The 72,089-nt window shown below is 42.6% G+C and overlaps 1 protein-coding gene across 1 annotated transcript; it reads right to left on the bottom strand.

The window, feature by feature from the left end:
* Positions 1–7,845: 7,845 nt before the first annotated feature.
* On the bottom strand, positions 7,846–44,430 carry runx2b (RUNX family transcription factor 2b). The gene is made up of 7 exons (XM_070848873.1): positions 44,373–44,430; positions 26,644–26,906; positions 25,092–25,248; positions 22,972–23,076; positions 13,039–13,206; positions 10,923–11,084; positions 7,846–8,324 (listed from the first exon to the last, which is right to left on the bottom strand). Exons 1-7 carry the CDS (start codon positions 44,428–44,430, stop codon positions 7,846–7,848), a joined length of 1,392 nt encoding a protein of 463 aa, XP_070704974.1.
* Positions 44,431–72,089: the final 27,659 nt, after the last annotated feature.

The raw sequence follows: 72,089 nt of genomic DNA on the forward strand, positions 1-72,089 counted from the left end.
AAGAAATACTGCCATATAGACCTCAGTGCTCCTTTAGCTGCTGCTTACCGTAGATATTGTACCCACGAGACACACACGTATGTTTCAGCCCGAGGTGGAGTTTGGTTTTACCTCAGACTGTCCCGCTGTTTTAGCCTGACATCACCAGAACAATTCACACATTTGAATTAGTCTGAAACCTCTCAGTTCATTTTCGATTCCAAGGGGCGTCATCAGGACCAAAACGCCTCTGGATGCAATTGGACCTGAGCCTGAATTAAACTTTTACCAAATTCTGCTGGAAGTACGGCAACAACAAAAGCTTTAAGTGCAGTTGCAGTGAGAAAATAGGTCGTCCAGTTCGTTGAATACTGACGCAATAGTGGATTCAATTCCACATTACCGGCAGCCATCTTGGCCGTTTATGAAAACGCCACTGTGGCGTTGCCCCCTCCATTGTATCAAACCTGCCCCGTATTAGATGACTGGCTGTGACCGGCCCGACCCAGGCCAGGTCGGCTGGAGATTTGATTGAAAGGGGAGGTGGACCAGAGGAAATAAAGCATGAGCTCACAGATCTGTCTGATTCCCAGGCTGAGTTATTTTACAAGAAACCTTATATTATCCGTGTCCTTTAACAGCAATAACGTCACAAAGGGCTTCATTTGCGTAATCTCATTCAATATCCTGTCCTGCACTTCAGATGATCACACACAGATCAGCAGAAAACCCAGTTTGTGCCTCTCATGTATTATTGTTACATTCAAGTCAGAGAGTTAAGCATCCGTTTATCTGGAAAGTAAATCCTTCTTGACTCTTAGTTGTCTTTGAGGATTCTAGAAACATCTTCAGAGTAGTGGTAAGTTTTCTTCTTCTTCTACTCTATGTGTATTTTTCAGGAAAACAGAATCTTTGCGGCTTGAATGTAATGTTAATATATGAAAGGCACAAATGATTAGATTTCTTTTGCCACTGAAAAACACCCTCCAGTCACTTATTGCTGTCAATCCTGATGTTGGATAATGACTAACATGTGACATCAACATCGACCCGCTGAAAGGTGGCAGCTGAGGTCCTGCAGGCCTGAGGAGGAAGTGTCTAATCAGAGCACGGCTGACGTCGACAGGAACCATGTCATAACAGGGGATCATGTTTAAAAGGGAGACAGCGCCGCTGAAGACGAGTCCTCATCTCTTCCACTCTGAGACAGAGAGCATCTAAGAGAGTATCAAATTCTCAGCAGGTCCCCCAGCCCTCCTCCGCTCGCCTGCCGCCCTCAGAGGCTTGAGTGACTTGTGGTGAAGCTTGATGGGGATTATTGATCTGCCTGGCGCGCGCCTGCGGTTTCGGCATAAGACTGACGACCTCACCAGAGAGAGTTCTTGGCACACACCGGCTCCTGTGTGAGATCAGCGGTAGGGCCGTGTGGAGGCCGGGACAGGCTTGTCGTGGCCTGAAGGGTGGACTGTCTGAGCTTGGAGCCAGGTGATCAAGACATTTTTCTGTGTATTTAAATAATCAGGCCCAAATTTAGGCAGAAGATAACAATAAACATATCTGATTGGCTTTTTGGAGAGGAGTAGGTGAAATGAGCAGCCATGTCTGCAGACTGCAGAGCCCGGGGGTATTTATGCTCTTGGTTAGATTTACTGGTTAGGGTTTCAGTTCCAGTTGTGGACCACATGAAATAATCCTTGGTCACTGGAGAAGGATGTGGACACTGTGCTAATTATGTGAGATGATGATGTCAGGTATTGATACCTACTAGTGAGCCAGAACTTTTCCCTCTTTGCCGTTCCAATGTATATAACCGCGCTGTGGTGACCACACTCGCTCTGCGACCACATGTCGGACATGTCTGGATCCTCAGCAGCCCTCACACATCCGCACTGTCAGGCGGGCGCTCACTTTATCATTCATAGTTGTAAATCATTGCTTCGCCTGCAGGAAACACGCAGCATTTTATTTTCCAGTCATAAACCATAAAACCTGCCTCTAACACGAGTTATGATCCTTGGAGACTGAGAGGATGAATGTCTAAAGCAGAACCAGACACGATGGCGGGCATCTTTCATCCCCCTTTTCGCCTGGCATCCCCAGATGGTTATGGTCGTGTGGTGGATTTTCCAAAAAAGCCCCAACGTGATCCAAATGTCACCAGGGTTGTGTGGCATTCAGCAGTGAACTGGATCTCTGTGACTGCTCTGAATTACTGGTCCATTAGTTCTCAATTAACACTCGCCTGATAAAGTTTTAACAGCCCTTCATCTGACAGGAAGAACCCATAGAGCTCCTTCATGCTTGGTTTCAGTCAAAGATGGGGCCTATGCCCAAATTTTTGAAATTTTATTGCCTGGCTGAAACCTATGGAAAAGGCCTGTTTTGCATGAATATTTGGCACCGAGTTTAACGTTTATCCTGTCTTGTGTTCTGTACACTGAGTCGTGCTGCAACAGTTTGCCATTTTTTGACAGCTGAGATGGTGTATAATTTGAAACACTGACATGAAGTGGAGACCTTGGACAAAGAAGCCTTTTGTTTGTGTGTTTGGTCGCTGTCCATGGTCCTGACACACGCATTTTCACAGTAATTCCTCTTTTTTTTTCAGCCAGTGTGGCCAGTATCAAATTGCATAATCTGAACTGGCAGAACTCATTAAATGTAGGCTTTCTATGTTTCATAAGTGCACTTTTCTCTGAGTTGCGTTTCACTTAGCAGCAAATGGTTTCATGGAATCAAATGTTTCCAGAGCAGGCCAAAGACACAGACATGCTTTAATCTAGTGATGAATGGATTCTGGTGCGGGATGTTAGGCCGCCTCACTACCTACCATGTCTGTGATGTTCTGGGTTGCTGCCTGGATGCAGCTCGCCTGCCAGCTGATCATTTCTTTTATTACAGGTCAAAAGACAAGTCATCGTTTACAACCCCCCTCTCTCTGAGGGTGAAAAGCGTTTTATATCTGACGTTCATTTACACAGCAAAAGTTCAGTCCACAGAGACTAAATGTGGGGTGTTGGGACTTTAGTAGGAGTACCAGTAACATAATAAGCTCTAGTTTGGCTGCATCCAGCCTGTCTTTGGCTGCACGGAGCACCATATGGGTGGCCCCCTCACCTCGGTCCCTACGGTTAGATTAAAAAAGCCACTAGAGTGCGCCAAAGTACACAGTTATTGTTGACTCAGTTTGAAATACTCCTGGCCTGGGAGGGGGGTTACTCAATTACAATCAGATCAAATTAAGATCAGTCTTGTGTGATTTATGGTGGGCATGGGTTGAGCTCAGAGATGGTCTTCCTCTGAGACATCAAGGTGGCCTGTTGCCATTTGTTACGATGACATCAGATTAGGAAGGTTCAGGGAGGTCAGTGCTTCATGCTGATTTGACAGTCAAGGCCCATCCTGTCCTGAGTTTATCTCAGGAGTAAATGAGAAATCAAGATGCACGGATTCCTGCTGGAGGGCAGAAACGACACACACACACACACACACACACACACACACACAGAGAAACAGGCCTCAGCCCTGTTAGTGTAGATGGAAACATAGGCAGAGATATACAGCTCTGTGAGTGGTATGGGGCCCTTGAGGATCACTTCCCGCCTGAGCTGCTCCTCTGAAACGTTTGCAGAGGTCAAGTAAACAATTGTATTGGGCTGTCAGCTGTGTGTTTGTGTTTGTGTGCATGTGTGCTATCTGAATGGTTGAGTGGTTTCGTTTGCTCATAAACTCCTGTTTGTATTCCCCTCTGTTGATCACAAAACCTAAGGAAGGGAGTGCAGTCCTCTTTGTGCTGCTGTTGCAAGACTTTCTCACAACCTGGTATAAAAATCAAGCCAAGTGTATCATTGCTGGCATCATGTTCAATCAACAGGTTTAACAGGGACAAAATCTCTACACCAACCCCTCTTAAATGGGTCTGCCTTGGTGCTGCTGTCTCTCCCGTGCATGCAGGACATTATGCTAATTTCTCTGGGTGTCTGGGTCCCGTTGCTCCTCCGGAGTTCATTATTATAATTGCTAGACATGGCTGAGAATGCTGCGAATGTGAACCTGAAACCAGCGGGAGATTTTTCCATGCAATCTATATTCAGGGAAATCCCGAGAATGTTCCCAATCTGAACCTTAAAAAAACACATGGGATGGTGCAGCTCGCCCTCTCTTCTCTCCCTATTCCAGCATGTGTACGTGTGTGCACACACTTAGATTGGCTCTATTATGTCTTGGAATAATGTAAAACAGCTTCCCTGGTTCTCCCTTGTCTCTGTTCCTGTCTCCATCTCTCTGGTTTCCCAGTGTACCTTTGAAATGAAGCCATGGCAGTGGCAGTGGCAGTAGTAGTCTGGCTGAGCATGCAGGGGCCCCAGCCTGCCTTAGTCTCCGTCCAAAGACAATGTTGGTGCAGACGGAGAGGCAGACCAGAGATGACACCGCTAAATGTGCTTCCTACGCGCAACACGCTTGAGATCTACTTGTTAACTGTTTCAGAAAAGATTAAACAAGTGATGACACTGCTAAATGTTCTTGGAGAATTAGCCTGTATTCAGCTGTGGGCCATTATATTTGAATGGAACAGTGAAATCTAGTCCAAGTGCCCAGAAAATATGGTGGATGATCCCTCAACACATACATAAACCTTTTCAAAATAAAGCTCTTCTCCAAAAAAGTTTAAAAAAAAACTATGAATATGTAAATATTATTAATTCTACTTCTCTGGAAAGTCTGTTCTCAGGTTTCTGTTTCACACTTGTCACACTTGAATCAGTTCCATATTGAATCATGATTGACCAAACTAGTTGTGATGCCACAAAATCTTGCTCATACTTACACGTCATAAACTGCTCTCTGTGAAGTAAGCGGAGACTCAAAGACTTCGACTGTCTTCTACTGTCAAACTCTGCACATGCAACAAACACAACACATTTTTGAGTGGAATTGGATTTAAAATGACATGAAAATCTAAATAATCCCTTTTCCATGCGTGCATTGTCTATACAAATTGTAGGAAAACAGTTATTTCAGTGGAAATATGAGATTAAGAGGGACAATTAAGTTACAAAATTCCTATTTTATTCTTAAAATAGACAAAATGTACAATCACAATGCCAATTTCACTCATTGTTGTCAGGTCTGTTTGTCCCTTTAAAAAAAAACAAGTGATGATCTTTATGAAACGTACCAGCAAAATCTAATGGGGTCGCCATTAGTTTCAGTTTCCTGACGAGTGTTCATGAGTGAAGAAGCATAACAATAGACATAACAAGTAACCTTTACATAAGAGCAGGGTAAGGTACCATTCCTGGATATCATACATGTTGATCATTAAATAATACAAGGTTTTTGATGACAATTTGTATGAAACGTTTAACCAAAGCAAAGGAAAAGGATGAACCTCTTGTATTCTGAAAAAAAAAGGGGAAAAAAAGCACAACACAAACAAAAGCAGATGAGGACAAAATGGGATGTCAGTGCTGCATTGATGTGTAAACAGTTTTTAAAAGAGCATTTCCTGTTCAAAGTTTGGAAAGAAGGAAGCAGATTAAATAAATCCCAACAGATGTGCATAGTTACTATGGAGACATTGAATAAATCTGTGACTGGAAGGAAAAGCTATAAAATCACAACAATCTAAAAGGTTTTTATTTGCTTTCTTGTGTTACACTGTAACAGCAAAAATACTTTTCGTTTGGGCTGAAGCAGTTGGGGAAATGTAGTGTGACATGTTCAATTCCATTAACTGAGTTCAGAACATCCTCTGCAGAGACTGGAAAAGAGGCACTGCGTGCAAACCTTCAATGAAAAGCTTGAAGTCTGATCCTTGGACAGGGCCATGTTTTTCTCAGCTTTTTCAAATTGGGTTATTATATTACCTACATGCACTGAATATTATATTGTATGAAAGCAAGAAAAATGCTTTTTTCAAACAAATACCGAGTGCCTTGTGAGATCAGATTCAACTCCAATGTAAATGGCTTGTTTGGCCAAGTGTTATCCATTCTGTGTGTCTGTGTGTGTGCGTGTGTGTGTGAGACTCCAGTGGCGTTATATCTACACTGAGGACCAAAACCACGAGCCCTGCTGGCAGCCAGCCGCAAGTGCTGCTAGAAATAAAACAAGAAATAAGTGCTTTATGAAACAAACATACACAAGTCTCCCATATTTTTTAGTTACTAGTTTGCTGCCAGCAGCTGCATCCAATCACCTCGGTTTTTGCACTTTTTCCTTTAACTCCAACACTTTCTTCTCACATAGTAATTTCAAATTGGAAAATATCAGACCTCCCCACATGCTGGTGCCACAGAACGACTTTAGGTCGTGACTCTGGTTAGTGAGCATGATACAAATCTATTTGGAGAACCATGTCGACAAAAGCAAAAAATGGAAAATAAATAAATGTCTGAAGGAATGTCACAGTCTCGTTTGTCCTTAACTGTGATGTTTCCTTTTCAGTCTCAGAGACTGAAAGAGAAAAAAGCAAAGAAACAAACAAAAATAAAGTACCCGTGTGTGTCACGCACTAAGACACACTTTTTCAAAGCTATCTTTTGCACATGATATGAAAGCTGTAATAGACTTGGCATGTTTTCTCTATCATCACAGAGCATTGAGCCGGACTGCATGTGAAAAAAAGACATGCGGATCTACCAAATCTATGGGATTTGAGCTCATCCGTGAATTATTCCAGTCTTGAGGAGTTTGTGTATCATAAAATGACTGAACCTTAAAAGTCCGGCCTGCTGCTTTGGAGTGCGCTCAGAGCACCACAAGGCGTGGCACCGCCATAATCATCTTTGGGCTATTTGTCCGTTCGTGTATAAATGTACATGTTCTTATTATTTAGATAGGAAAATACATATGTATCCGTGTGCATGTCAGACTAGACAAACTAAAGAAATCAAGCAGAATTTCCCCAACGGATAATTATTTTCCCCATTGAAGCTCTCTTTCGTGGTATGTTGCCAAGAGGCACGAAACAAGTTATTGCTCAATAAATACCAAAGGTTTAATTCCAAGCCAAATGTGTGTCAACGCCTAGCGAGGATGTTGGGCTCTTAACGTGTGGAGCAGTTAAACTGAAAGTTACACCAGAAGAAGCATGTTGCAATACTCTTTGGAAATTACATTTCATATTCGAAACGACTTACATCTTTGGGTAATACAAAAAAAAATTAAACCTCTCACTCTCTTAAATTACCTATCAAAAAAAAAAAAATCATTTTAACTTAGTCATATAGATGCATCAAAAATATTCAGATTACACTTCTTTGACTCAAGTTTCAAATACAATACATAATTTATGGCTTTATAAGTTAACGCCTCAATCTACATCAACGTTTCACCCACAATATACAAGTTAAATTAATTGGTTTAAAGCAAATTTACTGTCCATACCACTTAAGGTAACATATGTGTTACTCTCATCACTTGCTACTCAGTGCCTAACTTGCATCTTGATATTGTCGTAGTACAAAAACATGCTCTGCAAAAAGCCTTATTGAAATACAAACACTATACAAAAGAGGCAGTCTTTTACAAATATTGTTGAAGCATCCCTTAGCTTGTGAATTATAATAAAACTGAAATAATGTCTCATCCACTTAGGTCTAGTAAACCAAAATTGTCTCTCTCATTATTGCTGTGAGAATGACTCCCTTTGTAGTGCCTTGGTCAAAACACATTCCAGGAAGACAAGTCCGTACAAGTCTGGTCTTTTTTTTTTTTTTTTTTATCTCAACCTTAATTCCAAGCAAAAGGTAGAGATAGCTGATGAGAGCTCAAAAATCCCCTTTTCAGTAAAAAAAAAAAGGTTTTGTGCTTTCAAACCATGACATCAGTTGACTTCCCATCTCCGCCCCCTGATTTTCTTCAATATGGCCTCCAGACAGCTTCATCCATCCGGCCTCCAGAGTTGAGAACAGTCGGGGAGTTACTGTGGCTCCCGTCGCCGTCCACCCCTCCCTCCGTCTGGCTGGGCAGGTTGGGGTTCACCAGGGAGGTGCCCGTGGAGGCGCTAGTGCAAGGCGGGATCATCCGGGAGGGCGAACGGTCCCCGCCGGGAACCATGGAGAACTGGTAGGAGCCGGACGAAGCGCCATAGTAGAGATAGGGTGTGCTGCTGGTCTGGAAGGGTCCACTCTGGCTCTGGGTGGAGCCCGGGTAAGGAGGGGGAAGGTAGGTGTGGTAGTGGGCGCTGCCCAGCGACATGGCAGAGGTGACGGGTGGGGTGTAGGTGAAGGTGGCCGGGTAGTGCATCCGAGGGCTGGAGAAACGCGTCTCTGTGAGGGAGGAGAGGCCTGGGAACTGACGCTCAAACTGACCAGGAAATGGACTCAGGTCAGAGGAACCTAGAGGGACACACACACAGAAAAACAGGGATTTCTTTAGGATTCTCTGACATCAACAGTACAGCAGATATTAAGCCATGTAAGCCTAAATAATCGCACTTCCTCTTACCGATTTTGTCAGTTTTGATTATGTGAAATGTGGCTTTGGACTCCTAAACTATTTAGCACTTTGTCTTGAAGAGTAATTGAATTTAACAAATAAGAGCCCCTTGAGGAATAAAACAGTAGTCAACTGAATTGTATGTAATCAAATATTTCCAGCCAGATATGTGTGTTAACTCATTTAGAAAGACTTTGGTTAATGGATTTTGTGGGCACAATAACAGAATAGTATTTATCTACAAATATTGTTATATTCATCAACTGTTTTCACTCCAACTCTTTAGTTTTGATAAAGTTAACCAACACATCAGTGAAGTCCCACGCATGCAATATGTTTACGCTTCTGCATATTTATGTTTCTGTGTGTGTGTGTGTGTGTTGGCGCATGTTCATGTGTATCTGTATAACTGTTTATGCATGTGTGTGTGTGTGTGCAAACTGTGTGTGGGTGTGTGTGTGTGTGTGTGTGTGTGGGAGGGGGGTGTGTGTGTGTGAATACTGTATGCACATAAAAAAGCAGTTGGGATGAATCAGGAGCTGCACATGTGGAAACACTTTGAGCAGAAACAGTTTCCATGAGATCCATAATGAGGCAGGGCTGAGCTCTGATGTGGCTCCTCTCCTCGCCTCCCATCGGCTCCAGCGTGTGTGTGTATGTGTGTGTCCGTGTGCACGCGCGCAAGCGAGTGAGAGAGCGAGCTGAGAGGGAGCTGCTCCATCTCACCCTTCGTTCCTCTCTTCGCTTCATCCCTTAAAAAATACCCAAAAACCACTAACTGGCAGCGGCGAGCTTTGCGCTGGGCGCAGAGTTTAAGGAGAATAGGAGGTCCTCCCCCTCTCGCGCTCCCTCCCTCCCTCCCTCCCTCCCTCCCGTCTCCTCTCAGTGGTTTAGTCCAGCCATGGCGCTCTTATCATAAATCACCAGGCGTCTTCCGTGTCACCATGTCTGCTGCGAGAGGACAGGGGGTGGCGGGGAAGAGGAGGGGGGACGCAGTGTTTATGTGCAGGGAGGAATTGCGAAGCCGGGTTTGTCGCTAGCGTCAGATAGCATATGCTGCCAATTAAGGCCTTTAAACTTCCTCTTTCCACAAGATCTGTTTGATTCTAATAGAAATAGTAGATGATTGTCTCCACTGTGGAGGAGCAGTGTGATCTCAGACATGACCGGCGCTGTTCAATAAACTCCTGACTCCTGCTTTTAACATTTGGACCTATTTTAGTGCTCAAAGGGGCTCTGTGATGATGAGCCAGATTGAACTTTATTAGTTTAAATGAAACCAGAGTGGAGCATTGTCTAAATATTTGGAAGGAATTTACAAACTCTAGAGCATCACTTCCGATTTAGGTGTTTTACTTGACTGATGAACTTTTGCAACCGCTTCTTAGCAACTAATATTTCAACACATGAGCTGGTGTGTGTGAAGGTGTGTGCGGAGGCGCTGGAATGGTGCGCTGGAGCATCATCCATATCAGCTTCTGCTCGTACTTGTCGTTATGTTCTGTGGCTGGATACTGTTACAGTGCAGCCCGGCGAGGTGTCAACATGATCTCCAGAGATCTGAGAGCCTTAGTCACATCACTTAGGAGGCATTAAATGCTCGAGGTGTGCAAGTGGGTAAAGGCGGGAGGCAAAGTTTGGGCCTGTGTTCATGCGCGTGAACGTGCTCGCACATGCATGTGTGACGCTTTGAGAACAAAGCCTGACGCTTGTGAGATGAAAGCTGAATGGAAAGACCAAACTAATCAAAGCTGACAAGGCAGCTGGCTGGATTTTAAACCCTTTCTAATGCAGAGTCACACGGCCGCATCGCGTAATCACTCACCCTCGCTCGGGGCACACACACAGAGAAGGGAAAAAAAAAAGTAGGGGAGGAAAAAAAACTTACATGGCAGTGAGTCAAACAGGTGTACGGGGGAGAAACTTGTCTGGCGGCATGTAGGGAGTTTAAAGGAGCTTTCACATTGGGGGAAAAACAGAGACAAATTGGAACACAGATGCTGCCGTTACGGCAAACAGACTGGCTAATGCAATTACCCAGAATGCCTTGTGAGAGTGGCGTATCACTATAAAGACACTTTATTTGTCAGTCACGAGCCTGTTATTATCCCTGGGCCTGTTATTACCCATACTCCTCTGGGATCAAAAGCTTGGAGCTAGGAAAAAAGGAAACAATCGTTTTTTTCCTCCGCTGTCATCCGCTCTCTGGAGAGACAGTCGGACCCAACATGCCTCATTCCTCACGTTCATTTTGAGAATGAGCTAATAGCAGCTTGATGCGCTTTATTAGTCTATGCTAAACAGGAGCAGAGAGGTTTTTGCAGTCTTTGTTTATGTTTCTGCTCTTGAGTGTGTGCACGTCTGTCTTTCTCGCTCCCCTTCCCTCGTTCTGTCGCATAAGAAAAAAGTACTATTTGGATTATTTATAGCAGCTTAAGCAGCCCCGATGGGACAAAGAGACCAGGTGGCTGCACACAGTGGCAGAGTAGTGGTTCTACCTGGCAATCGTCTAGGCACGTCACTGATGGCAGGCAGGCCCGTGCCTCGGCTGGAGGAGAGGGGGGTGGTGGAGTGGACTGAGGGGGACGCCATGGGACTCAGGTAGGACGGATACGTCTGTTCATACGACCAGGGAGGAGAGGACTGGGACTGACGAGGGTCTGATGTGGAAAAATGGAACGATGGAAGGAAGGGAAAATAGCCCAGACAGACAAAGAGAAAAACACACAAGAAAAGAAAGAGAAGAATAATTACCAAAGGCCCATCGGCTGGCTCAAATATTCTATTTGTTTTTGCTAGAATAGGTAGCAAATTGATAATAACATTCACAACAACTGTAGACATTATTAGTGTCCCTGTTTCTCTGTGCCTGTGTTTAGAGGTAAGTATCAGTTGGGCGCGTTATGCAACATCCTCCATAATGACACATCTAATGTTTACCTTCGAAGAGAAGATCTTCCTGTTTGCCTTATAAAACATTGTGCTTGCAGCTGAGGCACAGAGAGCCTTGCTGGCACACTCCCAGGGTGTAAACACACCAGCAGACAACCAAGAAAATAACCGCTGCACACACCTCATTGTGTGTGACTGTGCTTCCACAACAGTACAGAGCACGAAACTTGATTTATGTGGCATCGTAGGCACGCCCCTTTAATGTATAATGATGAAATTTGTGAACAAATGAGTAGTAATTGACAATCTCTAATTCAGTAACCACCAATCGGATCCAAAACCAGTGAAAGCCAGTCAGGAAGTGAGCAGAGAGATCTACTAAACTAAATAGAAAGCTGAAAATAATGAGTAATCTCTTCAGATAGTAATGGTTGAACTAGAGAGCTAAATTACTTTAGAAAACAATGAAGGAGCGAGCTACAAGCAATGGATATATTGCTATATATTGTATATATTACTTAAAAAACACTCCAGGTGATGTGTAGTAAAAATTGATTGAATAGTATGAAACAATTTCCCTTTTATGTAATTAACAGTGTTAAATAACATCCAGTTTTAAATGGGTGCTGGGCGGTGCTGATGAAGGTGCTTGGGTTCATCTGACAGGCCTGTGGGAGTACGTCGGACAAAAAAGGTCGGGGACCCCTGCTCTATTCAAAGTTCAAGCGTCACCTGAAAATATTTACACTCACGAAGCAGTTTCCTCACATGCAATTAAAGTCCAGTCCGGTGTATAATACTCTCCACTCGCCGCCACACTGCTACGCTGTTTAACCATCCCTCAAATGATCCACTAAGTGACACTACAAAGCCGTGCCACAGAGTAACTAAGAGCTAAATGACGACCTGTGACGAGCCTCCAGAGGTGCGGGCGATCAGGTAGCAGCCATCCCGAACCGTGAGAGATGGTGTTACCTTCTAGGATGTAGATTGATAGAGTGACGGAGAAGAGAAAGACAGACGATCTCGGAGGCAATGTAAGATACTGCACTGGGCTTTCTGTGGTCCCATTTTGTGGCTGACCAATCTGTATCAAATCAATGATGGAATATTATTGAAAATATTTTCTGATATTAATAGAAAGAAATAATAAGAATATGGAAAATGAATGATAATTTACTATAAATAATCACATTCATGTGTCACGTGTTGTGTATCAGACAAAAGTCCTTACACATGTAAATCAAAAAATTTAAATTAGCTAATTTTGTGACTTTTTAATTACGATTGTCTAGAAATTGTTATTGTTGTTAATTTTCACAAGTACATTTTGTAAAATGATGACAGTAAAGTCATAATAGGATAGTAATGAAAGTTGATACACAGTACGATAATATTAAACGACTGCCAGTCTGTATCTAATCGTCTTGCTTGGAGCCAGGTCATTCAAACTTGATGTCACATATCAAAAGGAACACGATGACCCAACAGGAAAAGCCTGAAGCATCTAAAAGCATTTCATTTTGGATAAAAAAGGTTCCATTGTTCAGCGCAGGGAAATAAGGTATTTTTATCATTTCATGGAATGACCTGAATTTTCACAGGGGATCCTGCTCTACGACGCCTTGCAGGGGTGAATGCTCGCCGCAGAGGAGCTTAAACCCGTGACAGAGCTGAAGCCTTTTCTGGGACTGAGGTCGAAGCTGAGAATCGGGTGCTCACCTGTTATCTGCGTCTGTCCCTGTGGGTTGAAGGAGTTGGCCGCGGTGTTGAGGGTTGGTCGGGGGGCTTGAGTGGGAACAGTGACCCTCACCCTCATCCTCTCAAGCTCACTAAGGCGGTCTGAGAAGAGACCCGTCTTGGGAGGGTCCTCGAGTTTCTGACGATGCCCTGCAGTCACACAGAAACAGTGTTTTATTGGTAAAGAGTTGCAACGGTCATTGATGGGTTCCAGGCTGCAATAAAATAGAATTTCATTTGATAATAATGTTTATTACTGCTGTAATGTGGCGTGCTACATAGGATGACACTCTCTGACAGGGCTCAGCTATGTGATTAATGATCTCAGTTTGTTTGCTGTTCTCTTGGCATACAGTTAGACAATTATCCCTCATAATGTACATTTAATGATTCAGCTCTTCTGTGTGCCATGTCTTACTTTGTAAACATAGTTTAGTCCTAAACAAAGAGGAGGCACAGAGTCTTTTGGCAATGGGATGCTACATCCTGCTAATTAACAAAGACTTAGGTGACTATTAGGTATCACCTTGCATGAGAGAAAAAGAGAGAGTTGAGGCTATATTGAGAGTGAGGAGTTGCAGGAATGTTTAGTTTTAACCTGAGGCTTCTTCCTCAGGTAAACACAAGCTCTCACGCCATTGCCGTCGTAACCTATGCCATATATATTATACTCACTGCTTTCCCAGATTCCTCTGCTGATAATTTTACACCCTTTATATCCCTGTGTCGCTCTCTCAGGCTGGTAACGCTAAACTTCTCCAATAGACAATATACAAATACAACACACGCACATTGCAAGCACATTGATCGTGCACACAGACACAAGACAATGTGTCACAAGCTCCGACTGAGCCATCCCATCTCTATCGGCCCTGTAGTGGGAACCACAGCAAAGCCTACCCAGGGGTCCAGGTGTAGATTGTAGTTTAGCAAAGGTGGGGCAGAAAGAGAGGCTTGTACACACACAGTCCTTTCTAACACTGACACAGGCCTGTGTCAGTGCGTCTGTCTGGTCTTGCACTAGTTCCCCTGTAAAGGCGGTAAAGTAAATATCAAACAGGGGAGAGTAGAAACTCCTGCTGTGCTTGGCAGAGATCCAGTTGGCTTACACAGAAACAGTGAACTGCTTCAGAATCCTGCCCAACCTGCCTGCTGCCTGCACTGGGAACAAAGGCCTGGCACTACACCTACAGAGCTGGGTGGGTGTTATGGAGGGACAGGAGAGGAGAACCATCATTTGTGTTACTGAGTCACCATCACAAAGATCATCGACCACAGAGAAATGCCTCACATGGGGCCTCACCTTGAGGACTAATAGTCTAATATGTGTACCTGGCTGAGCAGCTTTGGTGCATGTTTTCCTCACCTTCCTCCCTCTCTGCAGACTTAAATCACTCTCATAATCAAATACATGCAAAATGACAACAAAATCATCTTATAAAACTGCCTCATCCTCTGCGTAGCATTTTTCCACTACTGCCATTTGAAAAAAATAATTCAGCCTCAGAAACGGTTTTATAAACCATCTGACTCTTCACAACAAATTAATTTATTTTGGAAAACTTTTTGGAATTCTGCTCTGCAATGAGTTGAGAATGGCAGGAGTTAAAATGCTGCCAGTGACAGTCAGACAGACCATGATTTTTATTACAATGACGTTACCAGACTGGCATCATACAGTTTAAAATAAACAGACAATCTCATCATCGGGTTCTTTACATAGCTACTTTGGAACGCAAATAATATCAGCTACTTAAAAACCTCAGCTTATTGAAGCTTTTTGCTTTATAACATAATTCAAGGCCATATTTCATTAATAATATTTCTCCATCGTTCCTGTGGATAATTTGTGCCTCTCGCTGGCATTCCTCATCTCTCTGTGCAAGCTGTGCCCAGTCAATCATAGCGTTTCCATTTTCAACAGACCGAATTTCTATTCTAAAAAAGCCTCGGGACACAGTGCGGCCTTTGTGCACAGCCCGTCTCCTAGTGATGGGAATAAATAGCAATGGGAGACCAAGGGAGATGAGGGGAGACAGAGAAGGACAGACGCAAGGGGGAGGAGGCACATGGAGAGGAAGAGACCCTGATGACCAGTAAATTAAGAGATCTGGATGGGTCTGAACCAGTCAGGAGACACAGGCTCTGCGAAGAGTGCTGAGCACAGCGAATGGTGAAATAGTTAGAGAGAGTTTAGGATTTCTTTGAGAAAAATCCCAAAATACAGACAGATATTTACACGTGTATGTAAGGAGATAAAGACAGTTCTGTTCTTCATGACAAGCCAGCTCTGTCACTGGTTACTTAAACTTGTCACAATTTCAGTGAATCTCAGCTTCCACCCTGGACTACTATACTGTCAAGAAATGTGTGGATGCAACCCAGTTTAAAGGAATCCAGCGTATTTTTTCTCTTATAGGAATGCAGCATGTCAACCACCACATTAAGGTCCAATTTACACTCCAAACAGCCAGACCTCAAGTCCATTAGTTTAGCGGGCTCTGACAGTAAATACAGTTTTTCATGAGTTAATTACACCTTTTAGAGGACAACTGTTGCCAAACACAAGACGTCTCAGCTGTTTTATCGGAACCCTAGCAGGGCGGAGGTATGAGCCGGGGGTATTTAAAGGAGCGGGAAAGGCGGATGATTTCACTGCCGTAGGGAAAGTCCCTGAGATTCCCATCATCCCTGTGAAAACAGCGGAGATTTTCGATAGCGCCTGCCACTTCCCTGCCCAGCCAGCGGCCGGAAACATGGACAGATTCAGACCAGATGTTAGCAACTCGCACACACACAGAAACACACCATTTGCAAGAATGGACGTATGCAATCACACGTCTGCACATGCAATCATGCACATTTACACACATGGATCATGCATGTACACCCTTGCACAGGCATGCACAGCATAGGCTTACACATGCACACAAAAAAAGATTAATAATGATTAGATAACACCTCTATAGATAGTATCTCTAATCACACAGTTACACTCTGATCCTAGAATAGTATTATTTCAGCCGTCCAAGAGACATGAGTCTGGATTCAACTCTTCCCTGCTGATCTGATAATAGTCAGTAAGAGCAAGTAGGCAAACAGAATATAAGTCCTCTGTAATTAATGGCAGTATTAGATTGGATCTCAGCCTGAGCACAGAGGTCTTTGACGGATGGTTAGCAGTTCCCCCATATGTCCTGGTTGAAAATATTACTTAAAAGCCTGAGTTTTTTTAGCTAGGGAATGGTTTGTACTGGGATTTTCATGACAAGGGTATCAGTGTGCTTTCAAAAACTTAGTACCAAGGGATAAAATCTTTAAAGGAATAGTTTTTGGGAGATCCGCTCATTTGCTTTCTTACTGGGAGTCAAATGAGAGGATTAATACCACTCTCATGTCTGTACACTTAATATGAGGCTACAGCCGGCAGCCAGCTAGCTTAGCTTAGCTTAGCATAAAAAGTGGTAACAGAGAGAAACAGCTAGCTTTGCTCTGGCTACAAGTGTTCAAATTGACAAGCAAGATATAATGTGTTAATTAGTGAGCTTTAGAGGTAATGGTAGGTGGATTATGCTACATTCTGACTAAGCCAGGCTAGCCGCTTCCCCATTTCAAGTCTTTATGCTAAGCTAAGCTAACATCTCCTGGCTATTGCTTCATATTTACTGGAGAGGCCCGGGGGTGGAAATGACTCTCGTGTCGTGGCAAGAAGATGTTTCCAAAGTGTCGATTTATTCCTTTAAAGAACCTCCTCCCCCCACCAACACATCAAGTTTCAGCTATCTCTACAGACTCAGCAGTAGGAAATTATCCTGCCTGCTGCCTGACTAAGTAACATGTGAGGAAAAAGTGGAGCGCCAGAAAATCCTGAATAAATGGGATAATTTATAAATTTGATGTCACGTCATGCCCCCTAAGCCCTTCAGTCTGGTTTATGATCACTGGGTGAGATTGGATGAATGTATCTTTGGGGCTGATTCAGAAAAACCCCCATGCTTGTGGAGCCTGGGTTGAATCAGCCAGTCTGTGTTTGCGTGTGTGTGTCAGTCATCTCACGGTGGAACAGCCAGTAAAGTCGATGAATGAATACGCTGGGTCCATATTTCACTTTTTATTTGGAGCCCTCACAGTGACCATGTTGTTTTTGTGAGTGGTCAGAAACAATGAATTATTTCAGGTGGCAATCTGAAGCTGGCAGAGCGTGGCTTGAGAGGAAAAGCGCTGAGTGGGTGACAGCCAGACGCCCGTCTACCATGGGGGTCTGGTATAAAGGGAGCAAAGGGAGGGAGGAGAGGAACAGAAGGGGGGGAGATAAAAACAGAATTGGAAAGAAGTGAAAGAAAAGAGGAAGAAGTGAAAAAGAGAGAAAAGCGAGGAGGTGTGGGAGATGAGGCAGCGAGTGAAGGAGAGAAGGAGACGGAGAGAAAGGGGGAGCCAGGCTGTCGTGGAGCTCTGCCAGCCGTCTGTGTGGTCCATGCGTTCCAGCCTGGAGGAAGCAAGCCAGGCAAGGGAAGGGCACACACACACACACTTACACACACACACATGCAAACACACACTCCTATGTACACACACAGACATACACAATAATTCCTAAAGTCGAAACATTTATTGAACACAAAAACACATTATATACACACTTGTACAATATTGTACAAAGTTTTGGGAGCACATGTACGCACACACACACACACACACACACACACACACACACACACACACACACACACACACACACGCGTGCACGCACACATGGAGACATAGTTTGGCTTGTGTGTGGTTTTCAGACAGGCTCCCTCTGCACCTCTCTGCTCACATTAAAGTGTTTTGATTCAGAACAGGGGAGAACAAATCCCTCAGAGATGTTTTTTTATTGCAGCTCGTGGGCCGACCAGCTCCGAACCCTCTATCTTAATCTTTGTCTCTTTTTATGATTCACTTTCTGCCTTTCTTTCTCCCTCTTCATTCGACTATCTTCCCCTCCGTCTCTCCCTCCCACTGAATGATTTTGTGTTTTGCACTGTAAAGGCCTTGGCACCTCTTCAAGGAACTTCATAAGACATTCAACTGACTGACTGCCTCTGGAAAAGCCTGTAGTCTTTTTTTTCTTTTTTTTTTCTCTTCTCTCCCTCCCTCTTTTCATTCCTTTTCCTCCTGATGTTTGGGTGAGTTTTATTTGTCCGGCTCCCATTGTTAAAAGCTGCTTTGAGTTACACAGCAGGAGATAGGTGTGGGCGTGTATCTGTCTGTCAGGGAGAAAAGAGCATTGATACTCCTGAAAATCTCTTTGATTACCTGGATGCTGTACAAAGCTGTAGTCTATTTTTTGCTTGATGCTGTCACTGAGAAGGCATGATAATACAGAGACACAAAGGGCCTCATGTTCCTTTACAATATTAAAGGTAATGAAATGAAAGCTGGCTAACATCATCTAAATAGTGTGGTACAATGTAATTAGCATCTGTGATGATCTTAGCATTTAGCAATGAGCATAAACGGCTGTTGTAAGAAACAAAGCCCTGGCCTTACAGCAGGTAATAGTACCCTACAAGCACATGTAATGGCATGTGTGTGTGATGACACTGACTGTGAGGCCTTATGGTGTCGTCATGACAGACATGTTAATGAAGGCGTCTCACTTACTCATACTGTTTCCAGCCTAGCACCACTGAAGATGGCTTTAGAGTTCAAATGTAGCCTAGTAGCTACTCCAGTGAGGTTATTGAGGTGTGTGGCTGTTATGTGGGTGAAGATGAGAGTCAGTGCTTAGAGATGTACTTGATATGGTGGATGCATTATCCTCTGTTGCATATCTAACTTGTGTTGTGCCAAGAGGCTCAGTTTTAGGTCCACTATTGTTTTCTATTTGCATGCATCCTTTAGGAGAAACTATTTGGAAATGTAATTTAACGTTTAGTTTTTACGCAGATGACACCCAGATGTATATATCAATAACACCTGGCCATAATAGCAATCTTGTCACTTTCATTAACTGCCTTGATGACATTATGTGCTGGATGTCCAACAATATACTGCAACAGAATGACAATAAATCATTTAATTCAATCCTCACAACTAAATTCTGTTCATCTTTAATAACTTTGGCCATCTGTCAATAAATGTTTCACCTGTGGTTTGGCATCTGGAGTCCAATTTTTTGGTGATAAAGTCAAGGAGGTTGTATGGTCCTGCTTTATTCACTTTAAATTAATTTCCACAACGAGATCTTATCTCTTTTTCTTTGCTGAACTGGAGAAAATTATCCATTAGTTTTATTTTATCCTATTTGAACAGCTGTAGCTCACTTTATTCATGTTTAAACATGTTTAAAGTGCAACAATCTTAACAGACCCAAGGAAGTGTGATCACATCACCCCTATTTTAACTGTCTTTCACTGGTTGATTTGAAGATTGATTTTAAAAATCGCCAATTACATTTACAGCTAAACTGGGTCTCGCCCAAAAATACAAAATACTACAAAAATAATAATACTAAGTTATCATTGTGAATGTATACAGACACATATCTGCAAGGAATGTGTGTGTGTGTGAGAGTGTGAGTATGTGTGTGTCGCAGGAAGAGTTTGGCTTGGCAGACAGGTCTCCTGAACCGCTAATATTGTCTGCAGGCCTGTAAGTAACCAGGGCCTCCTCACCAGACTTGTTAACACCCTGACCAAAATCGAACCAAAACACGACCCTGTCCCCAAGCCCAGAACCCCCCAGACCCAGTGGCTTCAAGAGCCGGGGAGCACAGACGGGCCTGACCGCTAACCTCCACCACTGACACACAACACACACGTCACTCACACTCAGTTACGCACAATAACCACTGCAATATGCCACAGTAAGACACAGTGTGTGTGACGCCACAATGGTTTTTGTCACCTCCTATGTTTGTCTGTCATCAATTAACTATAATGAGAACAGCGGTTTTGGACAGAAAGCCTAGTATATTGTGTTATTACGGCTCGGCTATTATCACTCAGGAAGTTTGTCTCAGCTGGCCGCAGCCACCGTCAGGAGCTGCTGAAAGGAGACAGAACCACCTATAAAAGCATATTGGTTTAAACAACCACTCCCTGTCTATTAGCTCAAAATGACATTTAATGAGGCCTATTAGCTCTGCTCCAAATCAGCACTGTGGCTACACTGGAGTAATGACACCAATAACACACACTCTCTCAGCAAAAACATGTCATGTGGGTGCGCACATGCAGATGCAGACATTAAAGGACAGACATACACGCATTTGGAATCATATCTACATCAGCAAACATACATGCACATGCCTATACGCATGAACACACACAGACACATACATGTGTGCACACTTGCCGAGCTGTTGGTGCAGTGGCAAACCACAGGGTAACCAAGAGCTGTCAAGCGATTAAGCACAATGCGAGCCACAGAAACCGAGTTAGCCTCCCGCTAATAACACAGTGGCCAGAGGGACCTGACTAACCACTTACCATACCCACACATACACATACACACACTGTAAACCTCTGAGGAAAATCATACCACAGATCTCAAAACTAAGCCTCACTGATATTCGTCACCCTGACCACGCAATTAATTAGCTAAAGCGCAGCACCACAGTTCAGAGATATGAGCCCTGCTCATTCACGGGTGGTCCAACTTTATCCCTCCACCGATATTAGATGAGGAGCTGCTGGGGAAATGACATCTCTCAGGGAGACTCACATGGCTACCATAAGGCTCATCAAACACACACCCACGAAATGTCCTTCCTGAACGAGACCCACAACCAGGCAAGTCATTAACAGGAAGCAACTGCCAAATACATCAGGAAAAGTGTAAAGAAATCAATAAAAGCATGGAGAATGGTTATTAATTTTAGCTTTTCAGACCAGTTACCAGCCCACGATGAGATCTAGTGTTATTGTCAGCTTATTTTCCAGAAGCCAACTGTGTTTTTACAGAGAGGGCCCACAGAGTGCCAGTGTATGTCAGGTTTAAGACAGCCCACTGTTCTTTCTCCGTGTGTCTCTGTGCGGACCCCTCCCTGTAGGGGCCCAATGTACCACAGGCCTCCTAATTACCCACTCGTTTAACACAAAATAGAGCTGTAATGGCCGACAAAGCCCCCCCAAGTGTCAATGAAGCGTTCACAGATAGAATCACAGTTTTGGAGACAGCCGGTTTTCAGCTCCAAGTCACTCCGTGCTGAAAACCAGGAGGAGGGGAGGCGCGGTTGAGAGGGCACATGTGTGTTTTGCCACCCTCCGACCTCAGCTTAATGACCCCTGAGAGGGAGACGTGCTCTGGCTGTAGTTTCTGGGTAAATTACACCAGTGCTGCAATTCTGACCACTTAACAGCAAAGTAAAGAAGTTCAGGGGTTACGTATGATGACATACTATTTATTGCTTAAATTACTGTCCTGAGACTGAAGTTAGAACATGCAGATTTTAACTTTAAAGCTTTGCCCCAGACCACAAATTGGTCTGAGACAAGAGAAAGAATAATGGATGAAAGTGTAAGTGTAAGACTCACTATGCCATAATCCCCTCACCTGACATCAGGTAGTACTGCCGTTCTCTAGTTTAGTGACTCAGTCTAAAGTCTGGACACAAATCTAAGACTGCAACTTTGTTGAAACCAAACTGGGGCTTTTCTAAACAAATTCTGCTCCGACTCCCATCTGCTTGCCACCAAATGACTGGACGTGTTTGAAAGTCGTCTGACGGGGGACAGCAGATGCACAGGAAATGCTTTTGATCAAACAAGATGGCTCGTGTGTGAGGAGGGATGGAGGGGAAAAAGTGGGTGTGATTGTGAGTACATGTGTGTTTTGACGACAAGCATGTGCCTTTGTTTCAGAGTGTGTGTTGATGAACGCTGAATGTCGAGCGTCTGAGGCCGTTTTTGGCACCACGGACAGGTTTCCTACAATGGAGACTGATGGTGGTACTAATCCTACTGTCTCCAGGCTCCTCTGTGTCTCCATGCGTCCTGGTGCCATATGTGACTGAGCAGGCGGGCTGGTGGGTTGTTTGTGATGTGATATTGTTCATTGAGACGCCATGAGATGAGAATATGTTTTTTTTTTTTTATGAATAGGGAGGAGGGTTCGGGAAACAGCTGCATGCCAGACCAGTTGGCACTAACGGCTATAGTAAAGTTTTTTTTTTCCTCCTCAGTTGTTTTTATATGGCCCATTAAAATGAGCTGATGCTAGCATTCTGCTACCCACTGTACCCTCTCAGGAATATTCTGCCTCACTTTTTATTTCTCCTTATTCTCTCAATCCGTCACATGGGAGGCTGAGCTGTTTTCTGAGAGGTCAACTTAATTAAACGCCTGTTGATTGCTAATGAACACAATCAGACCTTTTTCCAATAAAACTTTTTTTTGTTGTTTGGTTAATTAACTTGTTTTATTAGCCCGTCACCATTTTAGCTGTTCATGTGCTGCTATTGGCTAGCTGCACAGTCGGCCACACCCACAGCTTTGTTAAAGGGGCACTGCTCACGGTTTTGAAGTTGAGCTCACTTGTCACGAGATGTACTGCTCAGACTGATAACAGTCAGCAGTTGTAATGAGTTGAGTCAAATTTGAGCCTGTGTTAGAAACCGGAAGTGTGGGGGTGTGAATGAAGAGGGCATTCAGGCGGCAGGGAATTTATAATAAAAGATTATACTGAGTTGCATTATGGGAAATGTAGGATCCAGTGTTTTTGGAGCTTAAGGATGCTCAGGAAGTGAAACTCAGGATTTTGGCCTGCTACTTCAATTCTGCTTCAATCTAACTGTATCTCTCATGTTGTTAAATACAATGCTAAATCGCCTGTGTTCCCCTTTAAAGGCAAATCATACTAATTAATATGTTGTTTGCTGCATGTGTAAGCATTTTCCCATACTGTACTGTATGTGCATGCCTTTGTACTCACTCCTGGGCTCACGCGGTCCATCCACGGTGACCTTTATGGCTCGGTGGTAAGTGGCCACTTGTGGTGGGTTGGTGAATACTGTGATTGTCAGCGTGAAGCTCTTGCCTGTGGTGACATCAAACAACATCAAATGACATACCATCTGGTAAGACAATGACTTGCATTCATCTCTGACCCATCCCCAAGTCACAAGTGTGGTTGTGATCACATAATAGCCAATGCAAACTGGGAAAAATCGACTTTAGGGGGATTAACGACAGACAATATTGGCCGTTTGAGGAGGTCTATTTAGGTTCTTTGGCAGAGTCTAAATGGAAGATTGACTAGAGGAGCCAGTGTCTCGTTATCCAGACTTTCTCCCTGTCTAACACAGTGTGAGTGGGCGAGAGGCATTTTAATAGTCACTTCCTTTCTCGATAATCTCCAACAGTTGCTGCCTTGAGGTTGAGTGTCTCTGTGTGTGTTTATGTGTGTGTGTCTGCTCGTATGCGCGCGCATGAGGAATGCTATGAATCAGAGCGCAACAGCCGACTCAGCAGCAGCACTAACGTCTGAGGTATGCAAACGCATCACGTAACCACGGCTACTTGCAGGAAACAGGACGTGGGGGGGCAGGTTGATGCAACATGTCCATTCAGTCCCAGCCACCTACCCGTGCACGTCCTCCCCCTCCTCTGCTCTCTACACTATAGTTCACTGTAAACATGCCTTTCAAGGAAGTGATGAGATGATTTGGGGAGATAGCAGATCTCAGATCACAGGTGCAACAGGTGTCCCACATACTTGATTTGAGGTACATGTGGGTGAACCCGAGCTAGTGATCTATGATAAAGTGGGACACCTAGAGCGTGACCTTCCTTGCCGTCATCTCTGCTGTCATCTATTACCTGCGATCTAAACCAGGTTTACGGTCGAGGCAATCCTGTGCACTGCTATACTATTAACTCTAATGATGTTATCACAAGTATCTGATTACTCTCTGTCCTGTCCGTCTTTGCTGTAATCGTGCTGTGGCACCATGTCAGTCCTGTAACTATCAATCTATATCCATCTGTGTTGGCTCCCCCCACCCGTCTGTGCATGACTTTTAGCTATCTAACATCCTATCAGTTCGCCCTGCTTGTACTTATCTGTCACTGTCAGGTATTCATTTCAGACACCTCGTAGTCTGATCTCCCCTGGCTCCTATGTCACTTCCTGTGACTAGATTCTGTGTCACAGCGAAGGGACGCACGCAAGGTCTCCGTGGCAACAGGCCCAGCCACCATGCCTCCTCTGCTCTGTATAATTTTGTCACCCCTCTTCCCTCCTGCCTGCCTCTGCTTCCTCCCTTTTTGACAGCTACAACAGAGAAGGAAACTGAGAAAACAAGTCACTGGTGGAGCTGCTGACAGCATCAGCATCACAATCAACCTATTGTAGGCGATCGCTTTCTGTGAGCCTTGTAGAGAATAAAAGTCTCTAAGAAAATGCTTCTAATAGGTTTGGAGATGGTGAGAGCAGCCTCTGTGCCAACTCTCTCATCATAAATAAGATTTAGTGACAAGACAGTAAATGATGCAAAGTGTCGCTTTGTCGATGCCAAATATTCAGGGAATGCCATTTAACCCAATAGGAGTGCGCGTCTGCCTCGCTGCCTGACAGCCTGAGGATATGTGCAGAGTGATCAGTCGCTGGGCTGCAGCAACACCCAAAATGATAATTAGCATGAACTGAGCCGGGTCATGTAAGGAGAACATTAAGGACAGGTTTTTTTTAAAAAGTATTGATTCTAACATAGCTGATGCCAAACTTACGCTCATCCTATCTTCATTTCTTAACCTACGGGTCAAAGATCCCAAATAGGAAGCAGTGGGTTTTACAAAGCTTATCTGTCTCACCTGAGTTAAAGGAAAAAAATACATCAAGGACCCTCATCTTAAAGTGAAGAGAGCGGACGCAACATGATTCACCCTTTAGACTTCAGGAGACGGGCGGTGGGATTTGCGCCCAGAGTTAGAGATCATTATGTGGTTGCCATGAAGGGAATGTGACCACTAATCCACACCACTGAGCCTAATAGCTCGTACTGAGCTGTAGTAGCCTACAGAGAATGGAGCACAGAGTGTGTCAGGCCTCACCTCTGCCACTGCGGCCGACAAAGCGGAGGTCGTTGAAGCGCGCTACTTGGTTCTTCATCACACCTGAGGCGTTCCGCAGCTCGGCAGAGTAGTTCTCGTCGTTGCCCGCCATTACTGTGACAACGGTCCCATCAGGTATCTCTCCCAGGGCAACCACCTGTCGGAGTACACAGGTCAAAGGGCAGAAATTCAGGAACTACTTAGGAGAAGGTTTTATGGGAAAACACCAGTTTTGCTCCCTCGTTCTGTGACTGGAAACTGGTAAATAAGAAAAATGATCATAGCAAAAATTTAATAAAAGGATTCCTGCAGTTTAAAAGCCAAGTGAGTGAAATCAAACATCAGTTTCATTCTCAGTTTTGACTAATAAAAGAATTCATCTGGTTAATGTCGCAGACTTGTTTGACATACCAGGCTCATCCAAATCATGTTGATGAATGTATTTAATTTCACTTCACTTCTCAAATGCAGTCTTTAAAACAAAAGCAGATAGGGCCCCGTATTATCATTCAGATTCCTGGATGCAGATAAAAGCGCATGAGTAGGCCTACAGAGCAGCAATAATTACAGAGCTGTAGTAATAAGAACGCTTAAATAACACATTTATTTCAAAAAGTGTCACACTTGATTTGGAGCCAGGACTACAGCTACAAATTTCCACTTTGGTGTGTCTTTGATCCATTCTTTAAATAATATCTGTCAAGTAATGAATGGGGCCTTTCCTGTGAGTTAGCATGGGAGCAAAAAAAAAAATGTCAAGGCCTAAAATATATAAACAATTAGTCCGTGCTGCATGTTTCCTGTATTTGTTTTTCTGCTCATTTAAAGTTCAATAAAACTCATCATGTTACGACTAATTAAAATAATTCAGCATAATTATTAAAACAGTGGTTATTATTGGCCACAATGTGTTGTGATTTATATATAACAATATATTTTTTAACATGTGAAAATAATTAATAACATGTAATTAACAGCTATGCAAACAAAGCTTCTTTTTTTTTTTTAAAGGAATTATTCACTGTTTGTGAAGGCCATTTAAATGAGCTACAATTATTACTGTTCACCACATTAACTAATTATTGGCATAAATAAAATGTGGTATTTGTTTGCATACAAAAGGTGAAAAGAAAACAACATGAACATGTGATTCATTTCCTTCCTTCACACACTGATTCACTGGAGCACACAACAACAGTTTTGTGGCCCATTAATCATCATTTTGTAATTAATTTTCTGAATATATTTTCAACGTAATGTTGACATGAAAAACTCGCAGATCACATTGACATCACTTTACTTAACTGGCCACGTTAATAGACTTCATGTTTGTAATTTGTAATAACAATAACAACACACACACACACACACACACACACACACACAGACACAAACATGTTTTTCAAGGCACCAGACAGTATGGAACAAGTTTAAGTTGTTTAGAGAGTATTTTTGCCTTAACTTAGTGGCTGTTTGTCTTACAGTGAACACCGAATCGCGTTGTGGTTTCCCCCCTTTTAATTTAGCAGAACATCACTAAGACGACACTCACCTTGAAGGCGACAGGCAGCGTCTTGTTGCACCGCCAGTGGGAGGGCAGGACCGAGCAGAGAAAGTTGGGGCTGTCGGTCCGGACCAGCTCGGCCGGGTGGTCGGCGATGATCTCGGCCATGCTGCGGTTTTCGAGGGGACGCAGTCTTGGCACCGCCGCCGCTGCGTCCGGCTGCCCGCCTGGAGAGCTCACATCGTTCATCTTCCCTGGGACAGGCTGGAGGCTATTGGACGGCGGACTGAACCTCCGACTGGCGCTGGGATCTACGGGAATTCGCATCACAACAGCGTGGATTATCAGAAAAGGCACCTAAGGCTCTCCGGCTGCTCTCTTTCTTTTCTCTCTCTCACACACTGTGGGAGAGACTCGGAGTGTGCGGCGCTGCTCGCTGAACTTCAGCGCGTCTGCCAACGGAAAATGGGACTTCGTGAGCGCACACCGCGTTTCAAAACCCTCTCTACTACTCCACTAACTTTAGTGGGCGCCTTTAACCGACATAAAATATACTTCTCCGGCAAGAAAAACAACCCTTGAAAACTTGATGATGTTTTAAATGACAAGCTCTTTTTTCAAACTTCTCGGGGGAAGCGTCCGTGCGCCATAACGCAGGCGTAGTAGCTCGTGTGTGGATATAAATAACATCAAATAAATGTCCGAGGCGTAATAGGCTATACAATTACAAAAGAAAGCAGGTCTAAAATGGAACAGCCGACCCAGATGCTCAGTAAAGTTTTTGTCTGTCTTCCTTTGGTGAAAAGTCAAAGCGCTGCTCCAGGTGCGTCATTCAAGTCTTTGTGCCAAACTGAAAGGCTCTGAAAGCCCGCAGGCTATGCGCGCACACAAAAAGTTTTCAAAGTCAAATGAATAAGCTTTAACAATGCTTAACGGAGCTGTTTATAACCGCGCGACGCGTGGAAATTGTACACATTTTCCGTGAAGTCTCTCTGCAGGTTTGTATATGGGGTTAAAAAGGTTGATGAAGCCGGAGGAAAAAAAAATCATCGCCGGTGAGATGAAGGAGGCGGAAAATAGAATCCCGTTTTTGTAGCCGTAAATGTGGTTAGTGTTTGGAGGCCGGGGTTTCCCGTGCTCAGGCTTTTTGTGGTTTATATAGCTCGAGCGCCCAGCAATTATTGCGCTGATGCGACTCCAACACGTGGTGTCTGGAGTCAGATCCATTCCCTCTGCCATAATCTATCACGCCTATACAGACGACCGGACAGGTCTCCGTGTAATGTCTATACCTTCACGAAACACACACATGGGGCCACGTTTCACGGCTTCTCTCTCTGTCGTTTTTCACAGTTAGGACTTTCACACAGCCTGCTGTACATACCGACATGTTACCGCTCCCCCGGACCATCCGCGCGCTCCTAACTCTGGGGATGGTCATTTCCAGTCAGTAACACGCGTCAGTCCGTCGGTCCGTGTTGTGTTACCACCGTGTCTCGACAATATGCGGCTCGGGAGCGCGTTCAGAGAGCCGAGCCCGGGTGAGAAGTGAGTTGCACTCCGTAAGGAAGGGGTGAGTGAGTCACCGGAGAGCGGTGATTCAGGTACAGGCGCAGGGGTAGGGTTTCACTCGGTCGCAGGGGAGAGCTGTTGTGCAGGTGTACAGGTATTCTACTTTACACGGGCTTTAATTTATGTCCTTCCACCCATGTGGCCGTTCCTTATGAACTGAGGGCTCTTTTGAGAAAGTCACTTATGTAAAAATCAAACTCCTGAATGTGTTGTGCCTCATACAGCTTGTTAAATTATCATATAGATTTAATTACATGTAAACTAAACACAGCGCCAAAAGATGAGCCTCTGGGTGATTTCCACACTGCGTAATTACGCACAATTCAGGAACTATTCATATGCATATCTCAAAGTGAGAGTGGGGAAATGTAAAGTAAGTGCATTTACTCAAGTTGTACAAATTTATTTTAGCTATATTTTACTTTACTTGGGTATTTTTATTTCATGCTACTGCTTCTACTCCACTAAATTTCAGAGGATATTGTACTTGACAGCTTTAGTTACTTTGCAGATTATGATTTCACTTACAAAATACATGATGAGATTATAAAATATGATGCACTGCTATAGATTACAGCACTCAACACTACATAAAGTAGTTAAAATGAGCTATTAAACAGGAAAACGCTACTTACACATTAATGCATCAATAATAATGCTCCATTAACTATACAATAATCTAACACTCACAGGGGCCATTTTATACATTATGATTATTTCTTTTGATACTTTAAGTATGTTATGTTAATAATACTAATTCACTTTATTTTTTATCACTTAATATTTTCCACTACTTATATTAAAATAAAGGATCTGAATACTTCTTCCAGCACTCCAAAATGAATGTTGCAAAAATATTTAACTTTCAAATCACACATATTCCAAAGCAAGCCAAAAATAAACAAAAAACAATTTTTTTTTTATGATGTAATCTTATTTTAAAAAGCATTAATGGCATCTTAAAATCCTCATCTAATCACAACATCCCTGTGTGAGCAACGATATCGGTTCAAATAAAAAAAAAATGTAAATAATCTTATGCTGTTATTTTGGTTTTTAAATGTCTCATATTTTAGTGGAGATGCTGCTCTGAAGCCAGTGAGTGAGTAGGCCTGCTTCGCCTGCCCCTCCTGTGTCTACTGTAGAGGGCATCATCTACCCTCTGTGAGACTCCATATCTCAGCCGGCTCTCATCACCCACCCCACCCTCTGCCCTGATTACCCATCAGTCTCCCAATGAGTCTTTTTTGAGTGCCACATCACACAGCAGCATGTGTATTGCCACTCTGTGCTCCTTTTCCGTTGCTCCCAAACAAGCTTTTATTACAGAGAGTCTTTAAGACAAAGGCCTTTGATTCTGTGGGCCTGTTTCAAAATAAAAGGGACTACTGGGAGGCACAGCTGTCAGGTTATTTGGGTCCTGTCAGGGCTTTTGCAGCTTGTTTTTATGCTGTAAAGCCAGATATAGTCTTATACATTTTATACAAGATGTCTGTGCTGAAAGAAAAAAGAAGCACTAAAGCTTGAAAGTAAGTTGAAATAACACGACTTCTTATGTTTCATAAGTATGTATGTACGTGGGTGTGCACATGCATACATGTCTGTTAGCATGTGCGTCTGTGTGAGGATGTGGGAGGGATATATATAAAGTCTGAAAGCACTGACACGCATCTGGCACCTCGTCATGTGGACGGGGAGGAGGGAAAAAAAAAAGAGTGATTGAGTTACACTTCCCCTCCGTGTGCCCCAAACACCAGAAATATGGTTCACATTGTCCAACATTCTCAAAGATCAACTAACAATTCATGGATGGATAAATGTGAATAGTAGTAATTAAATCTGTAATAGTGATAAACATGGCCTTGCAGGAACCGTGGAGCCGGTTATTCCAACAGAGTTAAGTTTCAGCTCCGATAATATCATTCTTTCACCGCTGAATACATTTGGGGTAATGTGGAAAACATCCTTAATGTTGTAGTGGAATTTAATTTAGGAAATGTTAGGGATGAAATAATAACAACCCTTGAGTCAATTACATGCCATCAATTTAATCAGCCTAATTATTTTGAATGCATATGTGTTTTATGTTATTTTGACTCAAATTTGAACTGGAATTTAACTGTGGAACTGTTTTCTCTGGTATGGTTTAGTCAGTCTTAAATTTGGATATTCTGCACTCTGTTATTGTCCCATCAGAGGCAGCAGCAGGAAGAGCCTCTTGATTTTCCCAGCCCAAAGCCCCCCCCCCACCCAGTGTAGTCGTGACTTAACCCTGACAAGCTCGGCTCATCAAAGAGTGTTTGTCCCATCTGACTCCGCTTTGCCTCTCCGCTGCACGTCCAGCATCTGTCTTCCAGCTCCCTCCAGGATACGGCCCACATTCATACAGTAAGGCCTGCTGTCTGGCTTTCTGTCAGTCAGAGGTAGGGCGACCTCTGAGTTTAAAATCCATCGTTTGAAGTCCCAAAGATGTGAGGGAGACACCAGAGAAGGCGTTAATGTGCCAGAATATGCTGTTCAATCAAAAAAAATACCACCTCCTGCCTGAGTGTCCTGGATTAAACCCAGCCAAAAATCAACTTTTGATTAAATGTGAATGCTGGAACTTTCACACAGAATTTGACTTTTCGGATATCTGACCTATCCCGCTCTGTATTAACGGGCTTAATATCACATGGTAATGAATCTAGCATAAAGCTGTTGGTTCAGTGCGGCTGCTGCTCGCCTGGTGCACAGCTGGATCGTCTCTCTCAGCTCTGGTATTATTCATCTACTGTGTTACACTGGCTTGGAGTCATTGCACAGTAGGAGAAGTCACTAACAGTGAAGAACCACAGTATACCACATTGAGCAGGATGTGCGTTTTATGATTTATGGTAATATTGTATTTCTGCTGCTCAGTTTCAATTATTTGTTTTCAATAAAAATCAAACTCAGCTGATGCTCTCTGACTAATTTTCCTGTCGAGATATCAAGCGTATAATAAAAGTTTCTGTTCTCATTCCCACTTGGAATGACAAAGGCTGTGTGAACCGCTAATGTACGCACACATGCTGTCTATAATGTTGTCAGCGAACTAACCAATCTATCTCTTCCCTTGGCTTTTCAGAAGTGCTTGTCTGTCAGCGTCGTTACATCTCTCTTGCTGTTTGACATACACAGAGACACAAACAGTTAAAGGCGCCGATATCCTCATTAGGAGAGATGACAGGACAAACAGAGCTCGGAGGTGATGCCAAAAAGTACTTCAGAAGTCAGGTGCATCAGTTTAAGCTGGACACAGCCGGCTGTATGGGTTCATGAACATGCATGCACTTTTATATTTGAAAACAACAACAGTGAAATATGTTGTTGTTTTCAAATATAAAAGTGCATGCATGTTCAAAGAAAAGAAAAATAATAAAAACACAAGAGATCAACATTTCTCCTCCCTCCTTCTCCGTTTCACAAGCGCATCATTCAAGAGGAAAAGTACAGCCACTTAAGACTCAGGATTAAGGCTACATTTCACAGTGGTGCATTTTTCAAGACACTTAATTATAGCTTTCTAGAGGAACACTGTGACGAGGCCGAGGCTTTTTCAGCTCTAACGGGATGTTTCCATGTTTGGCCAGCCACCAGCCAACTGGCCTGCCAGCTAACCAATCAGCGAGCCCACCACGCTCGGCAGCAGAGCAGCTAAAGCTCAAGTCTACCAGCCAGTAAACCAAACCAGGAGAGCGCAAAATGAGTCTACCGCTCAGTTAGTTAGACTTTGGCTCGTAGCCGGCTAACCGGGCAGTCAATTAGTGAACCAGCCAGGCAGCAGAGGACGCTGACGAAGGACAGAAACTTTACTCCTCGTGACATCATCGACACAACCTCCTCGACTCACATCCACGCACTGATCCCAGATCACAGCTAAGCCCTTAATGACTGTTTGTCACCGAGCCCGTGACATCACCGTGAACTGTTAGGACGAGGACAGCACGTTCTGCGGTGTGCACTTGTGTGTATGTGTGCATGTTCCTGGGCAAACCACTGTCACTGAGTGTAATCCATGTTTTGTATTAGACTTTGAGGTGGGTGTGAATTTAGAATTAAATGTATTTATTTCTCAGCGAGGAAGTGAGATGCTAACAGAGTTTGTCTGATATTTCGTTCTGTTCTTGAAATGGCAGAGAGCAGCATGGAAAGAGATGGAGACATGGAGGGGGCGGCTGCTCACTGCTTGTGGCAGGAGGGTAGAGGGGGGAGTCAGGGAGGGAGGGAGGGGTATAAAGACAATTTCCTCCCTGCTCTTATTGCTCTGACTGTCTGCCGCCTACTGCCTTCATGGAGGTCCCTAATTGAGATCACTTGTACTTAAAAATAGGAACAAAAAAGGAACTTCTGTGGGCTGGGAGATGGAGTGGAGAAAATAAAGCAGTAATATGTGACGAAGGCTGCCATTAAAGAGTCCCAATGATAGATCTGAGCGACTCGGGCAAAGAGCTGAGAACTCTTTCTCTGTTTGCCAGGGAACCTTCAGATGTTGACGTGTCACACACCACCTGCTGTCACAGCGCTAGAGCCGTGCATGTTTAAGAGTGTATATGTAGGCTTTCTGTGTGTGTGTGTGTGTGGGTGTGTGGCTCTTTGATGGGGTAGGGTGACAGTGCCCGGGGCTGAGGCCAGAAACATGCCAAAAAGAAGGAGTTCAGTTTTTCCACTTTTGTATGCGAGTGTGTGTGTGTGTGTTACAGTTTGTCTCTAAATTGCTGCAACAAAATATCTTTACAGTCATCAGACATATTTGGCTGCCCCACTGTATGCGGCCTTTGTGTCATTAGCTATGCTATTATTAGTCCTTCACTTTAATTTAGCTGTTCTACCAATCAAACCCTCCCTCCAGCTGCCTTTCCCAGACTCAGTCCCAGTGTGTCCCTGAGGCGCGCTGGTTTCCCCTTCAAACCATCTATCACTCAATCAGGTCTGATTGTGCTATTAATCAAACAATGAGCCCCCCTCCTTGGAGACCAGTCTGAAGGATTGGCTTGAAGGTAACGCGGCGTATCCAGGAGTGGTACCGGACCACGGCTGGGAACAGGAACCCTGTAAAGAGCGTTTTTCTTGGACGGAGACCCTCTGTAGGTGCTAAAGACAATACAGACACTCGGGCTAGGCCAACATTCCACTTTACACTTTTCCCTTCCTCTGTGTATTTCACTGGTCTACTTCCCCTCTGCAAACTAGCCGGCTAGTATCAAAATATTTATAGTACATCAGCAAGACATGCTGTTCTCATGTATCCAGGACCGTTTAGCCCTGTGTTCATTATGCGAGGTAAAACTAATACCAGATTTATAGGGGGAGATTTCTCTCTGTTCTCCCTGTCTGTGTAGTAGGATTGAGGATGATTTATGTGAGGTACGGAGGCACAGGCGAGATAGATAGAGTGGCTACGCGTCGAGAGGCAAACAGGCAGCGGCCGAGACTAGCACTCGCAGGGGGGCTATCAGCTATCACTCGCCCGTTTCCACTGCTCCTGTTTCGAGACTGGAGGAAGGTAAGACAGGAGGGACAGCGGCTGGAGACGGGGAAGGAAAGGAAGGAGACAGGAGGTGAGGATGTATGTATGTATATGCATGGAGGCAGGGTGGAGGAATGTCCAGGTGCACTGGGTCCAATTCGATGTAAGGAGCTGTAGAGGAGGACCAGATGGTGGGAAAAAATAAGTCTGTCATGGATGCCCAATTGCACACAGACATAAACATAGACTCTACAAACCCACGCCTCGAAATGCACCATATACGTTTTTTGTCTTGGAGCATTTAAATGTATTAAATATAGGGTACTATCTGTTTTGCTTGGCCATCCTCACAGACTGGGTATCGTGAATTTTACTGACAGAAAGTGAAGCCATGTTAAAAAACCTTAAGTCCTGACATTGCTTTGCCACATAATTTCTGGGGGGTACTAACTGTCAAAGCTGTCAGTCTGTAGGTCCAGTACCGAGACAACAGCCAATCAGATAAACAGGAAATGAAAACATAGTACCGGGCAGGAACCGCATGCAGCCACCACAGCACTGGGCGTGCATCGAGCAACAGTACTCAGCTTCCGAGGGTTTGGATCTTGCTCTCCTTTTCTTTTTCCTGATCTCTTCCTGATCGCAGTCCAGCTCGGAGCCGCTCCAAAACACTGAGCCTGAACTCTGCAACCTGGAGCCATACATGCTAGATTGAATTCCAGACCATTTAGACGACAAAATGGCCCCAGGAAGCCTCGCCTTGTGAACATTGTGAGAGGCCTCACATGGGGCATATTTTGCTCTGCGTGATGAAGGAGTTAACAAATTAAGTTGAGAGTGTCACCGCTGATGCAGCACACTCGGAGATGGGCCTTTGCCGAAAACCTTAGCCTGTAATTACACTGAGCCTATTAGGCTACTGGTCAGAAATGACTCACAACAAGGTGGGGGTGAAGAGGGGGAGAAAAAGACGGGTGGATGGAGTTCACTTTCATAGCTTCCAGCCTAAGATGTCCTCAGATGAAATCAATTCCAGTCATCTTTGGAAAAGAGAGTTCAATGAACAAGAACATCATGAAAGTTGGGGGAAAACATGATTTCACAGAAGATAAATGACTATTGTATGATTATGTGACCCATGACCCTGTATTTTCCACACACACTAACAACATTGCCGGTTATTTCAGGACAAGGCCTTCTCATGTCACGTCTGCTCTGCCCCTCACTGAGACTCAGATGACGCCAGCTTTATAGCGCCTAAATCGAGTCCTGAGTAGGGAGACTCATCGGCTGTTGGGTCCCACAGGGAACATCAATTACGTTGTGAAATGCTGTCCTTCAAACAATCTATTCTGTGGTGTTGCATTATAGCAAAGCTGAGAATTTTAACGTCACACACATAAAAATCCCTCTTTGGCAACAGGATTGTTGGGATGTGGTCTCGGGCTGACAATTAAATTGTCCGCTTGGAATACGCTGTCACTCTGGAAGCATGAGATTTATGGCAGATCATTTTGCGAGAACTGATCATCCTAAATGTTTTAACTTTATTTTATGGCGTCATAGATCACTCTGATATGTTCTTGTGTCCTCTAGAGACTGAAAACTGTCCCCAGTAGTTGCAGAAGTCATTTACAGACAATTAAAGAAGCTCTACACAGTCCAATCTCCACTAACTGAACTGTTGTTGAAAATCGTCTTCCACCGAACTAATGCTTTTGTAGCAACTTTCCTGCAAAAGGAGCAAATATTTGACACTTTACAAACCACAAAGCACAATCACATTGCTCTCTGAACCATCTTTCAGGCCACGAAAAGCAGCTTCTGCCAGTAAAAAAACCCTTTAAAGTCATAATACATGTATACAGAGTTAAAGGCTGTAAACATTAAACCCGTGTTTAAGTTGAAAGAGATTCTGTTTCATCAGTAATCGTCTCACACTGTGAGCCTGATGATTGGGTAATATTTATGATAGGCCCTTAGGGCCTGCTTCCTCTCAGCCTCTCCTATGTCTATAAAATCCCTTACCCTTGGCCCAACTGCACAGACATGGTCCCATTAGAACCTGATTGTATATGTGCTTTTAAAGTGTGCCTCTATAGTGCCTTTAATGTGCACAAGTCATGTGCATATGTGCACATATGCATGTGATGTGGGTGTGTAAGGACAGTATGTGTGTGTGTGTGCATAGCAGTAAAGGGGCTGGCTCTGAGACTTTGGTTAACCGGACTATAATTTGGAGGCCCAGTGAAGACTCCCAGCAGCCTCTCACTGTTTGTTTACCAGAGAGACCAACTCTACTGTTTCTGCTGCATCTGCAGGGTCCTGCAGGAAAAGGGCGTGGGTATCTGTCTGGCTGTGTGTGCATGTGTGTGTAGGTGTAATGACATGTGTAATGTACTATTCATGTGAACTGTAGAAAAGGTAAAGATAAAATTGACTGTGCGCACTGGGAATACCATTTGAACTATATATTTCCTTAAATTAACATATTTAAGGAAATATATGGTTAAACTTATATCGAATGTACTTTTTTTTAAGGAACCAGAGCTTTCAACTAAGCTAAAGAAATACTCTGACATCTGACATTCCCATATTTTTCTTTATACACCTTTAAGCTACAGTAAATCAAGGCTACAATAGACATATGCAATCCCTTTCTTCCAGGAATGGTAGCCTTGTCATAAATAAGAAAACAAAAAGAGCCCAACTTGACAAAAACACCCTCACATTAAAAAGTGTTTGTCAGCAAAAAATGACTTCTATTTTTGTTTGTGCCGAGAGTAATTCTCAAGAGACTAAACTGCTCGCTTTCTGTCCCAATTGGGCTTTTTTTTTTTTTTTTTTTTCCAACAATCCTCCTCCAAAGCAGGAATAAAAAGAAAACAATGCGATTCAAAAGACCAGAGCTCCCAGCCTGTCATTTAGCTGCAACTTTGAATTGTCTTTGCTCTGTGTGAGCTGTTTTCTTTCACACACAGTCAGACTGAATTGTTGCAGCATCCTAAAATTCCACCATGAGAGAGGAAGAAAGAGAGAGGAGGAGAGGAACTTTCAAAATATCACTCTAATAAAATATTCCTGCTCCTCTGGGATCCTCCTTTGCTCATTCAGCATCAGGAGAAGTGAAGTGGAAAAGGCCTGTTATTGGTCTCTGTCCAAAAAAGAGAAAGAGAGAAAAGAGAGAGAGACCTATTTCCTTTGGGGAAAGGCAGAAAATAGAATGAACAGCGCAACAGTTGACGGAAAAACTTTTAACTGCGACAACAAAATGAACTACAGACGACTGTAAGAGGGCAGCTGTCTGGGTGAGTGACAGGATTCAACTCCAGACTGAAAGCCTGCTCGAGAGAGGATCAGACAGTATGTATGTATATAGACTTTGATCAGACGGCGCTGCTTGTCGGAGCTGTATGATTGGATTGAATATGTGTAAACTGGAACAGCTCAGGGACTGACATAAAACACACCAGCTACAAGTTCTCAAAAGATGCCAGCCTCAGTCACAGGAGCGCTTTGAAACAACCTGAAATGTAACGTAGGGGATTTTGCAGTTTTGTAACATTGCTGTACAAGCAGAAATTGTTCAAAACTTTTCTTTTTTTTTTTCACATCAAGAGTCATGCAGACTTCGGAAAATTTGCAGCCAAGTTGTAAATCAGAAAGCCTAACTGGTAACACTTTAATTTAATCCTTTATTGAACATTTATAAGAAGAATATTGACACTCAATGAAAGATTTATAACTATAATGTAGTTTTAAACAGACATGAGCATCTTTTTAAGTATTTGTCAACAACTATAACTCCTCCATTGAAGCACTCATAACACTTTGACAATACAGCACAAGTTTAATCATCTTAAATATAAGTATTTGTTCATTATGTGCATTAATTACATTCATTATAATCATAAATGAAGCACTTATTCTTATCATCTTTATTAATAACTATTAATTAAGTGAAAGAAATTGAACCCCTGGTTATATCTCTATGCGAGTCCAGTTTGAAATATATTTATCAATATGTATTTATGTTATATGTGCTTCTACTTCACATGATTCCAACAAATGAGCACACTGGGTCCACAGATGAAGGCTGTGAGATGCTGGTTGAAGCCACCGGATAAACATGGCAAGTTTTTTTTTTTTGGTCAGACTGTTATTTCTAAGGAACCTTCACGCTCAACAGGTTTTAAACCCACATGTTAATAAAGACTTTCTTAAACACTCTAACCATATATCATTAAATACAATTAGATCCATGTCATCATTCATTAAGTGTTTATACACCAGTTATGAATGTTTCATTGAGTTGCTCACAAATACATTAATAAACCCTTAAAATGTCCTAATATACCTAATGTCTGCTTACAACTACTCTGTTGTGTGTGTATCTATTTAAGTGTATATATAACAAAGTGTTACCACACAGCCTCTTAAATTTCTTAGTCCTGATGCCAATTCTTTCCTTCTTTCTTTCTTTCTTTCTTCATCTCTCTCTCTCTCTCTCTCTCTCTCTCTCCGTCTCTCTCTCTGGAGGCCACTTTACAATTGAGAGCTACCATTTCTTGCTTCCCCGTTCCGCACACTCACACCTACACACACTCTCCTGGCCCCTTTTGTGTCTCTGGGGTATATTTAATTTCAGTGTCTGTGCACACATTTGAATATGTCTGCATGCGTGTGTGTGCGTGTGTGCCACAGGTGCTACGATGCTGGTGACTCTGTTCTGATTATTGCGGTGACCAAAGCATCGCCGCCCCGCCACATTTGTCATCAGCCTTTTCCTGAAAGCGTGGGTGGGAGGGGAAGGACGGAGGTAGGACATAAGGGGAAGGAGAAGGAGGAAGGAAAGGGAAGAAGGGAGAGGAGGAGGGCAGATGATGGTAAATGGCCACCCCCGCGTTGCCATATGGGAGGTGGTTTGAAAGAGTCAGTCTTGAGTTGCTCTAACTGGATGCCTCATGAGCGCAAACCGATCCTTCCCTTTGTGTCATATCTCTCCTTCTCACTTACTCTTTTTCTGCCTTTTAATGTTTCTGTCTCACTCTCTAATTTTCCCACATATTATCCTTCCCTCTCACATGAAAGAATAAACATGGGAGCCCTTTCTTCCAGGCACAGACCTTCAGAGTTGTCAGACCACCATAAAAGGCTTGTGTGGGCGTTGCCGAGTGGGTGGGCACTTTGATTTTCAGGTGTATTTGATCTGTTGTGTTCACACCTCGGCGCTGGCAGGGGGCCCACTGTGTGGGCAGGTAATTTGAGCAAATTAGGAGATGGGGCCTGTGTGTTATTAATGACACCCCATACCCTCCACTGCACGTCCACCTATTGTTCCCTGTGCTGCACACACCTTTCTTTTCTTCCGCTCCGAGTCCCCCGGTCCCATCTGCGCCTCCTGCTCAACACCCACCCTCAGCCCCTCTGAAGGTACAGTAGGAATGCACACACACACACACACACACACACACACGGTGCACATGGGACGGGGGCGGCAGAAGGGGGGATTGGTTCCAGGTGCCAGTTTGAGTGAGAGCATTAATCAAGCAGACAGATCTCCTTGTCACAGACACCTTTAGTGTGCACACACACACATGCACACACCCTATTCTGGACGTCTATACACTCTTTACAGATCTATACTTACACAGTAGTAACTACAAACCCCACTGTCATTATTCTGTGACACTGCTACAAACCAAACTCCCATTTAAAAATACAACATTTCTCTTTTTAAATGTGTGCTGAGTGACAAATGTTTATGAGTTGTGAGAAAGTGAGCGCTGATACTAACGTCTGAACACTGTACCAAGGTGTACTTCTCCCCCTCAGACTGCTCTTCTGACTCAATGCTGCCAAGCTATTGATTACAGTCAGAACTCTGTGTAACTCTTTGATGCTCCTGTACTCGTCTCATGTCACCTTCTCCTCGTAAATTGAGCAAAATCCTACCCAGTATGTGTTCGCTCACATAAATAATCAGTATTGCTTAAAAAATACGGCTAACACGTCCAACCCGTGCTGCTCTTTTCATGACCTGCTGGTAAGTAGGTTTATATATTTGGGAGTTTGGCCTGAGTCAGAGGGGATACCGCATTCCTTTAAGATTAAACTAACAAGGGGAAAAACCTGCCCTTTTCCCCGGCGTGGGGCAGAACAGGTAAGGCCTTGTGTAGGTGCTGTGGCCGCGCTCTCACTCACATCGTTACAGGCTGAACCCAAACATCCAGGAGGCTCGACACTCCATATTTCCCCCTTATAGAAACACGGAGTGTGGAAGCGAAGCCGACTCAGCCGTTTCGCAGGAAAGCGAGCGCTAAACAATGCTACTCAGGTTACCTGCGGTTTGCTGTATCAGCTCCGCTTAAGGCCATCTTCGGACTTAAATAACGAAAATAAAACACGAATGCTTGAATGAAAGAGAGAGAAGAGGGGACGTGAAACAGAAAGACCTGGCTAAAAGAGGTATATGAATCTGGGTTATAATACTGGTGTTCTGTTTCATTAGGGTGAACCGGTTCCAAGATAGACCAATTTTCAAAGTGTTAGGTAGTTACTTCCTCTCTGAGGGCTTATATCGGATAACGGTAATTCACCCAGCATGATGCAATTGAAATGGATGAAGGGCTGCAGGATCTTGTTAAGTGTGAAAATAGCACAGCGCTGCATTAAAAGCTTCACTGGCTAACGCAATGGCATTACGCCGCCTGGTAATTATGGTGCGTTCAAGAATCATGGCTTTACGTAGTGTGGCGTGAGTTTGCAAAGCTATCCAAAAAATACACACCAATTTGGCATGCGTCTAGAGTAAACACAGCAGAGATATAACGTTTGTATTGATTTATGACAAAAAAGCAGACTCTCATAGCCCTTAACAAATATTCTTTATGGCTCCTTGGAGAAGATTGTTTCTGAGTCTATTATCAACACTTCAAACAGGCAGAAACCTACAGTAAGCACAGTCAACTGGCAGGTTGCCTTATCATAATAGTGTAATTAGCCCCCCAGCTACTGAATATGAGGATAAAAGAAGGGATAATACACAGTGCCTTGGGAGTATTTACACTGAACTCTCCGTTTGTTGTTGCAGTCTCCATATTACAGGAGTGAATGTAACCTCCCTCAGCAGTCAGACTCCTTTTCTCCCGTGTTTGAATAACTCCTCACTGCTTAATCTGTAAGGAGGAGAAGCAGATATTGTCTCTGTAGTTCAGAGTTGTTCTGGACGAGGCAACAAAGGGCAGCAGTTGACAACCACAGAAAGAAAATCCGGATCATCGGGGTTTCTCGCATTTTTTTTAAATCACCATTTCAGATTAAAAAAAACATTCTCCATGACCCTGCAAACACCTTTACAAATTAAAAGAAAAACTTTCTCCTCATCTTTCACATCAACAGAGAGAAAGACATATTTCAGGCCATGACACTCTCATTTAGACTTTAATAACTGCCCACAGCCTGTTTATGGCCATAATCAACCCACTATTCAGTGTAGAAACACGTGAGTGAAAATACAGACCAATTAATCTCGCTTTGATTAAACACTGATCACATTAACACTCTGCACCTCTCTTGATTACCCTCAGGAATTATGTAGACTAATGTGAACCTCCAGCACTAATAAGTCCTAATAGCTGGCCCAGTGCGCAAACACACACAGCAGCATTTTACTCCATCAGTATGACCCTGCTGGGATTAAATAACATGTTTGCCTCAGAGGTACAATTAAGCATTGCTAAATAGAGTTCCTTTGAGCCTGGAGTTAAGGGAAGAGTCTTCTCTGCACAGTAGCAGCCAGTGAAGCGCTCAGATTTTTCCCCCTGGCTTTTTCAAATTACCTATTGATGAGTGGGCTTCACGTCTCTCCCTGGCTGGGGGGGGGGGTAGGGGGGGAGGATGTCTGGTTCACTTTTAAGATGTCTCCAAGAAGCAGGCCTGTGGTTAGATCTAAGGCAACACTTATGCAACAGAAGCTGCCTTTCTCAAATACATATACGGTTTCCCTGCAAATTATCTGAGATTTTCTTTGGGGAAAGTTTTCCGCTCGGAGTCTTCAGATATTTACCCACATCGGCCCGCTTTTCTTTTGATCGTGTTGATTTGGGTCCGTCTGTGTAAGCACTTTTTTTTCCTCTACTGCGACAGCACAACTTTACTGAACGATAATTGCTCCCATGACTTAATTGTCTATATGTAATTAAGTTTGTAATAGAGAAAATAGGCATTTAAATGTTCCCCAGAGAGGCATGGTGGTTGAGAGGGTGCCACACATGTTGAAGATTATTCTGCCCTCCCCCCATCTGATCTGCCAGTCTGAGGAGTTATAAAAAATGTATTTGAGGCAATTAAATGAAAATTGCTTGATGTAAATGCCAAGACAAATTTTAATGAGCCCCCTTTTTTCAATTTGGAATATTTGCCCACTCCCACAAGTCGATTCAATTTATCACTGGGAATGTACGCTAAGTCTAAATTAAAAATGTCCTCCAGTACAGATGTACAGACGCAATGGAGTAATGTGGCTTTCTAACTAACAAAACAACATTTAGCAACTTGTGTTCTCAGCAAACTGGCTGACCCTTTACAGCATGATCCGGGAGAAATGTGGGAGCACGAGAACTTGAAGAAAACAAACAAGAGTCAAGACAGTTATGTCATGTTTTTATCTGCTACGTGGACTGAAGCAGTGAAGAAGAAACAGCTCATCTTTATACCTTAGAGTAAATATATGTCATCTAAAATGTATGTAATAAATCAGAAGTCAAATATGATTTTAGTTTAATCACTCAAAATCAAACTTAACTTTGCTCAAACTCATTTCCTCTTTTTGTCTGATCCAAACAAAAATGTTTATGATGTCAATCCTAATTTTTGCCAGGTTCTGATAAAGTACAGTACACTACACTTTATTTATTTCAAATTATAAATGCACCAGACAGTGCTGGTGGTCTCGCAAAATCACGTCGTGCTGTCAGGGGGACTTTTTGTGGTTGTACTGACAGATTTACTGCCCAGATGTTCATAAACAGAGGCAACATCAATGAGCCGCAGCCCAATATCAGTCAGCAGTACTTCATTCGAGAATCGATCAGTGATTATCTTTCCTCTGAGTCCCTCCACCTGAACATCTGCACATATCTGCTCCTCTCCCACTGCTACAGCATGCTTCCAATTTCCTGCAGCGCTGCTCCTCTCCTCTCGTTCCCCCGCGCTGCGACCCCAGAGACACGCCGAGAGGTCAGGGGTTAACATGGTAATAGGTGGTGGTGATTGGTAGAAGACGCTCACTCTCTCCCGGCTTTCAGACAGTATTAGGAGCCACCCTGCTTCTGTGTGGAGCTGGAGCCCAGAACAGCTGTGTCTGACCACGGAGCGACTTCTTAAAAACATCTTTTAAACATTTGATTTGGACAGAGGAGCGGAGGCTATGGACTGGAGCAGAGAACGAGAGAGAGGGGGGTGGGGGCGGGCTATTAAACTGAGCCTGTCTATTTCTTGTGTCGAACGGGAATGGAAATGTTTGTTTAAATTTGAAAATTCATCTGGTAAACCTTAAACATGATTTATTTTGTTGATTAAATTAGCTTGTGTAAAGAAGCTGTCACAATACAATACAGCAAACCCAAAACAGAGGCCGCAAACTGGAGCGAGCGAGTTGGCCTTCACAGGTAATTGAAAATCATAAGGTCACTGCTACTGTTCACAGGTCTTGAATTTTTTGTCTTATTTCCTATAGATCCACTTCAGAATCCAAGCAGCATCTTGAATATAAGATTGGCCAAGTGAAAAAAAGGAGGAACATGAAGGATAAATTGAATTGAAGGGGCAATAGTTTTTGAAAATAAGAAATATTTTTATGGGAGGAGTATACAAATCAGAAAAAAATCATATTGAATCATTTTAACCATTTGCAGAGAGGCCAAAAGTCTGAGGAAATTGATTGTTTTAAGTTTGAATTAATTATTCCAGCTCTTAAATCACAAATTCATATCAGTGTAGTCGACATGGAGTAACCTCCTTTCCAGGGTGGATTTATGTCTTTCGATTAAAAGCTCCCTGGAGGTTGCAGAAATCGACACTGATTAATTATTGACAGCAGCACGACTGAACAATTTCAGGAAGCGATTACAGACCTTTCTTGGCAAACTGATCAATACCTCTTCCCTACACACAACAGAGACACCCAACATACACAACCCAGTAATCCCCACATCTTGTTTCAATGCTCAACTGTAAACTCTCCTGTGCAGCGTCTGTTTACGTTTGTCAAAAATATCACCCATGCTTTTGTTTTTGGTTCCGCAATGGCATCGCTTTGTAAATCTGAGGGTATGTTGCACAAACATGTCATCTCCCCCTTTCAGAAATATTTATAAACATCACATAGAGTAAATACTGGAATCTCTAACTGCATCAAGGTTTTTTTTTAGTTTTTTTTGTCTTTACGCACCGCAAAAAGCCTTGATGATTGTTGGGTCTGTCTCCCACCACAAAAGCTTGGACCTTGATAGCAGGGTCCTCAACGACCTCAGCTGATCCCCTCCACTCATCTGGACCCAAATCCTTCAATCAGATCCAAGAAACTTACCCCCGTTACCCAAGCCCCTTAATACCTCTACCCCAACCTCAACACCTGACCCCAAGTCCTCCCCATGACCCGAGCCCCTAACCCAACTCCAGACACAACAGCAGCCAGCGAAGCAGTACTTACCCCAGAAGAAGTTTTGTTGACATGGTGTCACTGTGCTGAAAAGGCTGTTAGATGCCATAGCTGCCTCTGGTTGCAGCAAGCCCCACTTTTGTTCCTCTGTGGTTTCCGTGACCCTTGACACGTCCTAAACCAAGAGCACGCAGCGTGTCATGAAGAAAAAAAATGGAAAAGCCATCCACAAGACATGCTTTTACGTATCAACTATTTGGATGACCACAAGTAACGACCAGGTCTGGTTTTATAGAAAAAAAAAAATTGCAGAGGCAAATATCGCCTTTGCGGATAGATCAGATGGTGTCGGACTTGCTTGCTTGGCGAGTGTGGTTGGAACGTACTTACTCGCTTAGCGCCGTCCTTGTGACTGGTGCTGGCCCGCGACGATTAACCATTTACACTCCAGGTCGCCCTCAAACACCAACCCCGAGCCGCACGTCTGTGGTTCTGTGGTTGTTTGGGAGGCGAGCAGAGCCCTCACACAACCCAAAAGGCACCAGCTTTAAAACTCGTCTCTTTCCTGCCCTCCATGTGCCGTCACTGGAGAGCCTGGGTCACATGCCCTCTGACGTCATCACGGCAAAGCAGTTGAGTGGGACAGCCTACCGTTGGACTTTCTTCCCTCTCCTGTCCCCGGACTTTTTTCTCTCCTCTCTGGCTCCCCTCCTTCTCGCTTACGCGTGGTTCGGCAGCGTTTCCAGGCTCTCTGGGGGATCGGGGTCTGACGCTCCCATGAGGAAGGAGGCTTCAGTGGGGGCAGCTTGTTCAACCGCCCAAGCCTCCTCAGCATATGGGGAACAGCACTCTCTCTGCTTTGCTCTCCCTTCTCTCTTTCATCCCCCTCCCTCCTCTCTTTCTATGTCTCTCTCCCTCTCTCTCTCTCTGACTCTGCTGCTCCGTCCCTCAACTCCTTTAACAGGCTGCTGTGCTGCTCCCGTCTGCCTCTGAGCAGGGAGAGCTGAGCTTGGTAAGATTTGAGGGTGTGAGTGAGGAGCGAAAGGCTGGCTGGCTGGCTGGCTGGCGGTGTGAGACTGGGTGTGTATATGTGTGTGTTTGTCTGTGAATGCATGTGCAGCAGAGAGAATGGGGAAAGAGAGAGACAGAGAGGCTGTGTGTGTGTGTATGTGTGTATGTGTGTGAGTGTGTGTGTGTGTGTGTGTGAAGAGAGAAAGCGGAGGTGGTGTGAAACTGCTTATTTACAGAGGAGTGTGTCTGAACAGTGTCACTTTTGCAGCCTGAATTTGTTCTCTTTCTCCAAGCTTTTTTATCCCGTTTCACTGTCTCAGGGACTGTAGTCATGTTATTGTGTTATTACTGTAATAAATGTGTGTGTGCATGTGCATGTACGCATGCAAGCCTGCGCTGAGCTTTAATTGGCTCTCACAGAAGCGACAGACGGGGGCGATTCCTGTAAGAGGCCGTAAATCACGGCCACCTGTCTTCTCTGTGAAAGAGATGCCTTCTCAAGGTCTCGCTAACACTTGGAGACACACACACACTATAACACAGACACCCTGCAAGAATGGCCTGCCAACATGTAGAAAAGGGAGGGCAGCTCATGACAATCAACGGTGAATCATCACACTCCAAACACACACTCACTCACACACACACACAAAGATTCTCACTCATGTTCGTGCAGTACAGACACTCAAACGTCCCGGAGCAGTGTCACGGTTCGTCTTTGATCAGCGATCATAGGTGTTTGTTTCAACAGATCAAAAACACAGACGGGATGTTGGTGCAGAAGAAGAGAAATGTGTGGAATGAAGCTGGGAGTTCAGTCAGGTTTGAGAGTGTTCAAGTATCACAGTCATCTTGTCATTGGCCAGTGAGCAACTATGACTACGCAGTAAACAGTTCTCTTCTTGTTATTGCCTGTAGAAACTTTTAACCAGTAATTTGCATATCACTGTTATTTAATTATAGCCTATGGTTTAAAGGGGTGGTTCATCCAAATTGAAAAAAAAACAACATTTAATTTCTGTTGCCCACAGCACTGAAAATTGCATTTTAAACAAATAAACAAAATGTCTCTCTAAAAACAATGTCTCCATTACTACGGATCATCAGACTTCACTGTGAACCTTTTCAGTGGAACTACTTTCTAGCGAAGAAATCATCCCAATAAAAGCCAACCACACAGTGTTTTGTAGATTATTCATATTGTTGCTAATTTTCAAAAAATGCGTTTCTTCATTGCTGTGACCGTCACAAATAATCTTCCTTTTGTCTCCATTGCACTGGGGTAGCAGCAGAAAGCTCTGACACACATCTAAGCCCCTTTTCTGCAAGGCTAGAAAAAGGGTCTGTTACACATCTGTTATAACTTTGTTTGGGAGTATTTTTGGACATAAAGTCAGTATTTCTAAAAGCAACATTTGGTCATTTGTCTCAAAGCATATGAAAATGCAGTAATGTCACAGTACTTGCAATGTTAATAATATTTAAGGAGCAAATCCTTTTTTTTACTAGTACATGAAGATAACACAGAGTCTATGTACACCAATCATGTATATTTTAGGATTAAATCAAAGTGAGGACATTTAACAAATTAATGACTCTTTCCTCAGGCGACATGAAGAAATCTGAGCTAAAATAATTAACTGAGTAAGTAAGTAACAACCCTAAGAACAACTCCTGCTGTCTTAAGACTAAAACTAAACATGTCATCATTATTTGGCAATGGAGACTCAACCCTTCTTTATCATAAATCTTAATCACATTAATACAGTGTTAGGAAAGAAGCAAATAAAAATGTCAAACATGAAATACAAACAATCCTCCCAAATTCCACGGCACAACAGCATTTCCACAAGCCTGTGCCACCTACCTTATTTTTGTGCAGTGAAACATTTTCCTTGGCTTGGTGCTTTGTAAATATTTGCTGTCTAAAACAAGAACATGCCTCTTGAGTTGCAGCGCATGTTACAGATTGCTTAGGGAAGGCCTATTCAGATGCAGCGAACGCACCGTATATCCCACAACGCACACATTTCCATTCACAGATTTAAGTGATCACGTCAACCGTGCAGTTTAGTTTGATGCTAAATATCCTCAAAACTATTCAGTCATAGTCTTCCTTAATAATTGCTAGACTATATGTTTTGGATTACTACTGCAACTGGCTGCACATAGGCTTTAGTTTGGTACTTGAAACTTAAGTATTTCAAGAATAATATTTAAGCTCGTGTATAAACATTTTTAAGGTTATTGCGAATGGATGCCTTGCTGTCAGAAGCATTAAACTTTAGGATAAAGCGCAGCCCCACTGAGCCACAGTAAATTACGGACTATTTGATGGGAACATAATTTGCACATCATGATTGAATCTAAAATATTGAATGAGAAGCAAAGCATAAATGTCAAACCCAACTCACATGGCAGGAAACATAACTTCTTGGGTGGCATGGTGTGTGATAAACAACCTTGATGGTGAAAAGCTGAACTGCGATGATGTTGTAGTCTCAGATATCTCTGCATGAATTCTTTAAGAAAGGCAAAGATCGAAACTACAAGGAATGGACGATGTTTTCCCCAGATACGGTCACAAAGTTTAGTTTAAGTTGGCCAAATATTGTTTTACTTGCCCAACTTTCGGTCAGGTCAGCGGTTCACCCACCTTAGGAAAACCACAACAAAGCTTCTCCTAAACCACAACCTATACGCCTGTCTATAAGCCAGTCTGAAGACTTATCTCAACTCAATCCAGAAAGGCTGCAAATTAAAGGTTTTGATTTTGTTTTCGAACATATAAAGTTTTTGGGACATTTGGCAAATAAAAGGTTGAGTAAAGAAGGTATTCACTGAATTTATTCCAGGCTGATTGGAAGGATTTTAGTAATTATATTGTTGGAGGAGCCAATTATCTGGAGTTCATGTGAAACAGTGTTTCACAGGATTCAACATATCTGATAATACTGTGTGTGTGTGTATATTAGTAGTGGAGAGAGTTCTACATCTCGTGACATAAAAAAACCTCCTTGTGGGAGGTGCTGCCCACTTGGAAGTGTCTTAATTTTGCTGCACAGACAATTTTTGTAATATATGTACTCCTTGCTGTCAAAAAAATGCTTTTATATGTAGGTAATAATGTTAAAAGCTGGACTATGATGTGGAATATAATATTTCATTCATTACTGCTTCTCCACTGGTGGCCGTATAGTACACTTGCTATACTTGTGTGTGTGTGCGGAGCTGAAGAGCCTGGCCATACTCTGAGCTCTGGCCAAGGTCTGCCCTGAGGACTGTGGTCGATGGCCCACCCTGCCAGACACTTTCTCTCTCTTACCACTCAGGACCACACACCTTCAAATGGACTCACTTTGTTATCTCAAGCTCTCACAGAAACATAATAGAGGTATCATGTGTTGGAACATGCTTAAAATTACACATACTATTAACACAGTGTGTGTGTGTGTGTGTAATGCAGGGCTGCTGGATATGGCAGACTGTTGCCTCGCTTTGTCACAGCAGATGAACTTCGCAGTGGACTGTTTTCATAGAAAATTATTTCTTGCAACAGAGTATTTCTGGAAAAATATTGGAGGGGGGGATAATGATACCTAAGATGAGTTAAAATTAACTCAGACTGAGGCTGTGAGGCCGTCTGTGTTCGTCTCTCTGCGAAAGCTAAAAATGACGTGACATAATTAGCCCATAGCAGACATTACACACGTGGAGGTATTACAGTATTAGAAAAGGAAGGGCTTATTAATAGCCCTTTTGGCTCGTGTTGTGTACTCTCTCTGGCGGGGCATCAGAACGGCCCGGCCGGGCAAACAGGCAGGTACAGTGATTCACTTTAACAGGCGACATCTGTAAAACGCCAAGGTAGTTTACACTGCGGCCGAGCCCGAATTAACATGCTTTCATTGGAAACAAACACCACTTGCAATCAGCTTCTGTTGGCCGCTGCACTGCTGGTGTGAACGTAAATATCCTTACAGTGCTGCTGAGGCGGGACGGCGACCTGCAGCCATAGAACGAAGCAAGAGTCCTTCAGCATCGTCCAAAACTCATGGAAGTGCAGAAACTTAATCTGCGACGCCGTGTCGCCAAGAGGATGTTGATGTTCTATGTGAATTGTTTGGTAAGGTACGGTATGGTATAATCTTAATGAAAAGTAGATATTTTTCTTTTGGAGTCCAGCAGTGGTATCTACATCTTCCAGTGACTTAAGGCCCTTTCTTGTGGTGTCTGGACAGCTGTTTTTGGAGTCACAGCTTTGAGGGAAAATAAAGTCGGCCTTTAAGTAATAAGGGGAAATGTTTAATATCGAATGGCGCGCGCACAACCTAAACACACATTAAAAATAGCTCTTAGAGTTGTGATTACATAAAATTGCAAAAAGGAGAAAGTCAGATCATTGGTGGAGGCTGTGATGAGGAGGCTGTGGCTGACCACCGAGAGACTGAGCCATTTCTTTTTTTTCCTCCATTTCTCATTTTAATCAAGGGCCTGGTCCAGGATAAACAGTGCCTACCTACACTGCAGTTCAAACAGCAAGGCCCGCTGAGACCCAAGCGATGATTTCTAAATGTTCACTGACAAGTTGGTTTAATTTGTGTGCTAAGTAGATGGAGGTGGACTTATATATATCTTTCTTACTTGGCATACATACCACTCTCCCGCTATTTCTCCACCTCTGTGAAACTTTATGGTACTTCTTTGCATGAAAAGCATACTGGTCCTCCACAAGTCTTGCTCTCTGGTTTATATATGCCATGCTGTGTTAAAGGTGAGGACAGGTCCAGCCGCTGAGACCTGAACTGAGACTTACATACCAAGGACTAGGTGACCATGACTGAGGACCTTGTGATGCTCCTGCTTCTGCTCTAGCTCTACTCTGATTCTCTCCACAGCCCATGTCCAGTGAGGTTGGTACAGTATAGTTGGGGCCACTGGAAACCCTGTCATTGTGTGGTCAGTTGTCAACAGCTGAGATTTTACAATAGCTGCTAGGCCGAGGTCGACCAAGTTCAAGCGGCTGAACTGCTCAGTCAGCATTATAATTACATCTCACTGATGATACAACTCCACTACAAGGTCACATGACGCCCCCAGTCACATGATGCTGTCATTCTAGGCAAATGTCAATAACAGAAATGACTGTGTGTGATGCATACATCAAGTGTGAGGAGGAATAAGTTAACTCTGTGCTGGCCGTGACTCAAATCTGGGGGTCACGACAGCCAATCTCAACCTGAATGAGCTTATACATAAGCTGCCTATTATGTGTCTAAGAAACTCAGTTTACTTGCTGTTGAGAACAAAGTGCGCTTGATAAAGGCAGACAGCTCACTGGAGAAACAAGCCATTATGAGGAGGAGTTCGGCACTGTGTCACTGACAATGGGGCAAACAAAAGGCTCTGTTGTCTTCTCCAGCCGGTGGGTTAGTTTTTTATTTTTTTCTGTGGAGCTTTTGTGATGGATAATTGCCCTCCTCACATGATTTCATAATGCTGTGACTCGTCTTTCAGTCCCCGTGTAACACAATAACAAGATAAAAAAAGAGGGGATCTAAATTTGAATTTTTGACATTGTTAAGAAGTGGCCGCTTTTCTTCATTGTGGTGTATAATTTTAGAAAGATGTACGAGCAGGACGCTGACTTGAACCAGTCATAATACAGCCTGAAGCACAGGCAGCTAGCTCCCAGAGTTCACTGGCTGTATTGTCTTAGGATAATCATTTAACAGCGCTCACACAACTGTACCATAGTTTATAGCTTTATATCTTGTTGCTGTCTGAATATCAAATTCAAATCAGATGGGAATACTCCAACTCAACCCAGATTTATACTTAACAAAAAAGGAAGTTGGTTAATAATGTTTAGCATTGTACAAGTATATCAAATCTGACATTTATATCTATTTTTTACTATCATTTCTAAAACAAAATAGTAATAATATAAAGCTGTTTTATATGCTGATGTTTATCACCTGAACCTCCTTTACGATGAACGTTTCTTTCTTGCTGACAGCAGTGCAGTCTGCAGAGTATAAATGAGAGTCTGTGCTGCTACCCCAAAGACTGGGTTGAACTGTAAAAATTGTTCACGACACAAAGCCGTCTGCACACTTCTGTGCACATAAGTAGCCCGGGGGGGCATTGTCTATTAGATGCTTAGTAGGTATGCAGTGTTTCTTCTGAGTCAGCAGAGATCAATCGAGGACAAGCCTGCCGAGGAATGTATTTACTCCTCCTAGAAAAAAAACACTTAACTTCAAACAGAGAGCACACATCACATTATAATGCATGCTGGAACTATGCTGGACTAATCCAACAGCATATTGACACGTAGGAATGCATATATTATAGTATAGCTGGGTAAGGGAGCACTTGTAAACACATTCTTAAAAAGAATCTGCATTCCAGTATGTGCCGTTAAAACATGCATGCAGATTAAATATGCTTGTAAAAAATTAGAGGCTTACTGTGCTTCTGGGAATAGTTTTAAAGTGAAAGCAAGAAACTCAAAAGCCCAGTTAAACAGAGGTGGGTGTTCCATGTTGTTATAAAATGTGGCACAGGAGAAAGTCTGAGTCTACATGAATACCTGAAATACATTTCACAAACTGCTGGTGGCTTGCAGTCGTTTCTTCGTTGTATTCTGATCTTTCTCTTAAATAGAAATTGTAATGTGAAAATGTAATATTGGATGATGTATATGCATCAATGTGTCAATAGTCTTTTACTGTTTCATCTACTTCGTATGCTGTTGCTGTCATATTTTATAAGCTTTTATAAAATCTTAATCTACATATTAACAAGTTTGTTTAGATTAATACACGTATCAAATAAATAAGTAGATAGAATTATAATTATTATTAGAGTTGTATGAAATTCAATTAGAGTACCTCAAATTTATCCTTGAGTGCACAAGTAAAGTACACTCCACCACTACTGTAGTTTTTTTTATCACCTTTGTCATTTTTTTTCCTTTTACTATTTTCCAGCCGAATATTAAACACATATAGTACCTGCTATCACAAAGAACAGAAGTAACAATGCATAAAAAGTTAAAAGTAATCTCCAGGTTAAATGACTGAACAGAATATTTTTTAGTGTACTTACATTCAAGGAAGTGTTGGCGATGTAGCATGCTGTATTTATAACATTGTCAAGTAAAACGATTACCCATCAAAGTGAATTAGTGTCATGCCATTGGTCGTCCAGCTCCCTAAATTAAATGCCCTAAAATAGAATATTTTGACAAGCATTTTTCCAATTACTAAAGTTAAAAATTAACTAAAGTATCACAGGCAGTATTATATTTGGTACACATCTTTAATGTGGAAAGTTGGAGCTATTTATGAATGAGGGTGCACTGAACCGTGCCTTGTGGCAGCAACACATTTAAATGCAGCAGGAAAAATCATTCATGTAAATCAGCAGAAGGCCTAAAGCAACTGCTGGTCTCCTCTAGTCCTGCTGGAGTCTTCTAATGATGAACTGAATTAGATACTTTTGTGCCCTTTAACCCAACAGTCTGGATCTGTGTCCTTTAAAAATTAAAGGAGTACAATTGTACTGGTGAGGTTTCTACAGCGTCTCCTTTGAACAGCACACATATTGTTGCTTCTCTAACGGTATTTTACAGATGGTGGTTTTTGGATGTGTATTTGTGAATTACAATGACTCCCTTTTTTTACTCTCAAAACATTCCAGCAGCCTGCAAGATGAAATGCTGGAATCTGAGGCATGATGCTAATTTGAAGACAGAATAAATCTATAAATCTGACTTAGTCTCTCGCCCGGGGATATACAGCCATGATAATTACAGGTTGACTTTACAGACATGCAGACATCTCTCATCTGTATTGCTAATAGTATAACCAGCAGGCTGCTACGTGCTTACTCAGTGTCTAGCAGTAGGGGTGAGGAGAGGTAAACTGTAACAATGATATCATTATAAAGCAGAGATTGGGTGGCTCAAATTGCATGTTGTTATGACAAAGATTTACTGCAGTTTAAAAAGAATTATCTGTTTGTCGTTACACTGTGTGTCAGTTGTAGCATTATCCATTAATTATCATTCATGAATAATTCTGAGATCACAAATGGAAAAAAACATTTGCAGAAATGCAATGCCAGATGTTCAGTTTGTGCCATGGCTTTAGCTGGCAGGCAGAATTAAAACATTTGTGAGTACATCGCAACGCATTGATTGTCCCTCGCGAACAAACAAACAGGCATCCCCTTCCACTGGCAGCATGACTATCTGAGAAGATCTAACACAAAGCATAACGGATGATCTGGGAGGACAGTGCTGCATCTGGTTGTAGTTAAATCCTTGTTTTGCTGTGTCCTTCAGACTTGGTGCCATAGGCCCAACTGCTCAAGCAAGTAGAGTTCACATGGACACAAAACCAACATGTGGTGCCTGGAAGACTCCCCACAGAGGTCAGCTCCGGGACTCACCGGCCCAGGAGACAATGGATTGGGACGGGTGGATTGGATCGCTGGTGGAGGCCATGAAATGAACACTAGAGAGGCTGGAGACATTAAATAGACTGTTAGCCACGTCAGGGAGCTTTACTGAGCTAGAATTCTAGAGACGAAGCAAAATGTAGCTCAGATTTAACCTACACTGTTAAAAAACGTCTTCTTTTCCTGCTCCTCATTTTATTTCTCTGCAAAGTTTTAAGTTTTCTCAGCTCGCTGGGTGGGCTGGATGAGATCCACACTGGAGACCAATCAGAACAGGTGAGTCTCCCATCCGAACCAATCAAAACCTCTCTGTAGACATGACGAATTTCTCGGCGTAGTGGTAACATGCCGTCTCCACTGACATCGGTTCCAGCCTGGATTGGTCGGCTTTTCTGCCTCAACCTCTGCATTCGCAGGAGTTCATCAGAGGCAGTTATATTGTTTTTGCATGGTCAGACTTTTCCGGGTATTTTTGCGGCGGCCTGTTTGCACACCTGGCGGAATTGTGAAAGTTTGTCTTGGGTCATGTGTGTTTACCCACCCCAGGCCCCAGAGGTGACCCCATCACGCCACCGACAGGGAGGCCAGCACTTGCGTGTGGCGATTTCCAAAGTGGCCAGGCTTGGAGAAGGGCCACACTGCCTGTGCTGCCTTTCAGCAATCTGGCCCCGCTCTGGCTGCGCTTGGAGGAGAGGGAAGGCGGGGGGAGGGGGGGGGGGGACTTATTGGCAGGGCCCTGCAATGTTTTCAGAAGCAGAGACTTCTGGCAGCATCGCTCAATATGATGGAGAAAAATGCCTGCTGCTAATGAAAGCCAGCAGTGTCTCTCGAATTGGACTTCAACCCAAACGGCATTATGTAACTGAGATACCGTAAACATTTCAAAATTGTCTCTCAACAAATTATCAGTGTTTATTTTTTCCACATTATATCTGATATTTTTGAAACAGTTTGTAATTGGAGGAACTGCTCTGAATGCAGATGACTTAGGTTCTTTTGAAACAAAGGGCATTTGGTCTGCAATTATTTTTCTATTTCATTATCAAATTGTCCTTTGGCAAACTGATTTCAAGAGGGCAAGTACCGGCCATCATTTTTGGATGTGTAAGAACATGATTTATGTCAATGAATAATCAAAATACAAAGATCAAGTCTGGATTTACGTTGATATTAAATGTTTCATTTAGGACGTGTAATTTGAATTCAATTGCTGATACAAAATCAAGATCCTTCCTTATCAGGGATGTTTAAATGCTGCATCTGATGAATGTGCTTCTTTCACTTGTGTTTTGATAGTGGTGTTTTTGGCCTGAGCTCAGTGCTGCACCTACAGTATGTATTAGTCAAATATTTATCTTGTTCAGAAATACGTGGCTATACTGAGATGGGAATAGGGTAAAATGATTTAATGGGTACACCAGAGGGCCTTGTTGGGTGCCAAAGTTTTACAGTTTTGGTGGTCTTCTCACAGAGATCAGACACCAGAAGGGTCGTTTAGGAGACCACGAGATGCCATGATTCAAGACCCACGGAGGGGACATGAAAGTGTGCCGATGATGGAAGGGTCTGGATGGCAATTACTGATCATCAAGGCAAATTTCAAAGGGTGACTAAATTGTTGAGAGTGTTGCATATGATGGATTTACAGTTTTTCCCTTTGGTGTCTTCCCTAAAGAGTCAGGGTGGGGAAGCAACATTTTTATGTCTGCACGGACATTATCGCTACATAATAAAGTTCAAGCTCTTCTTTACTGGAGGAGAATTTTTGAAATGCAGAAGCATTCCAGCCTGTCCAACTTATATATCCGCTGTGCTGTTTACTGACTGCTGTTCAAGCAAAGTACAGGATAACATTTGATCCCACTGAAATAACAAAAACGAGACATTAAAGACAAGATCTGTCTACATTTGGATTTCTAAATCTTCCTCCCTTTCACTTTTATGCTGCAGACCAGCGTAGAAAATGTGATTTTCCAGTATGTTTAATAAACCAACTTTCACTCAAAATAGACTGAGGGACGTTTCATCCTTAAAGCTGCTTCCTCTGGAAGATTCCTTGCCGTATTTGAGAACTGAAGAGGTTTCTAACTTACACATTGCACTTCATATATCACCGTTAATGTCAACTGTCATAAACTTAAAAATAACATTTGTCTTATTGTATTTTTCTCCGTGTCATGAAATTTGATGAAATGTTCTAAAGTGTCTTTTGTGTTGTCCATTGGATAACCAGCCACAGGAATAGATACTTCCAGAAGGCACTTCTAAAGTTACAGCATGAGGGAAATGAATCAATTTACCCACGTTCTGCTTTTTCACTTTAAAATGCAGTAATGACTATACGGTTCCTGGTTGAATAGCACTGACAGTACTTATAAATTCCTTCATGAATAAGGACTTTTTCATTGACTAGTAATGCAGAGATAATCTGTGGCAATTCAGGGGCAGAAATACGTTTGCAATCCTTAAAAATATTTCAACACATTGACACGTTTTTTTTTTAACTTTTAAACACAAGACGAGTAAACAAATGTGGTTTTAAGTTTTTGAATTATGTTTTCATTAACATATTGGAGAGGACATATAATGAGGTATGTGTCTATATTCTGAAGGTTATTCTCATGCACATAATTAGTTGTGTGAAGTCCCCCAGTGTTTGAGTGAGGATTGTCTGGGACAAATAAGCAGCACCTTTAAAATGTTTAGGAGAACATTTAGGAAGATTATTTTTAGTTTGTGTTGACACCGTTAGAGACGTATTAATTCAACTATATGTTTCATTCTGTGGTCATAGTTTGTGGTGAAAGTTTCTAATATTCTGCCTTCTCATGTTGAAAGTGAACATAACCATCTTTGTAAAGGTCGAATTTAGGGCTGAGCTGTTGCATTGGATTACATGACATTTTACTGGTGTACGTAATAAAGTGGCCACTGAGTGTATAGATAAGGACATTTTTGGTTATACTAAAGACATAAGCATTTCCCCCCTTGTTTAACCAAGTAATAATATATGTATTTTACAAAGTAAAATTCAAAACTGGACTAATATTGCGTAATTTTGTATTAACAGCTATATTACTGGGATACTTTAAATTACTTATCAATGGAACTTACTTATTAATGATACTCAATCAATCTTTACATGCAAACATTACATTTAAGATGACATTTTCCACTTATGTTGGTATTGTAAGTCTGATCAGACTTATTAGAGATGACAGGACAACAAGCTGCTCAACTCTGATGCTGAAAATATCCTGATTAAAGTGATTACATATGTATTCAAATTATTCATTCATGTGCGGAGCTTAAAACTAACTGAAGGATTCCAGCTCTTGTCTCCCACTTTGCTAAGTGTTAGTTGTGAGTCAGAACTGCTATTTAGCTAAAATCATGGCTGGAAAATGACAAGCGCAGACAGCTAAACTACACAGTTTTAACAGCAAAAAGATCGAGTCCTTATTATAGTTTGCAATGTCAAAATGATGCAGGGTGGCGTTTACTTTCATAACAAACCATCTTTGCTGTAATGGAAAACATATAGTTACTGGCTTGTACTTTCATTTTAATGTTTGGCTCACAAAACTAACTTAAATTGACCACTGCTGAATCTAAACATGAGAGGCCTGCTAATGGCATTGATCATGCCTAGGATTTTAGAACTGCACTTTGGTCTTGTAATGTTTAATTCAATGTTCATTCAATAACACTGCATATTATAGGATGCTGCCATTCAAAGTCATTAACATGTGCGAATTCTCACACTACGTTTAAACCATGGAGATGTGTTGCTGAATTCACATGCATATGCAGTGACAGCTCAGACCTGCTGTTGACACCATCACTGCCCTATTTAGGAAATGTATTATTGCATTCCCTTTAATACTTCCTGTTTTGCCATGTCTAGGTTTGTGTGTTCGGTCAAGAAGGAGAAGGAGCATTTTTGATAATCCTCTGTGAACGTTCCTAAAGGTTTCATAACGTGGAGAAACTTGGGTGGCCATGATAAATGACATTTGACATTTAGAACTGCTTGCATTCATAACAGTCATTACATCAGTGCTCCCTAATGGTGGTTCTTATTTTAATGGGCAGGATTATATGAAAGGCCGTGACGTTTATATTGAATCTGTTGCACCTAATTAGAGTGGAATGGTGGATGGAAGGGTCTGCTTATTCACAGGCACAAACCACCCCTACAGATTCACAAATATCCTTTCCTCTAATGCAACCGCAATGCTTTCGTGTTGTTTCAGGTACAGTATCTCCTCATTTCATTAATTTCAGAAAACCTCAAAATGAATGAGGATATACACATTGTATTAATCAAGGGTAAAGTCAAATTCATCGAGACATGAATTCCTCGCAGGCACTCTAACTCTGCACAATACTGCGAAACTTCGGGAAGTTCACGTTTCACAGAATCGAGGCTCAAAAAATTGACATTAACTTTAGTTGTGAGCCCTAAAAAACCACAGGGGTTTCATCTGAGGCCCAGTGTGAAATTCTACTACAAAGTCTCTAAGCAGCAGCAGTTATCTGCCCTGACCTTCTCTCATAACCAGGGCCAGGTTTCCCTAAAGCATCCCCGCGCTACAGTAAGTTCATCTAAGCTTCACTGAAAGATAATGTGTCAACATGATCTCAGTGCAAAATGCTTTTAAGAAACGTCACACTGCCAAGTCGTCTTCTTCCACTGGTGCAGTCACATCAAAAAAGGCTCAATGGTTTACGCTGAAAATATATAAACCATAACTACTGCTTCACAAAACACTGGTTCATCAGATAGTTCACTCTCCTTGCAAAAACAGGCCTCAGGGGAACTGGCTGAGCTGTCCCACCCACTCGCTTTCTCAGCTGGAGAGAGACAGACCGCCGCAGATGCTCTGTGTGTGTAATATAACTGCATGACTGTGCCTCTATGATATACAAGTGACTCATCCCTTTCTAACAAATGCCTTCATTTTAATTTCAATTTACCGTCATGACAGCTGTGAGATAGAATATCACCAATGCAGATATCACCAATTGCAGAGGCGAATCAGAAGACACGATGACTACCCACCTATTGAAGGCATGACTGAATCTCAGGGCTGCTGCCAAGAGAGGGAGATCCCCTGCTAAACAATATGATATCACTTAATCCCGCTCCTATTCCCAGAGCAGCCAAGCCCACATAGGCTTTCCACTCAGTAGTGATGACTGGGCTCCCTGCTGATGAAAGAGAGCAGAGACCCATTAAACCTTAGGACTCATCGGCTCATCTGAGTAATCTGGAACAGGCACAGAGCTGAGGGAGCGGGTGAAGAAGTCAGAAAAAATGATAGAGAAGCAACTGACAAACAGGGCTTTTTCATTCTTTATGGTTTCACTTTTAAAGTTGAACTTAAATGTTTTTTCCAAAGAAATTAGTATAAATATATATATCCAGGGCTCCCGACTCACTTTTTCCAACAGTAACACTGGTTACTATCATACAAGTTTAAAATATATTTATTTACTTCTCTGAGTTCCGCTGATAACATTTGTGTTGTTTTACTTGTTATTCCTCTGCCATGATGAGCAGTATGACCAGCATCACTTGTGGCACCGTAAAAACTAAAAATACATTTGGAAAATGGCTCTTATTGAGCCTTTCACCTAACACAGAGTTGCAAAGCAATGCTCTTCTTTTTACAGTGTAGTGTTTGCAGTTACGCACATACACACTGCACATTAAATCACTTATTAGGCAAAAAAACATCTATGTTAACATTAATGAATAATTAATACTATAACACAGTAACCTTCAATAACACTGTATGGAAACGTTGCACAGCCTTTGAATTTTACATTGAGGCAAGGTTTACATGTGCGGACCTCACTTCAATTAGCAAGGGTGCAACAACTGAGGAAACTTTACAGATTTGGATGTTTCCACATGTTCTGCTGCTTGCTTGCTTGGACTCAAACGCAAGATGAAAAAAGTTCAAAAACAGTGTGTATAAATGTTGATACATAACCGCTTAGTATTAAAGAGTGACTAACACTAAAACGCTACTACATATTATGCTAACTTACATGGATCAAGCATAGACTGTCTATGGTGTAATGGAGGTTTTGTGAGGTCAGTTGGAAATGAAAGTGCTGATGTGTTTTTTTAAAAAAAAAATATTGGTTATAGTTTTTTTTATTATCAAATGGAAGAACTAAGGTCTTTGGGGAAATACTCCAGCAATACTCCTTTTCGTCAAAGCCAGCTGGAGGGGCGTGTTGGTGTGATTGACACAGGCTGGCGGGCTACCACAATAGCAGTGTTTGAACTCTGAGGAACAGGAACGAGAGAGAAAGTGGCCGAACTTATGTTGTTTGCATTGTTATTGGTATTGAAGAGTAAGGACCACACAAGCTTATTCACCACATTCTTTACCTGAACTATCGCCTCTCTGCATTACGCCACTTTATAATCTTAGTTCCCATGATGTCTGATAAAAATAAATGCTTTAAATGCAAAAGGATTATCACAGGAGTAACTGATAAAGCACCTCATCAAACATGAAGAAAAGGTATCGGATGAAATGCTCAATTGGTGTCGTTTTCACTCTAAAGGTACTGGAATTGGTATTTGTATAAAAATTTTTGAAATCGAGCCCTTAGCTTCACTGTGAGTTTTAGCAGCATTGTCATACCCCATTGCTACATCTGGACCCATAACGCTAGATAATCCACCCCACTTGGTATAACAGTGGTTGAACAATACAGAGAAAAAAATGGCACTATGCAGGCGTTTAAATAATATGAACACAAAGTTACATCAAGTAACTTTAGCAAGCTAGCAGCTAATGTTGAATCTTGTAAACGGTTTATAGCGAAGGGTATGTGGGTTTTTTAGAAAAGGGGGGAAAATACATCATATCAATGTTAGTAGGCTTTCCAGGGCTTTGACATGCTGCAGTCAGTAGCACACCACAGAAGCTGACAGTGCAGTTCCTTTTACCGCCATCTTTCAGATACCAGTCAACTGCTACCATGGGAAAAGATCACCCAGAGGCTTGTAGTTTTTTATAAATATTTCCATAAAAGGAAAACCTCTTTTGCTAAATGACAAAAATAAAATAAAATAGCTGCAGCATTGGGCCTGCTGGTGGCACCAGATGTTGCCATCTTCTCGCTAGTAAACACAAAAACTGTGTTTGTCCAGTTAATATTTAAAAGGATTACAAGAAGTCAAATTTTAGTTGCACTTTAAATGAAATATCACATTTTTTATTGAATTAGATGACCCTCTCTTTAAACACCACTTTGAAATTAAACTACTTCACTGCTCACTTGCAGCTGCTTTATTAAAATTCCAAATGTGCAATACAGAGAATCTACTGTGGCTCATTTAAAGTTGAAAGACTTGTTTCAGCCTGCAGTTTCTCCAACTTCCGGACTATATAGGTCAGGGAAACCTGCCAAAAGGCTTCCTGCATATTGGGCACATGTGTTATGCCACACATCACTGACTGACATTTGATGTTTTCTACCTCTCCACTCCCACTCCTCTCATCCCTCCCCCGTCTCTTTGGGCTCCTCTCACCTCTCTCTTCTGCTCTCCTCTCCTGCATTGTGCCTCCACTTTTCTCTCCTCTCCTCTTCGTCTCCTCTTCCCTTGGATAGTGATTGTGATGGAGAGGTTAATCCGGCCGGCATATGGTTGCCATCGGCGGCAGATCTACCCATAATGGTGGATGGACAGTGTAGGCTAATCACGATCTTTGATCCTCCATGAAACCCTCAACTCGCGTGGCTCTGATTTCCCCGCATCACTGCCTCGCTGAAATGAGGAGGCCCTGCCGCTCTGGAAGTCATTTTGGGCTTATTACTTAAGCCTCAGCATATCCCCATTGTCTTTGCAAGCATTGGAAATGACTAGAGGCTGTGCTTCTGTGCAGTCAGCGGTGCGGGTATTTCCTCCAACTGCGCTGCTTTGTTGGCCAACTTTGTGCCTTCTCGCCCTCTTTCCACGGCAGCCAACATTTGATGAGAGCTTTAATTTGATGTTGTTAAGGCTGTATGGTTTCAACTTTGCCATTTCTTTGGCTTATAATAGTCGAGGTTTTTTCCCATGCAAACTCATAGCCTGTTGGGCGACGTCCTAAAATGGCCTCCAGATTTACTGGTGACTTTTTCCCTATCCGAGCCAAAGCAAGAACATTACTCAGCAGCAATTACTACAGCAGTTGACAGGGTCGCTGCTCACCACGACCTACGCACATCCAAACGTCAAGGTGGATAGCGATTGACTAATGCAGTGCTTTTGAAAATGCACAATTACAGTTTGCAGACTTGGGTTTTGTGACAGTGTCATCTTGGTGAGGCTGAAACAGCACACCGGCCGAGCTCAGGATTGTCACCAGGGCAATCATCGGCACCTCAGCAGTAATTAGAGTAGGACTTAGGGAGGGCATCAGTCACGTCCCTGCTCTAGTGACTCATGACCCCCCTAGTGAAGCCTGCGCATGGACACAGAACCACATACACACATACACGTCAGTGCCACCTGCACACACGTGTTACCAGTCAGCGGACGCTGAGCCTGGGCTGGTCTTAAGTAAAATGTAAAGGCTTTGAATGGATGATCTGTTTACAGGGAGAAGAAAGGCAGGCTATCACTTTGCCAGATCTGGAACATATTGATGTTGATGCTAGTCCTATTGTCAGATGAAACTATGGATCTATTTGATATACAACAGATGATTCACAGGATATATACAAAAACTAGAAGGGCTACAGGCAGATTCAGGTCTGTGAAATGCGAATGAGCATAATGTTGCATCTGTGCTATACAGTGATCTATACAGCATCCACAGGCTCCATTTCACTGCCTGTTACTGTTTATTTCAAGCCAGCACAGCTAATTAAAGGACCAATTTGAAGTCAATATTTAGACCATAAATTCTGCAACAAATAAAACCTCAACAGACGCAAAGCTCTGTGTTACTTATTCTTTGTATGAGGTGAAGTTTTCCATCAAGATTGAATTAAAAGTTTTGACAGCTTTGGTCCCAGTCACTACTCCTTTTCATCCAGTGGCCTCCCCAAAGGCCAGCAAGTATTGGCAGATACTCTCACCCCTGAGAACTTGAAACAGGAGGGATATTTGACGCAGCCAGCATGCCGGCGTGTGTCAGCTTTTCTATTTCAGCCCGATTTGAGGCACACCTTTGTGTGTTGCTATGAAGTAAATGGATATTTTCCTCAAGGATACCTCACAGCAGAGTTTGTGTGTTCACCAGGAGCTTTCAGTGCGTGGTTGGAAGACAGACTACGCTGCAGACAGATCTCTGGTTTAGCTCTGGGTTTGCCTTCTCCCCCTGCTGCTGGCCAAAACTATGCAGATGAAAGTTTGGAGTGTAGCAAAGTGATTAACAGCGGTACAGCATGAATGGCTGAGGTTTGCCATTTTTCTCCTGCTGGGTGGTAACCTAATGGCCATATTAACATTAATTCAATTTTCTCCCATCCTGTCTTTTCAGAGAGGCGCTTCATTATAGTGGGGACATTACTGATTTTTACAGCATAAAAGTGGGAAACAGCAGACTGCGCAGTTACAGAGGAAAACATTTGAAAACACTACAGCGACAAACCAGTTTCCCAGGAAATGGGCGGCTGCTGTGCGACTCTTTGTCTTTTATTTTTTGTCAAACAGAAGCTGCGTTTTATTTTCAAAAGCTGTTTGTGCACATTTTCAAAATGAGAAATGCAGACCATATCCTGTTATTGAAGGCCCTGGTGTCTTTATTGCCTGGTGAGGCACATGGCAGTGTCCCTCTCTGCATATCAGGGTTGTTTAGTGAAGGGGCAGCATGTTTTGTCATACATTAGGGCGAAGGACACTTAAGTGCTACCTGATGTTAGCGGGAGTGCATGTGGACACAGCGGGATTTTTTAGGCGTGCCTCAGAAAGTATGCACAATAATTTTGCCATTTACTGCGGTCTTGTGATGGTGCACTGCCGCTGTTATATTGGTTTGGAATGTACCATTCTATTTTTGAGCGGGCCCACTCAGTGGGTTGTGGGCCACTACGGCCACTGGCCCACTCATGACTTTTACAACAAAGCCCGATGATTGGGTGTAAACCATCCGATGAAGTTGCCTTTTTGACGCAGGACATTTTTGAGGTGATTGTGTCAACATTTCTACACTGCAACATCCTTTATAAAGAAATATGACTGACAGAGCGGACGCTGAATTTCACCACAGTGTTTTCCCAAATTCTACCCAACAAATTGCCCTGTTGGGATTTCCAAGGTTTCCAGTTCGACCCTTAAAAAGCAAGTAGAGATTGATACAAATATGAGGAAAATTGTCTTTTTCTTTTTTTTTTTACTTCTTCCTCTGATTGCAATTTGACCACAATTTGTTATAGATCTTAGGAATGTGTACGTCTCAAGAACAATCCCCATTCTGTGGCTGTCTCATTCATCTGTGTGAATGGAGCTTGTAATTACAGAGCGGAGCGGTTGTGTTTAAATGGCAATACAGTTTGCAGTTTTTCACATAAACTGTCAGAAGCTTGAATCTGAAACGAAGCAAAATAAGCAATATTTCTGAGGAGAGTCCCTGCCAATAGCTCGAACAAAATAACAACTCCCCATCCAGGCCAACTGCTGTGGCTGCCCTGTTTATTTTTCTGGACAGAGTTCATCGATGGAATTTCAGAATTAACTGACAGAATTAAAAATATTTATTGAAAGGGCACCATAACAAAAATGAACATCAGAAAAAAAAGAATCAAAAAGCATCCATCATCACTGTTGGGGGATTATACGAGCATGGTACAGCTGTCACTTCATTTCCACTCACAGTAGATTAAATAAAGAGCGAGCTGCAAAAAATCCCTCTGTACTCTGGAGTCTGCAGCCCTCTGGCACTCCATTTGACTGACCACTTGTCAAACTGAGAATGAAAAAGGGTACACTGTAATTATGACTCGCCCCAAGACTGAGCAGTTATTAATGAAAATAAAATATAAGCCCATATTTTACCTTAGAACACTGGAGCCTAATTAGTTCAGAAACACAACATGTTGATATCAGTTGCCGCAGGATGCCTGTGCCTATAGTTCTGTACAGTTGGAGGCATGCATGAATATTGATCCATCATGCAGCATCAGTAATAGTAGCTGCAGTAGTTGTACTAGTGGTATAGTTAAGCTTTAAACCTCAAAAGCATTTCATATGTGAGCTGGCTTTGATTTGGAGCTTGAATGAGGGAATAATGGGAGGCAGACAAGCTGGGGAGTGCAGCCACACAAAGGCACCGTGCCTCTCTAAGGGGTCTGGCTGCCTGACTGTCTCAGGGCCCTGGGCTGAGGTTGAGACTGAGGCTGAGGCTATAAGGTTGGGGTTTCACGGAAGACGGAGTTGCATGGGGGTTAGTAATGAAAGGCCTGGATGGATGAGGAGAGCCAGAGGCGTGTCATCCTCTCCTGCAGCCTGACCCTCACCTCGGAGATTAGTTAATCACAGAGAAGTATGACAAGAGCTTTGGGAGCAGGAGAGGACGTTTGAGTGTGTGGGAGGGTTGAGCAGTACTGTAGGTAGACTGAGGTACTGTGGGGACAGGATGGGGTGAGATGGGACACGGGCAGGGTGGGGTGACTTGGGGTTGTGGCGGCTCCTTTCTAAACAGCCCTCCCAAAAATAGACCCTTCCACTATTTGAGCCTTCAGTCATGAAAGGATGAAAGAGTTTTCTTTTGAAATCAACTTAAGCAAAGCAAATCTTGAATTTGATGCTTAATTAAAGTCTGGTGGATGAAAAAGGGACACATGGAATTTTCCACCTCTTCTACAACAAAAGCACATTAATAGGAACTAGCTGTTGTACCCTTAGAACGTATGAATAGCCAAACAGAAGCTCTAATAAAGAAATAAAAGAATATCTGCAGTAGTTTGAGAAGGATGACGCAGCCTAATACAACTGCAATAAAGTTAGGACGTCAACTATGGGTGATTTATTTGAAGTGGAAGGGAAGTGTTTAATACGAGACACATGGTTTCAATAGATAGTTGAGGTTCCATGCCACAAACTGCAGAAAGATGTAAAACGGACTGTACAGGAATCGGTCAGTGATAAGTACATGATAAAAGACAGACACAGACTGATGCCATATGAATTCGTTCACAAACTGATGCTTCCTTTTAATTCTAACTTTAGATTCAATAACTCAGATGTTTTCACAGTACTGATTGTTTTGCATGTAGAATTTTACAGTAATATTTTCACTACTTTGATAAACTCAAAAGAAGCTTATTTTAGTCCTTCACCCATATGGAAGCTTGCATCTTCCTTGGTTATATCTACAGAGACAGACAGGTGCAAACAAATACACACCGCAGCGCGCTCCACGGCCTCCACTGTACACAGACGTGGATGTCCAAATATACCAAGTCCCACACCAGATCTACTTATGCAGTCCTTGTTCAGTGTCTTGCACTAACACTTGGTGTCTCCGTTGCCAGAAAAATAAACACTATCACTCAAGACTGGGGGAAGAACCTGAAATAGTGTCTGGCACAGAGCGGCAGAGTGGCAGATGCCAGTTTGAAAATCTAAACATTTTGGAGACAAATTTTGAATATTATAGCTATAAAGCATACACTTTGAAGGTATTGACAAGTTTACTGAATGTATGTGAGTGTATGAGTATGAACTATTTTTCTATGCAGTGTTAATTTTGGGACCTGATTTAGATTTGGTTTGGTTGAAATATTTTGACAAAGTTATATTAGTTTGAGTCGGTTGATTTAGACGAACTGGATTTTAGCTTACAGCTTTTTTTAAAATTGTGTTTTTGCTGCTTCTTGTCTAATTTTCAGTGCAATTGTGGATGAATGTTTCCATAAATGTCGCTAACTAGAGAAATGACGACTGAAAGGGAGGATGCTGCTTATTAGGTGAACACTGTGGATGAGATGATTCTGGGTGCTGCAGGTTACTGGTTTTATTTGTTGACAAACATTTTAATACATTTCTTCATGTTTTTGTTTTAATAGGTGACTATTTATTTTCAGTCTAACTTTGTCATGAAAAAAATTGTTAAATATTTGGGTCATCACTTTATTAATCTTTTATTTTTCCAACAAAAGTCAACAGAGCACACAAGCTCTTTTCAGCAACACCCTGCTTCACATTCATACAGTTACACACATTCACACCTGGTAGCTGCAAAAATATCCAAAGTCATCAACTGCTGGCCACAAAGCAGCTCTGCTGGAGTGGATGGGGGTTAAATACCTCGTAGAAGGCAGCCTGACAGCCTTTCCAGCCTTTCAGCAACTTTCTGGTCACAAATCAGCTTCTCAAACCTTCAGGCTACAGCCTACAGCTGAAATGACCGGTCTCCTGCTCCGCTGTGTGCATGCAGGCCAGCTGCTAAATCAAACACTTCTTTCTTGCTGCTTAGCATTATGTTGCGGTGCTGAGGCTTCATTTCACAGACATTTAATTGATGTTTTTTTCTGCTTGTTTATGGGCATTTGTGTGTTTTTTTGCGAGTTGAGAGCGAAGAATCCAAGAGGGAGGGAGACAAATAGAGAGATGGCGAGCTGTGTGTGTGTGTGTGTGTGTGTGTGTGTGTGTGTGTGTGTGTGAGAGTGTGGGAGTTCTGAGATGAAACGCTGACATGGAGTTTCCTCATGGTGCAGAAACGGCCCGTGAGTTCGGAGGCGTTGTTGAGACTACAGAGAAACGCTTTCCTCGTTTTTGCTCCGGAAGAACTGACTGATCACTGGCCAGTCTGCTCGCCTTCGAAAGACAGTTGTCTCTGTAGTTTCCTGATCCCGACCAAAGCCCTTTGTGACTAAACAAATGGAATAAATTACCCAACTGGAGTGAATTATAGATTTTCCCCCTAGAAGTTGCTGGCATTTATTACATTACAAATGCCTTTATGTTAGGAACAGAAATTAAATGGGGAAGTCGTAAAAGTGCACTCCCAGACTTATGGCAACAGCCTCCATTATTCTGTTTAACAGAAACGCTCCTCTGGAAGGGTCAAGCATTCATACTTCTGTATATGTTTATATCATTTTGAAGATCTCAGTTATTAGTTCAACCTGGTGACCCCACAGACGCTTTGCCTTCTGTCAGAGACGACATTTCCTACAGTGTCAAATGGGCTCCAGGCGTAAGCCTTTGAGCTCAGCTGCTACATCTGCTCTACATATTCATCCCAGGGCCTCTTTAATTCTTGCGCTGCACCCGCACTCTCCCACACACACACACACAAACAGAAAACACACACGCCAAGCGGCACACAAACACGCACACGCGACTCATCACACATATAAACATATACTGTGATTAAGGAAGTGAAACAAAAACAATTTATTTATTATGTCAAGCTTGAAGAGGAACAAGAGTTTGTAATCTTCTTATAAAACAAGCAAACAGGTCTTAATAAGTTGTGACTGGCTTGATGTAGAACTAAAAATACAAACTTATTTCAAACATTTCCAACTGTAAATACACAACTCACCAACAACAGAACTTAGTGGGCGCAATGTCCACAACTATAACCGGTGATTGATGAAAAATGTTCGGCTAGCTGATTTATGGACACGTCTATAATAAATGTTACTGTATATCATATTGCATTGCATGTATTCACACTGACAAACACACGGGACTGCGTTGGTGGGCATGTCTCGACAATGAAATACAGAGGCTGGTTCGAGTCACAAATCCATGATTTTGGAGGCGCATGAGAAACACTACAAAGCTGCTTATAATACTATGTGACAGGCTTTTTTTTGACTTTGTAAAGTTATTGATGGACATTCAAAATAAAACACTCTCTTGACAAAGAAACTGATTGTCAGACGCTGCAGCATGTCGGATAACATTACAATTAATATGAGCAAACGTTGAGCCAGGTTTTACCAAAAGGTCATGTTTTTATTTAGAGTGCCCTCTCCACTGGAACACCCAGCCAATACAACGTCCTCTTGAAATGAATGAGGCCGCTGTCTAAGTACTGAGAGGGACACCTGTCGCTCCGAAAACCAAATATCTATCTGCTGTGTAACTTCTGCGTTCAGCTACAAACGTTTAGAGCACATATCAGCGTTGATGGAAGACATGTTTTTACAAAAGTCAAAAAGTGTTCAATTGTTGAAATACTGACTTTTGTTTACCAGAGAGAAGAAAGCCCATGTTCCAGTTGAATCACAACCAGCAGATAATTATTAACTTATGGATATTAAACGCATAAAACCAGACATAACAAGGAGTAAACATTCTGTTTTCATCAAACATTACATAGTGTTGATAAACAGAAGGTGACCTTCAGTACAAGCTTAGGGCTGGCAGTCAGTGCAGCTGAGAGAAGCGGTAGCGTAAACTGTGAAACAGGAGCTCAGCAGTTTAGGTCAAATTCAGATAAGAAGAACGGTGCCTTGAGTTTGAATTTTCTCCAGCGCTTTGCTGAAAATGAACTGTGCGGAGAAAAGATCCTCCCATGAAGACAGTATCACACAGAACAACACAAACAACAGTCCACTGCATATATTCCATTTCAGTCAATCATACATGACAGATGCTAAAGACGCTCAAACCTCTGTTTCAATGCAAATTTAAAGGTCCCATATTCTGCTTCTATTCATACTTGTATTTGGAGATCCTACCAGAACATGTTTACATGGTTCAATGTTCAAAAATTCGTTATATTTCTAAAAGCAGACATGGCTGCTGCAGCTGTTTTCAGCCTTTCTCTGTGCGCTACGTTTTAGAAGAACAGAACAATCTGTGTGATTTACTTTCACATTCAATATCCTTGTGTTACCAGGAGCTGGCGTTAGCGAGGAAAAAACAAAGGCAGAGAGCGAGGTGGATTCAGGAGGTTTTCATGGATGGTCAGCCTGCAGAAGGGCTGATCAAGGTCACATGATCAACAGATCCCCTTTTGACATCATAAAGGGAGCCAAATCTAAATAACGCGTTTTCACACATAGTTGCTGAAAGATGAAGCGGGAGAAAAGGGGCAAGTCTTTTCTCATAGTTTGGCGTTCTCTATGCACGCTGGGGGGACACATTCAGGGAAGATGTGCAACCGGTCAGAAATGTGACCAGTAATTTAGCCAAAAAACAATGATAACAACATAACCATTTTATTTTTTTGTCTTTGAACCGATATCCAAACATCTAAGTACCATTCTTATGTTTCTATGCTAGGTATGGAGCTGAAGCAAGGGGGGTGATTAGCGTAGCTTAGCATAAAAAAATGGAGCTAAGTCCAAAGTAGACCCACCAACACCTTTAAACTAACTAATTAACGCCCTGTATCTAGCTTACTTAACAAATACACAAACAGTATTGCATAAACAAAAGAATATTTTGGTTTTAGGAGGCGTTACATATTATAACTATTTCTTGTTACCATGGGGTTGCCAGGCAACCAGTGGAAATTCAAGGGCATCACTGTGCCCAGCTGCTGTTTTGCTTATAAATAGATATTGCTCATATGCCTCTTGTTACAGGAACAAATAAGTGCCTTTCCCTAAACGGTGAACTATTCCTTTAAAAATATACCAATAAGTACGTTTTAGCAGTAGCTTGAGACTGTGTGTGTATATGCATGTGTGAACTCCAAATGTATTTAGACAACCTAAAAGTACAAAAAACATTTAAAGCAGTGTTTTATTTATGTCAGACACTCCTCCAAGTTTAGGTAGTTTTAGAAGTCAACATTTCCTTTGTGCTTTTCAAAGACTATGAAAACTAACATGGGTCACGTGCAGTGTTTGGTCAGCAGAATGCTGCGGGCTGTGAGCTACTGTTTTCCTGGAGATGGAGTGATAGAGTGGTGTTTGCCAGTACGTCATGGTTTGTTAATAAGTTTCTGACTACCTGCATACCTATAAATCAACCAAGTTTCTGCCGCATGGCTTTGTTGTCTGTTATTTTTAGTATTTTTATACGAAAAGCCATAACTCACTCAACGGAGAAAGCTTGCTGGTTTGAACCCCCCACAATGCTAGCCTTGGCTCAAGGAAAAATCAGCAAACTGGAAGACAAATTGCTCCTGGGGAATAATGAAAAACCCTCCTGAGCTTGAGTAATTGAGTTACACAACATACAAATGTACAAAATCAGCGTCGCCTTCAGACCAAGTCTCTTCCTCTCTCGTGTGTCTAGCACTTTTTTCTCTCTAGTCTGCCAATCTAGTCTCTGTTACACCCTATGTTCCCACTGAGTCATATTATTTCCATATTTATGTCGGCAGCAGCCCCTCGCTTTGATCTCCTGCCTTGTTCAGAGGCTGATCCTGTTATGGCTTGTTCCTGTAAATACTTTGAAGTGCTCCAGGATTAGAAGATTGTGGACCCAATGAAAAAACAAACAGCTCTTTACTCCGATTCATTTATAAGGGCCCTTAAAACACAGAAAAAAAAATCATTTGGTAACAGTAGATGGAAGTTTACTCTGTAATTGTTGGTAATTGTGGAGCCACTGTTTATGGGTTCTGACAGAGTGAGATTCTAAGCGATTGAAGTTGGTAGCGTGTTTCTGCCACACACAGCACATCAGCTAGGGTTCGCACACTGTAGTCCTCTTTCTGCTGACCGCTTGCTCCACTTGGGTAAGGCTAGAAATTTAAGAGAGCAGGATAACACTGAGCATGCATGCTTGTCTGAGTTTGACAAAGACAAGATGGGACACACAAAAACAGACTATATATCCAGGCTAAGAAGACTCAGTCTACAGTCATGGTAGCATTTAGGCACAGCAGCACTGGACTCTAAATACTAGCACATCTTAGTTTAGTGTATAAGCTTGCTAATATTTGCTAATTTGTCTTTAACATAAGGTGAAGCTAATAGGAATCATATTAGTTTCACTGGTACTTGGTCATAAACCAAATATTGGACAAATTAAAATCTAATTGATGATGGTGTTAGGAGCTCACCAAAATCACTAGAGTTAATCATCAGGGTCCATGAAAACTTTGACCTGTTGGTGGCACTAGAAGAAAAGTCAGGAGATAATTGATTTGGATTCATTACGATTCATCCTCTGAGGACCATAAATATATGTACAAAATTTCATGGCAGTCCATGGTTATTGAGATTGTTCAGTCCAGACCAAAGTGGTGGGCTGACCGACCAACTTTGCCAAACCATGGAGCAACGCGGCTATAAAACACATAGACACACTAATGTAAGAAGTGTTTTACGATATTCTGGCCAGTGGACTTGAATAAGCGTAGGTGCTCACTGATCCTTTATATCCGCCCTCTGAATCACCCACTCGTCCAA

This window comes from Pempheris klunzingeri, chromosome 18 (assembly GCF_042242105.1).
Source record: "Pempheris klunzingeri isolate RE-2024b chromosome 18, fPemKlu1.hap1, whole genome shotgun sequence".
NCBI classification, from domain to species: domain Eukaryota; kingdom Metazoa; phylum Chordata; class Actinopteri; order Acropomatiformes; family Pempheridae; genus Pempheris; species Pempheris klunzingeri.

Coding starts and splice junctions, on each gene's coding strand:
- runx2b (XM_070848873.1), bottom strand. CDS start 44,430: ATGGCATCTAACAGCCTTTTCAGCACAGTGACACCATGTCAACAAAAC. Junction 11,085..13,038: donor GGGACAGACGCAGATAACAG/GTGAGCACCCGA, acceptor TTTCCACATCAG/ACCCTCGTCAGTCCCAGTCC. Junction 8,325..10,922: donor CGTGCCTAGACGATTGCCAG/GTAGAACCACTA, acceptor GTGTCCCTCTAG/GTTCCTCTGACCTGAGTCCA.